This window comes from Setaria viridis, chromosome 5 (genome assembly GCF_005286985.2).
Source record: "Setaria viridis chromosome 5, Setaria_viridis_v4.0, whole genome shotgun sequence".
Lineage (NCBI taxonomy): Eukaryota > Viridiplantae > Streptophyta > Magnoliopsida > Poales > Poaceae > Setaria > Setaria viridis.
This window is the reverse complement of record NC_048267.2, coordinates 14097388-14169271: the sequence shown is the minus strand read 5'-3', so window position 1 is coordinate 14169271 and position 71884 is coordinate 14097388. Positions and strand designations below refer to the sequence as shown.

At 45.2% G+C, this 71884-nt stretch overlaps 2 protein-coding genes and 5 non-coding genes across 7 annotated transcripts; all 7 read left to right on the top strand.

The window, feature by feature from the left end:
* The first annotated feature begins 9653 nt into the window (after window positions 1–9653).
* On the top strand, window positions 9654–12709 carry LOC117857841 (disease resistance protein Pik-2). Its single transcript, XM_034740722.2, has 2 exons — window positions 9654–10650; window positions 10767–12709. The coding sequence occupies exons 1-2, from the start codon at window positions 9833–9835 to the stop codon at window positions 12400–12402; spliced, it is 2454 nt and encodes an 817-aa protein (XP_034596613.1). The 5' UTR covers window positions 9654–9832; the 3' UTR covers window positions 12403–12709.
* A 47718-nt stretch (window positions 12710–60427) lies between these two features.
* LOC117857910 (uncharacterized) lies at window positions 60428–63107 on the top strand. The gene is made up of 2 exons (XM_034740818.2): window positions 60428–60898; window positions 62583–63107. Exons 1-2 carry the CDS (start codon window positions 60503–60505, stop codon window positions 62835–62837), a joined length of 651 nt encoding a protein of 216 aa, XP_034596709.1. The 5' UTR covers window positions 60428–60502; the 3' UTR covers window positions 62838–63107.
* Window positions 61452–61548, top strand: LOC117859417 (small nucleolar RNA Z119). Its single transcript, XR_004641208.1, has one exon. It is a non-coding gene; the product is annotated as a small nucleolar RNA Z119 (small nucleolar RNA).
* Window positions 61641–61740, top strand: LOC117859359 (small nucleolar RNA Z119). The gene has a single exon (XR_004641158.1). It is a non-coding gene; the product is annotated as a small nucleolar RNA Z119 (small nucleolar RNA).
* On the top strand, window positions 61886–61983 carry LOC117859411 (small nucleolar RNA Z122). The gene has a single exon (XR_004641202.1). It is a non-coding gene; the product is annotated as a small nucleolar RNA Z122 (small nucleolar RNA).
* LOC117859409 (small nucleolar RNA Z122) lies at window positions 62141–62233 on the top strand. The gene has a single exon (XR_004641200.1). It is a non-coding gene; the product is annotated as a small nucleolar RNA Z122 (small nucleolar RNA).
* Window positions 62356–62442, top strand: LOC117859410 (small nucleolar RNA Z122). The gene has a single exon (XR_004641201.1). It is a non-coding gene; the product is annotated as a small nucleolar RNA Z122 (small nucleolar RNA).
* Window positions 63108–71884: the final 8777 nt, after the last annotated feature.

The following is a 71884-nucleotide window of genomic DNA, read 5'->3' as shown; positions in this document are numbered from 1 at the left end:
CCTGGAAAAATAGCTGCATCTACTAGGAGTGGCGTAGCCAAGGGGGGCTGGCACCCCTAAAGTTTCAACAAACATGTACTAGTACGTACTTAGTGCTAATACATTTCTAGTTTCTAGTAGGTAAGCACATAAACTAGTGATTGATTGAAAAATTATTGGTTATTGCTCTGTTTGTGCATACGATAAAAACATGTAACTATTAAGTTAAACTTAAAATGAAATTAGATACTAAATGTTGTTTACATGGTCCCCTCTGTACCAAAATCCTAGCTACGGCACTGCCTACTAGTACAGAATGAGGGAAAGTCTCTGCAAAAAAACAAAGGGCCTGTTCGCTTGAGCTTTTCGGGCCGGCTGCAGCTGTTGTTGTATAGCCCAGCCGTTCGGCTGCGGTCCAAACAGCAACAGCTAACCCGCCAGCTGAACAGCTGCGCTTATGCCTATCCGTTCGTTGAACTCCTGTCTCCGTCTCCCGTCGCAGAGCACCGACGCCCCACACTCCTCCCGACCCCGCCACCCACTCCTTCTCCGGCCTGCCCCTCCCCCGCCGCTGTTGGGATACGAGGTAGGCTACACTAGCACAAATCAAAATTTTCTACCACGTAAACTAAGAAAACTGTCGTATAAGGATCACGGGATTACCACTCGACGCACTGATGCGGAAGATGTAGATTCGCGTCGATGCAGCGAAGTCGATCAGCATAGTCGAACGCAGTCGATCATGTTGACGTCCAGCAGCTCCTCAGCAGCTCGTCCACATGCAGCAAGATTGCCCTCGTGCTGTGGCTCGTCGTCGGCTCGTCGTGGCTCGTCGGCAGCTCGTCGTAGCTCGTCGGTGGCTCGTCCAAGTGCTGCAGGTGCAACACCTCCAAGGTATCCACATGTGCAGGGAGGAAGCGTCACAAGCCAGACTGCTAGATCCGCGAGTTGCAACAGGCGAGGGCGTGGGAGGAGCGGATGTGTTTCGCCAAAAAGGTGTAAACCCTAGGGCACCCCCACCCCTCTATTTATAGAGGTTCCTGACGGGCCTCTGGGTCCGAGGCCCATTAGCACTTCTAAACCTAATCCAACTCGGATCACATCCGAATTGGGCTTCCAGCCCCTTAAGTGTGTGACCCTATGGGTTCAGATACGTATAGACATGGCCCGAGTACTCCTACTCGGCCCAATAGTTGGTAGCGGCCTCTAACAAGATGTGCCAACTCCTATACGCACACGAAGATCATATCAGATGAACCGTCACAACATTATGTACATGCTATTCCCTTTGCCTCACGATATTTGGTCTAGCTCCAAGCCGACCACTCTTTCTCGATCCTGTGATTCAGAATCTCTTTGTAGGTTAACTCTTAACCGTATGTAGCATGGCCATGCATTTTCGGATCCGATCACTCGAGGGGCCCAGAGATATCACTCTCAATCAGAGAGGGGCAAATCCCATCTTGATTGACCATGTCTCACAGCATGCTTCCTGACAAACCCGAAAGCTACCTTTATAACTACCCTGTTACGGTGTAGCGTTTGATAGCCCCTAAGTGAGTCGATTCACATCTCGAGTACATGCGACAATCTCAGGTCTAAGGATAAAGCGTACTTGTTGTGTAAAGCGAGAACTACTTCTCGTGTTGGGTCAGTCCTAGCACATGTCTCCACATGTGCCCACATTATTAGTTTAACATCTCCATGTCCATGACTTGTCAAACATAGTCATCAACTAATACATGTGCTAGTCTAATATTCATGTGTATCCTCACATGAACTCCGACTAGGGACAACTTTAGAATAATCATACAAGTAAAGAGTTTCACATACAATTCACATAATTGCAAATCAATTCAAGTAGCCTTTAATGGATATTCAATGAACACAATATAAAATATGGATACAAGTGTAATATCATCATCTCTATGATTGCCTCTAGGGCATACCTCCAACAGCCGCCGGCCAGCCCCACCCCCGCCGGACTCCGCCCCGCCGTCGCCACCCCACCCAGCTCCACCCTCCTCTCTGCCCCACCGTCAGCGCCCTACCCAGCCCCGCCCCCGCCGGTCTCCGCCCCGCCGTCGTCGCCCCACCCAGCTCTGCCAATCCTCTCCATTCTCGATCTACGTTTGTATGCTGGGTAAGATCTATTTCTTATCATCTTGTCATATCAGACCCTCATCCTTTTTTTTGCCATGATTTCTGAATTTCAGTTGCATCTTTTACCTATTTCTTATGTTTCTGCCTTTGTGCAAACAATTTAGTTGTTACTGAAACTAACTGCAATGTAGTCGTCAAGTCTGGGGCTTTTTGGAGTTTAGGATGAGTTTTGCTACATAATTAGCTTTGTTTAGTAGAGTGCAGAATATTCCTTCCTCTAGTTAGCTTTGTTAGGTAAACAGTTTTGTGTGTCTGGATTAGTCAAGTGCAATTTCAAAGTTGAAATATCAACTGGCTGAACAATATGTATAAACTACCAAGTGGTTTCTTAGTAGGTAAACATGCTGACGATTAAATGATACAATTCATAGAAGCTTCTGCTCACAATGAATTAGATGGTTGTTTATCTAGGGTCTTTTTAGGCCGTTTGGTTTAGTAAGCTTGAATCGTTACTATAGTTGGGCATATGGCAAAGAGCAAATGTATATTCAGTTCCAAGTGTTATGTTAAACTTGAACTAAGACATGGTGTTGGATCATAATTTTTCTTTAATTAACTGAGCCATGAATGATTGACTCTAATTGGTTGAGTTCAATTCTGAAAAAAGGAAACTTACACTAGGGTACCTAACAAAGGCGGCAGCACTAGCACACTCCTCTACATCATCATGGTCTCCACCTGAAGCCCGTCGCTACGAGCTGCGTACAACTCCTGAAAGATGCAAGCACAACAAGACAAGCATCAGTTCCATCTCATTTGTGCACTTTGTGATAAATGTTGATTCCTACCTTGCATGTTGTCATTACTACTGCGTGTGTGGCATACAAACCTTGTAGTTAGGAAGGCATATAGTTCAAGCTTGCACAAAGATGGATGCAGGTCGTGCCAACTAGGATGATAACACTACAAAAATATTCCTTGACCTCCGCATTGATGAGAAGAATAAGCTCAACTACAACAAAAAGGGCCTAACCAAGCTAGGTTGGCACAACCTGTATACAAATTTCAAACAATAGACGGGCAGGAAATATTCCTGCAAACAGCTTTAGAATAAATTTAATGCCTTTAAGAGGCAGTACAAAGATTGGAGAAAACTGAAGGACAAAAGTGGTACCGGGTGGAACAACAGTACCCGCACCACCGACTACGATGATGAATGGTGGACAGCCCAAATTAAGGTAACTACTTTTTATCCTAATAATTACGACTTCCTATCGTTTACCTTCTGCTTTGACCTCGGATTGCCCACATACTTACATATTTCCTATTTATGACTTATAGGAGAATGAGGCAAACAAACATTTCCGTGGCAAGGCGTTTTCATTCTATGATGAGTTAACCACACTTTTCGGGACAATGGACACAGAAGGCGGTCCAATGTTGTGTGTTGGTGGAATTGGAGATAGAACACCAAGTTCTGGAAGTGAAGAAAACCCTGACACTGCGGCAGATGAGAATGTTGCCTGGTTGGAGGACAATGTTGGACGATCTAGTGTGGGTTGTGTGTCGCAAAGGTCAGGAAAGGAGCATATTGTTGACAGCCCACCACCCAAGAGAACTAAGAGTATGGAGTACTATGACGAGCGCATATCTGAGAGCATGATTCAAAGGACTATGAATGAAAGAAATCTAATCAACCGTGAGGAAGAGGAGGTTATGGAAATGTTGCACCTTGTAGAACAAGATGGTGTACCGAATGGGTCCGAGTTGTACTTCATAGCTACTGAGCTATTTAGATCACCAGCCCGACGTGCATCTTATAGGAGCTTACCGCTGCAGAGAACCGAATTGCATGGCTCTGATGGACTTGGGATAATGTCAAGAGGAAGTAGTACCGGTCCATGATTAGAATGTCTTTTGCATCTACCTGGAATGTATGTCCATGTACTGTGACCATGGCATGGTGTGGCATCATGTCTGTAATGTGAATTATGTTATGTTAGACCTGGATTATTCATGCTACTAATCCATATAAATTTGTGTCATTGCTGCTGCTGTTGTTGTTTTTAACATTTTGCAAATTATTGTTTACAACCTTCTAGTTCAGGTATAGAATAACAGCATGTACTTGAATAGCTTAATAATTAGGTATGTGTTTGATAGCATGATTTATTTTTCAGCCTGAAGGTATCCATGATGAATGAGGTGGCTGTCAACAAGTCAAGGTCAAATGGATTCTAAAGGTACGCAATAAAATCATATTTTCATATTTAATTACCTGGGATTTTGGAAAGAAAAGAAAAGATGGCATGCTTTTCATATGTTCGTCTTCAAACTAGCATATCTAGGTCTAACAAAGAATCAGATTCTTTTCACATCACTGATTGAATAAGCTGAGACCATTGCCAGTTGTTATGGTCTGAAAATGAAAGGAATGTCAAGCTCCGAAAATTTGAGCAACACCAACACCTCACCAGCAAGGTTGAACAATGAGTGGTCTACCTAGTGGGACATGGGTGCAACCATTGGTGTGTTAGTTGCGTATGCATCGGCTACCTCAAGTGGATGTGGAGTGCAAGATGGTCCGTTACACTTGCAGAAGTTGACTGGCCATCAATGGGTTGCTATTAACCTTGCTGACAGTAAGAAGTGCTACAAAAATTTCCGTCTTCATCCATCTGCATTTCAGTTGTTGCATTCAATCTTAGTGTCCAACCATGAGCTAAAATCCACATGACAATGTGATTCAGTTGAGGCATTAGGGATGTTCCTATAGGCATGTGGCACAAGACAATGCCAGAGACAAATGTCAGATAGATTTTGTAGGTCACTGGACACCGTGAGTCGGAAGTTTGGTGAAGTGTTAGATGTCATGGTATCTTTTGCACTTATTATTAGACCAACAGATCCATTGTTCAGGTGTGTGCATCCTAGGCTGCATCAATTCTCACCATATTTTGATGGGTCCATAGGAGCTATAGATGGAACCCACATTCCGGTGCCAGTCCCTAAGCACGCACATGATGATTTTAATAGAAAGGGGTTCGCCAGCCAAAATGTCTTGGCCGTTTGTGACATAGGCATGAGGTTCACATTTGTTGCTATGGGGAAGAAGGGTGTTGTGCATGACACTGCTGTTTTTAGGGAGGCTTTAAACCAAGCTGAGCATTTCCCTCACCCACCCCAAGGTGAGCTTATTTTGTTTGTAAGGTTTATAGTAACTAACATATGGGACTGCCATTCTAAATTGCTCTTTGTATAACAATGTTGATATGTAGGAAAATACTATTTGTGGATTCTGGTTACCCACCGCGTGAGGGTTATATGGCGCCATATCGCAAGGCTAGGTACCATTTATCAAAGTTTAATGCCAAAGGTCCTGAGAATTTGAATGGAATTTTTAACTACCATCATTCGTGCCTTCGGAATGTTGTGGAACGATCTTTTGGAGTGCTAAAGAATAAGTGGCAAATTCTAAGAGGTATATCGTTATATACTATGAAGAAGCAATCAAAGTTTATTGTTGCATGCTTTGCACTATACAATTTTGCATTGGACAATAACGAACCTGGAATGGTTGGTACTGACATGTTTGGTCATGACACCTACCTTATTAGGAATGGTGATGAAAATGACCCTGCATCAGATTGCTTAGCCGCTACTACCAACGATGATATTAATAAAGTTCGTGATTGGGTTGCAGTAGGATTTTATGGGTCGACATGATGGAGATATTTTCTCAATTTGGTAATTTGTTATTATGAATGTAACCTATCAATTTCTTTCTAATTTGTTGTTGTTGTGACTTGAGAAAGCACCGATCAACTATTGTAGCACTGAAATATTCTAATTGTATGCATATCATTTATTTTGTGCATGTTTGCATAAGCTATGGTAAATGAAGTCCATTTTAGTCTATGGTTCCAAATGGTTGAATGTGAAATGAAAATGGCACACTATTGATCGCTTGTTTAAAGTGCACGGCTGGCTGCAGCCGTTGCTACATGGCTGCAGCTCATGCAGCAGCTGGTCCCTGGCTGATGTAGCCTCTGTAGCAGCTGAATGGCTAGCTGCAGCAACTGTAGCAGCTGAATAGTTGGCTGATGAGCTACAGCAATAGCCAGCTCAAGCGAACATGTAACTAGCGAGTATTTTTTTTTCAATCTCACCCACTTTTTTCGTACTAATCATGATAAGAAATGCTAACACCCTATCGGATTACTCTCTTTCACGACAAAACAATATGAGGGTGTCAGGATGAAAAATCAATCAAAGAACAGAAAGCCACAACCGAGAGCAAAAGCTGAGTGATTAAGATGAAAAATCAATCAACCAATAGATCGGTCCTGTTTGTTTGTTTCTTTAGGAGCTCCTAAAATTCGTGTCACATCGATACTAATTAGAAGTATTAAATATAAACTAATTACAAAACCAATTGCATAGATGGAGGCTAATTTGTGAGACAAATCTATTAAGCCTAGTTAGTCCATGATTTGACAATGTGGTGCTACAGTAAATATGTGCTAATTATGGAATAATTAGGCTCAATAGATTCGTCTCAGGAATTAGCCTCCATCTGTGTAATTAGTTTAATAATTAGCTCATGTTTGGTCCTCCTAATTAGCCTCCGAATATCCGATGTGACATGAATTTTAGTCCGAACTAAACATCCAAACACCTCCAAAGAAATGATAGAATAAATGGGATGCCAGTATTGTAGTACTTGCTGTGGGGGCTGGGATAACCTCTGCAATTGAAGCCCGCGTGACATTATCACTGACATGTGGTTTGAGGGTGCCATTGCATGACCAACACATTGGTGACAAAAGGTTCGTTTGGTACCCTTTCCAGCACTCACCTGGTCTGCTGAGCAAGGCTCTCGTAACTTTTGGATCCTCCGTTGGCTACATGCTGGTACCTGCGCTTTCAAGATTATCCCTTGCCCCAACGGGAGCCAATCCGGCTGGCCTCCACGGGCAAAGCTAGCCTTGCTCAGTGAGGCTAGGCGAGGCAAGTCACTGTGGAGTCACGTTAGAGGAGCTTCCCACTGTAGTTGTATGATGAATAAATGTGCCAGATATGTGATATGTCCATCTATCAAGGGTACAATGTATAGGGCGGCAGTGACGAGAGTGATTTTTGTATTTGTGCTGTTATAGTCTGTGGGGATACTATACCCTCCGATACCATAAGGGCTGACCTGTCTCCTTCAGGGGATAGACTGGGCCGACTATAGGAGTACGTCACACAACACAGGACAACGTGTGCCACAATGCTTCTATAAGATCTCGAAGATTAGGTGTAGATTTTAGTCTGCTAACATAGAAAAACATTATGTTTTGATCTGTAACTCCCAACCGACTAGGAGATAAAACTGCTGACCTGTAAACCTGCTCAAGCTATATAAGACGGGTAGGGTACCATTCGAAAAATCAAAATCTATAAGGCAATTAATACAGTTCAGCTGAACACAAAGACATGACATAGGGTATTGCATCATATTGACGGTCCAAACCTATTCAAACCTCATGTTCCGATGATTCCTTGTTCGAACAATCTATCACCTTTGGATATTCTCTTTAGTTGATTGCCGGCATTAAACTCCGACACAATCCCATGTGCCTTTTATTTCCAACCTTGTAACACGCACTTAGCAATTCTCTTCATTATTTCAGATTCCAAATTTCTAAGACATTGGTTCCGCTGAACTCCTCGTTCTATTATTGGATCATTGCTGGACCTTTGGACCTGCGAAAAAGGGAGAAGAAAAAAGAGAGGAAGGATTACAATTGGGCCGGGGAGACACAATTCGGCGCACAAAACAAGCAAAAAGAAGATTCTAACTAAATGAACATGAATCTCATAATATATCTTGACCATCAAAAACCGAGTCAAACGAATGATCTGTACCCGGTGATGTTTAGAATTTTGAAAGGTGGAATTTCTAATGGTCTCTCGGATGATTTTGTAGTCAGTTTTCACTCACTTTTCTGTGGCTGTGATTCTTTCAAGATTTGTGCAGATCTGTTGCTTTTTCGTCCATTCTATTTATGGGCCGTATTTGTTGCTTTGTTTGTTCGGCCCATTTGTTGACGTCCTCCTGTTTCGCCGTCGTCAGAATCAAGGCAGCCTCTTCCATTGACGCCCAATGTTCTAGGTCCGTCATTAACGCAGTTGCGATGTGGATTGTGGCATCCCTCGTGATGCGCAGTCGCCATGAGCACTCGTAGCTAGGGGAGGACCTGCGATGCCTCCAGCGAGCTTGCCGTCGTCGGCTGGTATTGGGTCGCCGTTAGTGGACGAGGTAGCCGACAAGGTGCGTCTGCACGATGAAGAAGACTGCGTCGACGTTGGCTGGCGGGATCGTGGAGTGAAGGCTATCATAGAGGTTGAGGAGTAAGCCATTGGAGGGGACGAGGAGCAACTCGGAGGTTGAGGTGTTTATGGCTAGGACGGCAGCAACCAGCGGTTGGAGGCTGGAGAAGCTTGAGAAAGACCTCACGGAGCTTGGCTCCCATCCTCCCAGAGTTTGATATGAAGGGTATTTGATTTTGAGTTGTGGGGGGAAGAAATCGGTATTTGGTATTTGTTTTAGTGGACATCTGTTTGATTTTCTTGTTTGTTTTCATTCGGATTTTTTTTGCTGTATGTTGCGATTTCCGATTGAGAAAACATGCTGTATCATCCAGTTTCTTTTTTTTTCTTGTTTTATTTTGTGACGTGTCATTTTTCATTGGCCCAAAATGTGAGTGAAAACTCAATGCAAAATCAATCGGGTAGGAGGAAAAAAAAAGTCTCTGCAGCTACAATTTCGCCTTTTGGGCTAGCTGGTGCCAAAACTTTAATATAATAACGCTGAATGTAGCCCATGCAGCCTCAGCCCATATTTTTGTTCGGCTGGTTATTTCAAGGCGGATGTCCTGCTAAGAAGCAGCCTTTTGGCGCATATAGCAGAACTTTCAGGCCCACGAGTGGCCACCAAATCATCCGACCCATATATAAGTATACAGGCATACAGCCCAAGCTGAAATTCGACATCCACCATTTTGCTGAAAAATGGGCATTTGTCTCAAACAGAAGTTATTGCTAGTGTAATGGTTTACGACATCACATAGATCTGTTTGCTTGAAAAGAGTTTGCAGCAACTTTAGGATTCTTGGTTTGCTGATTGTTCACAGACCATTCTAATCCTACTCCATGATTTGATGTTATTATTGTTGGTACTTTAGGCAACAGAAAATTGTCAAACCTCAAGCAAATTTGTGTCCTCTGGTATTTGCAGTGCAATTGATCTCTTCTCCTTGTCGTGCCTTTGGTGTCTTGGCGAGGTTTGGCAGACAGCCATCCCAAATCACTTGCACAGATGCTCAGAAAAAACAGACGCAAACAGAACCAAATTACGAGTAGAATTGAGCGAAATTTGCTGAATCATCAAGTTCATCATTTCCTGAAAAAGAAGCAGCAAATTGGCGACAAGAGATCAATGATAATACTGTTAATTTGCTTGACCTGACCAGTTGTAGATAAGATGCTGCCGCGTCCTTGTTTTTCTTTTTTTGAGAGAAAGCCGTGCCTTCCTAGCAGCTCTCCTACTGCAAAATATTACGCGCATCCGGCCTGGACACTATCACCAGGACTAGGCGACGAAGACTTGGTGCTCTGCAAAGTCCACGCCCATCCTCTCCGGCGAGCGCGGCGGCGAGGGCGCGCGCGAATCGAGATCCGGGGCAGGCCGACCCGCGCCGGCGAGATGGACATCGTGGTGGGCGCCCTCTCGGGCATGGTGGACGCGCTGCCGGGGAAGCTAGGCGAGCTGCTGGAGCAGGAGTACGCGCTGCTCGCCGGCGTCCGCGACGACGTCCGCTTCCTCCAGACCGAGCTCGGCAGCATGCGCGCCGCCATCCGCCACTGCGAGTCCCTCGATCACCACGACGCCCAGACCACGGGGTGGGTCGGCAAGGTCCGCGAGGTCGCCTACGACATCGAGGACTGGGTTGACCTCTTCGCCGTCCGCGTCGACGGCGGCGCCCCGCCCGCCACCGGGGTCCGCGCCTGGTTCCGCCGCGTCTGGGATAAGTTCACGTCGCTCCCGGCCCGCCACACAATCGCCGGCGAGCTCCAGGGCCTCAAGGAGCGCGTCCTTGAGATCAGCGACCAGCGGAAGCGCTACAGCCTAGGCGGGATGGTTGGCACCCCCGCGCAAGCTCCCCTTGATCCCCGGCTGTCTGCGCTCTTCGTCCACACCAACAGCCTCGTCGGCTTCGGCGAGAAAGTGGAGGATGTGTCCAGGCTTGTCATGGATGCCGGCAGGACTGAGCTGAAAATCGTCTCCATTGTGGGGATGGCCGGATCCGGGAAGACGACGCTCGCCAATGCAGTGTACCGGCGTCTTCAAGCGCAGACACAGGACAACTTCAATTGCTCCGCTTTCGTCTCCATCGGACCCAAGCTGGACATGGTCAGTAAGACAGTCAGAAATATGCTCTCACAATTCGGTGACCGGCACCGAGGTGGCCAGGACATTAACCAACTCATTACGAGTGTCAGAGAAATACTGACGAATAAGAGGTACGCCTAGCATGCCTTGTTGACTTTTCACAATTTTCATGAACCAGACTTTGGAATCACACACTAATTTGGTAATGTTTGCTTCATCTGTGTATCCTTTTCGGTTATGTCAATAGGTACCTCATTGTGGTTGATGATCTATGGAGCAGCGAACAATGGGCAACAATTAAGTGTTGTTTTCCGGAGAACGGTCTTGGTAGTAGGATAATCACCACAACAAGGAATGGCGCATTGCCAACAGATGGTTATTCCTGTCCAAGCAAATTTGTTCACGAGATCAGCCCCCTCAGTGACACGGACGCCAAGCAATTGTTTCTGAAGAAAGCTTTCAGCAATGGGAATGTTTGTCCTCCACATCTGGAGGACGTTTTTAATCAGGTTATGAGAAGATGTTGTGGTCTGCCACTTGCTGTAGTTACCGTAGCTGCCAAATTAGCACACAAGCACTCAAGAGACGAATGGGAGAAGCTTGGTTTGAACCTTCTATACAGTTCTCATTCAGATGGATCAGATGGGCTGAAGCAAATACTCAATCTTAGCTTCAACGATCTACAGCCACATCTCAGGACATGTTTGCTGTACCTAAGCATATTTCCTGAGAACTCTGAGGTTGACACAGAGCGCCTCGTGAGGCGATGGATTGCTGAAGGATTCATAGCTGAAGGACGCAACATAAGTGCTCAGGAAACAGCACTGGGCTACCTCAATGAGCTCATTGTCAGAAACTTGGTACAACCATTGGATCTGAACCATGACGATGCCCCAAGGCGTTGCAGAGTTCACCCAGTGATACATGATTTCATTGTTTTCAAGTCCATGGAAGAGAACTTTGCCACTCTGATGGATTCTCAACATGTCCCAAACAACGGCACCACTGTCCGCCGGCTCTCTTTGAAGAACAGTAGCAAGAAACATCAACCTGCAGCACGAAATGAGTCTACGGACTTATCTCATGCTCGCTCAATCACCGTCTTTGGCCATGCCAGTGCCGCGCCTAGCCTGAATGATCTAAAAGTGGTGCGTGTGCTGGATCTAGAAGGATGTGATGGTCCAGTATGCTTGGACGGCCTATGCAAGCTGGTGCTGCTGAGGTACCTGAGCCTCAAAGGTACTGACGCCAGTGAGCTCCCGCCAGCAATTGGGGATCTAAGGTGTCTGGAGACACTTGATGTGAGATTCACAAAGGTGAAGGAGCTGCCTCCCAGTATTGTCAGGCTGGAAAAGCTAATGCATTTGCTTGCTGGGAGTGCCAAGCTGCCTGGCGGCATCGCTGAGATGAAGGCCCTGCAGACACTGTCATGCGGTGGTACCACAAAGAGCTCTGTGAAGTTCATCGAAGGGATCAGTAAACAAGATAAATTGAGGGAGCTGGAACTCTATTTTGATGCTACTGAAACGCATGAGAAGCGAGTCAAGTTCCCTGCTTGTGGGTTCCGGAGTGTTAAAAAACTGTGCATCCAGTGCAGCTCACCATCGGTGACCTTTGAGCCCAATGCACTGCCAGCTATCCAAGTGCTTGAGCTCAGGTTCCAGAAAGGCCTTGCTGATCAATCGAGTGGCGTGTCTGGCATAGAGCATCTGTCGAGCCTGAAGCATGTCCTCCTCGAGTTTGAGAAGCATGATGCGGGCGCCATGGCGACTGTTGATGCAGTGAGGAACTCTGCTCAGAGGGTCCTTCCAGATCAATATATCACTATCAAGGTGGATGGGAACTTGCGAGGAGCTACTAATACGTTGCAGAGCATTGAGTAATTACAGTTCCAAGCAAGAGGTAAGCGACACGGTTTAATCACACATAGTGCAAGCCGTCTGCTCATTTAATTTCTATGCATTTCCTTCAACACATGATGCCTTCGTGGTTTACTGAATTGTTGAGACTTGAGAGTGTTTTGAGTCTCGTGTACACACGTGCTTTACATTTTCGATTTATCTGTGTCATCATTTGTTTATCAAAAGTGTGATGTTTTGCTGCTGTTTTTCCTTTGCTTTTGATGATGTAATAAGCAAGAAAGGATGTAGGCATTACATGATGAAAATTGCTGGAACATTTTTCCTTAAAGGATGTATGCATTGGATGATGAAAATTGCTGGAACATTTTTCCTTTTATCTAAAAAGACATTCTGAAACGTCATGCCTAGTTGGAGACCAAACGAAAATGGAAACTTGAGAGTAATTTTGGATTAAGTAACGAATCACTATGAATTATCTTGTTTCCATTTTCTATAAAAATTCAATATGAACTACCAATAGAATCATCAGTCCATGGAATTTTATAGAGCCCATAACATTTCACTTCAAACACTTAAAGGTGCTTGTACTTCGAACGTGGATCCATTTAATTTTTTCTTGGCCTTCAATCAAGCAGCAACTGAAAGGATCTTTTGTTGAGAAAGTACGCATTAATTTAAAATATACAATAGAAAACAAAAGACGCATGGATAACCAAGGCCTCCAAACAGAGGGCCGAAGTGCTGTTTGTGGGTTTGCAATGAGGAGCAGGCTTGCTGCTTCACTTGGACCGAATGAATTAAGGAGAGAGAAAGATGGGCTGGATTGGATGGTTGTTCTGGTGCGTGAGGGAGGGGATGACAAGGCCAGCTACCGCTTCCATGGATAGAGGAGTAGAGGGAGGAGATAGCAAGCTTGAGCTGCCGCTGTGCTGCTTGGATTAGAATTTGGCGCGAGGGAAAATCAGAGCTGGGGCCTGGCTGCTCGGATTTGGAAGCTGGTGCCGTGGCGCTGGTATATTCGATTCACTTATGGAAGGGCATTGGTGTCAGAAGTGGGGAATGAGATCCTCTAACTTTACTTTTTCTACCTTTGAGTCACCGCCATATAAACCCAAACGTGATGGAACTTGCATAGCAGTGACTCAAAGTTAGAGGCTGAAGGGTAGAGAATCCTCTTCCGAGAAGCGGGTACATGAGAAAAAAAAGGTAAGATGGTAAATAAGCAGTAAATGTTAGGATTAGTCTTAAGAAATGTTAGCAATTTTCAAGCTCCGCCGCTCATGTGTGGCTGCTCGCGCTGGGCCACCACGGCAACCAATTATCACCGCTCCCCAGGGTATGTTTGGTTCCTTTGCTAGGAGAGGCAAGCGGAGCAATGCTAGCCGAGACTAGCTTGGCTAGGCAAGAGAAAGGGAGGGTGTTCGGTTCTTCTGCTCATGAGTCAGTACATTGCCTGGTACATCAGATCAGTGAGAAAGTTTGTACGGTAGATAGCAGCTCATGGAACATGAGCCGGTCTTACGTGCAAGAAGGGATTTTGAATAAAATAACATGGCAGCAGGGATGGTCTCATGGTCAGCAAGAGACATCACTAAGCTGGGCTAGCATGCACTGGATCCTCCGCTCAGGGCGTGCTACGCGGGGTTTCCTAACCTCTATCAACGGTACTAGCAGAAGAAGGTTGATACCATGTTGGGTAAAAAATCAAGACTCTTGGGTGTTGACTACTTTTCTAGTCAACACATGAATTACGCTTGCTCGCGCGTGCACCAAAGATCACCTCGCCAGCGTCGCTGAACAAGGTCGGTCAGGCAAGCCGGTCAGACCGGTCCTTACAGAGCCGTTGCGAAAACCTAAGATTGCCGCCTCGGGAGGGACCTCATCGGAGGTGGCGCGCCTAGGGTTGCTGTGAGATCGGTCAGGCCATTCAGAGCTTCCTCAACCATCCTCAAGACGAAGGAGGAAAGCAAGGGGGTTGGAAAAGCTAGGGTTTGGAGATAAAAGGAAAAAAGATTTGTTTGACAATTGGCTAATAGCCCTCAATCGGCCAGGACCCTCTATATTTATAGGGTGGGAGGCCTTTTCCCGCAAGAAAGACTCGTTTCAACTCCAATTCAACCAGGACTCTCGATTTCTTTTCGGACTAGGGCTGACTGGTTTGACCGGTCAGGGAACCTGGTCATACCGGTTTCGCCTGCCAAATCGGCTTTTGAGCCTGATCGGCGGCGCTGCCACTTTTGCGCGTCAACACATGCCCCCTATTTCTTGGTAAAGCTTGCGTACCAAGAAATACACCTAAGGATGATGGATTCCACCGGCCATTTGTTCTGAGGGCGATACGTCAATATAAAGGCCATACCGCTTCTATGCGTCTTGCCAAACACTCGGATGATACTTCTTCAAGTACTTCCCATTCAGAGCTCTAGGCAGCTGAAATCCACTTAAAGTTTCCACCATATAGGAATTGCCATGGAGCACACTTGTAATCTTGTATGGTCCTTCCGAACTCGGAGACCACTTCCCAAACTCATTACTCTTAGCCCCTATAGGCAGAATTATTTTCCAAACCAGATCTCCCACCTGAAATATTTTGGCTTTAACTTTTTTGTTGTATGCTTTAGCCACTCGAACTTTATCCCTTTCAATCTTAGCCAAAGCTTCCATCCGCTTGTCGGTCACTTCATCAATATTATCCATCATCAAAGCATAATAAGTATCAAAATCAAGATTATCTTGCTTAGCTAACCTATATGCACCCAGATTTACCTCGACGGGCAAAACAGCTTCTTGACCATAAACAAGCTCAAAAGGAGTAATCTTAGTCGTGCCATGTCTAGAAATACAATGAGCCCATAAAGCTTCAGATAACACCTCGTGCCATCTTTTAGGATTGTCTTCTATCTTCTTCTTGATAAGCTTAATTAATATCTTGTTGCTAGACTCAGCTTGACCATTAGCTTGAGCATAATAAGGAGATGAATTGAGCAGTTTAATACCATAGGATTCCACAAACTCACGCACCTCTTTGGATATAAATGAAGTCCCTTGATTAGTGGTCAAAGTTTGCGGAATAACAAATCTGTGTATACTATGTTCCTTGACAAACCCAATCACCTCTCAAGGTGTCATATTCTTAAGGGGATTCGCCTTAGTCCACTTGGTAAAAAAATCAGTAGCCACAATCACAAAACAATGCCCCTTTGATGAAGAAGGGTGAATTTTACCAACGAAATCCAATCCCCATCCTCTAAATGGCCACGGCTTTATAATCGAATGCATTGATGCAGTAGGTACCAACTGAATGTCCCCAAACTTTTGACACTCTTCACAACCTTTGTAGTAGCGAAAACAATCGGCTATCATATTAGGCCAATAAAAACCAGCTCGCTTGAGGAGCCACTTCATCACACGAGCCGATTGATGCATACCTCAAACCCCTTCATGCACCTCTACCATTTCTAACCTAGCTTGATCACAATCCAAGCACTTCAAAAGCAATCCATCAACCATTCGATGATATAACTCATCGTCCATCAACAAAAACTTGAGCGCCCATCGTCGAACCTTTCTGTCAACCAAGCACTTAGGATCCTGTAAATAATTAGTTAGAGAACATCCACTTCGTCTTTAGCAAATTTGGGACGATTCATAGCCGAAGTGGACTTTTCTCCAAACAGACCGGTTAGCTGGGCGGTCAGATCGGTTAGACCGGTCCGACCGGTTTTGGAGGCCGGTCGAACAGGTTCCTCCAGGACGTAGCACTCGGCCTCGCAAAGCGTCGGCTTACTTTCATGAAAGTTCCTTTTATGGACATTATAGCCAGACGCTTGCTGTGCCAGAGCATTAGCCCTCGGATTCTCTTCCCTCGGTATATGATAAATAGTAAATTCATCCATACAAGCTATTATGCCTAAGCATTTATCAAGATAAGCATTTAAAAACCCGTCTAAGCATTGGCATACCTTAGACACTTGCTGCACTACCAGCAGAGAATCACCATAAGCTTCAACATGCTTAACCCCCATTTCTTGCAAAATTTCCAAACCGAATAACAAGGCTTCGTACTCAGTTTGATTATTGGTACACTTATGATCCAACCGGCTAAGAAACTCAAAAACAGCCCCGTTGGGTGAAATAAGTACCACACCAACGCCGAAGCCACTTTTGCAAACCGATCCATCAAAGTGAAACTTCCAAGGGGTAAAAGTAACATAACCGACATTCAAATCAAGTTTCTCATTAATACTATGCTCAACAATAGAATCAGCTACAATTTGTCCTTTCATCGATTTCAACGGTTCACAAACCAGATCATATTCGATGAGAGCATAAGTCCACTTACCGATCCTACCACTCAAAATAGGTTTTTGCAACATGTATTTAATTATATCTGTTTGACAAGCCACTATGCAAGTATTTGATAATAAATAATACCTCAACTTAGTGCAAGTATGATATAATGATAAACATAATTTTTCAAAAAAAGTGTACCTTGTCTCTGCATCTAATAGTCTTCTACTCACATAAGTAACAACAGCTCCTTCCATTCAGTTTCTTGAGTCAAAACAGCCCCAATAACAGCCTCTTCGGCAGCTATATACAATTTAAAAGGAATACCATGCTTCGGAGCCTGAAGAACGGGCGGTGAAGATAAATAACTCTTAATTTCCTCAAATGCTTCTTGTTGTTTTGCTCCCCAAGTAAAATCAGTTTAATTCTTCAACCAAAGTAAAGGAGTAAACGCATTCACCTTCCCGGACAAGTTGCAAATAAATCTCCTCAAATAATTCACCTTGCCCAAGAACTTCTGCAACTCTTTTTTGCAAGTAGGAGCTTGTAATTTTCTGATAGATTCAATTTTCTTAGGATCAATTTCAACTCCTTTATCATGCACTACAAAGCTCAAGAATTTCCCAGCCGATACACCAGAAGCACATTTGAGTGGATTCATCTTGAAACCATACCGACGCATTCTTTCCAATGCAAGTCTCAAATCAACCAAATGGGATTCAGGCCCGGCCGATTTCACAACAATGTCATCGATATATACTTCCAGCACTACTCCAAGCAAATCATGAAAAATCAAATTCATAGCCCTTTGATAAGTAGTACCAGCATTTTTCAGACCAATAAATCCTGGACACACAAAAGCCGTTTTGGATACATCCTCTTCGGCCATAAAAATTTGATTGTATCTAGCATTGCCATCAAGAAAGCTGATCATTCTATGACCAGATGCAACATTAATAAGTACATCGGCTATAGGCATAGGATATTCATCTTTAGGCAAAGCCCTATTAAGATCTCTAAAATCAATACAAACACGGAGCTTGTCTATACCTTTCTTTTCAACAGGCACAATGTTAGAAACCCAATCAGCATATCGACAAGGCCTAATAAACTCAGCATCAAGTAACTGATTGATTTTCTCTTTCACTCGGTCATAAATAATAGGATTAAAACATCTAACAGGTTGTTTATGAGGCCTAAAACCAGGTTTGATAAGCAGCCAATGCTCAACTAGCTCGCGGCTTAAATCAAGCATTTCAGTATAATTCCATGCAAAACAGTCGACATACTCTTTCAATAATTTTATTAAATCATCCTTAAAAACAGGCTCAAGATTCTTGTTTACAAATGTCGGTCTTGGTACAGTACCATCACCAATATCCACCTCCTCTAAAGGATCAGCCGACGTAACCCCTTGTCCTAATTTACTCATGTCATCAAGATCTTCAATGGCTTCACACATATCGTTCTTCCGCGCCCGATAGTGTTCTAGCCTTTGTTGCAGCCATTCTAGATTTCCATCCATTATATCATATGTGATGAGCTAGCTGACCATCAATCGGCTTTAGTATTGCAGTGACAAAGCCACCCTTTGTGCAACTAATGTACTCACAATCAGAAAGATCTACACCAGATAAGCATCTAACATTATCGTGAGCACTCATGGTAGAACTATCGGCCACAGCAACACAAGCCGACGTATCACCATGAATGACCTCCACTTCATGGCCAATCCACTGAATCAAGAATTGATGCAACGTAGAAGGAACAAATTGATTTGCATGTATCCAATCATGACCCAAGATCAAGCTGAAGTTACCTTGTGTTTCGGCAACAAAGAAAGCAGTAGCCAACATCTTACTCCTAACGGTGAGCTCCATAGAGACGATGCCTTTAGCTCCCATAGGCTCACCTCCTCCCACACTGCTAACAGTCATGTTGGTCTTGATCAGCTCCTCATCTGAACCTCCCAATTTCTTAAACAAAGAATAGGGCATCAAATTTACAATTGCTCCTCCATCAACCAACATTCGAGAAATCGGCTTCCCATTGATGTGACCTCGCATGTACAACTCCTTCAGATGGTTTTCAGTAGTTTTAGGCTTCTGGAATACTGCTTCCTTAGGCCCAAAATCGAGGTGAGCCAAATCTTCCTCCAAGAGCACATAGCCATCCATCGACATATGAACCACATTTATGTCCAGCGTCATCCTCTCAGGAGAAGAACTGTAATCAACAAGTTGTTCATCATCCTCTATCTCATGGACTGATGCCAACTCTTCATCACACGCCATAAGGTCAGAAAGAGTGGAAACGGATGAAGTTTCTGACGAGATCGGTCTGACCGGTTCAGGGGCTGGCTCAGACGTTTCGACCGGTCTGACCGGTTCCTCTGCTGGTTTGATCGGTTTAGCCTGAACGTTGGCCTTTGCTCTCCACTCCTTCTTTTGAAGCGCCATGGGTCTGTACTTGTTGAATGCCTCATCCTTCTATTTTTCCAGCTCCTATTCCCTTCTCTCCTGTAGCCTTAGTCTCTGCAATTTCCTCCTTTGTGTGCGAGTTAACCCGGGAGGACACCACTTTGGTAGGAGATATTTAGAATTTGACCCACTGCTACTAGCTTCATGATCATTGGCAGCGGATACCTTCTGAACAGGAGCTATAACCGGATTGTTCATATCAATTAGTCTTTCCACATTAGCCTCAACGGGAATTTTCATAGATCCAATTTGGATAGTAGCTTCTCCTCTGCCCTCCGCTGAGTCTATCTCTATCTTCTAAACTTCCCCTTCCTTTTGCTTGGGACGATACACCTGCCTCGGGGAAGAAGCGCGCGATGTCTGAACAACCGGTCTGACCGGTCATGGGGGACCGGTCTGACCGGTCATAGAGGACCGCTCTAACTGGTCGGGTCTGCTGACCTTGACCAGATAGGCGAGGAGCCCACTGGCCATGCACGGGATGCGAGACTATCCAAAGCCGACTTTCTGGAGCCTCCCCATCCAGGATGGAAAGACGGCTGCTGCACAGATTGATAAGGCACCCACATCACCCCATTATCATCCTACACCGGGCATGGAGGATTCAACGCCTGAGGAGCCCAAGATGTGAAGGGATGTTGTCTCTGCTTCACCTGGTCGCCCCTCTGTCTAACAACTGCTCTCGGCGGCGAACCTTGCTTTTCTTGGCGGGCAAGTGACCTCATTCTTTTTTGTACCGGCTGATCACTTGTAACGGCCCTTTCTTTAGTATACTTGTTCAGAAGCATATCAAAGGTGACTTTCTGCCTGGGGCTGCTCCCCTGATCTTTTGCCATGTTAAGATTCCAGGTCCCAATTTCTGGGCGCTTGGGCTTTAGCATTCGGGGATGGCCTTGTGTTAGACCGGTCTGACCAGTCTCCCGAACCGGTCTGACCGGTCCAGCCTGACCGACCGGCTCGGACGGCTTTTGGCCGGATCCCGTGTGCGAGGCTTCCCCCCGTGTCCGGAGGTTTTCACAGTAATCTTGAATGATTCTCTACCATCTGGGGTATTTTCATACACCATTTCCCTTACTAATTCTTTGCCTCTCAAATCGAGCTTCTCTTCCCCGATTATCAAATTTTTCCCTTTAGTTGCTTCGGCTTGATGCGATTGAACCAGTACCTTGGGTTGCTGAATATCCATTGTGCTAACAGGAAAAGGTGTCTTGTCCACTTGCATCTCATGGAAAGTCAACCAGCCTTCATTTATAGCTGATTGAACTTGTCGACGAAATACATTGCAGTCATTGGTAGCATGAAAAAAATTGTTCTAGAATTTGCAATATGCTTTTCTTTTCAATTCCTCAAGTGGAGGCATGGTATGAGTTATTTTCAAATGCCCAAGTTTAAGTAATTCATCAAAAATACGATCACACTTGGAAACATCAAAAGTAAATTTTACTTCTTCTTGCCGACTCTTTTGGGTCGGCTTAAGTGATATGCAATGTATACTTGCTTGTAGATCTCCAATGAGTAGTCTTGTATTATTGCAAGTAGTCATTTTGTTGGCGGTAGTCTACAATGTAGACCTCAATTATTGCAGATGTTTGTAGAAGATGCGCATGTGAGTACTGTGTCCTTTGCATTATTGCTTTGTACTGGTGAGGATGCACGAATGTACTGTGCAAGTCTTGTCGTTTGTAGTCAGGGCGAGTCACACGCGGGCTTCCAAACCACGCGGCCAGGCTTTCACGTGCAGGTTGTCCTGGTAAAGGACAAGTCGCATAGCTTGGTCTTCCGGCTATAAATAGAGCCCCTAGCTGCCGCTGCAAAGGCATGGCTCGGATTATCGCAGTAGTTGGCCTTCAGCTTCTTCTCTTTGCCCGTAGTGAGTTTGCAATTTATGCCCCGATGCTAGAAGATTCCTCATAATTAGGTTCCACATTCCCTCCATAGGTCTTCACGCTAGGAAAGATGCCTGCGATGCTAGAAGAATCCTCGTAGGAGGATTCACCGTGTGCTCCGTCTTGTCCCCTACTCTCTGGTGTTAACTATGCTGGAGCTCGCAGGTGAAGGATGATGAGCTTCACGGTCTTTATCTAGCTGTCTGGTTGAGGATGGAGGTGTGGTTCCGACTGCTCACTCTCTCTGCAACGTCCCTAGGCAAGACTCAAGTACACGATGCGTACTTGAAGTCCAGTTCCAAGTACTTGCAGAGGGGAGAGGGTGCTGATGGTGGGTAGGAAGACTGGAGTGTGTGGAGCCTCAGTCTCCTTCTATGCCACAGACGAGGGGAGGAGAAGGGCACAGTTGCCTAGAATGCAGCTTTCTTGCGTGCACTTCCCGCTTGTTGGTGCTTCTTGCTCCTGATCTGGGAGTAGTTGATGAGGACACCACGAGTACATCTACACCAGCAGCACCTCAGGCGCCTCCAGTTGCTCCTCCACCTCAGGCGCCTACAGTTGATCATCCAGTTGGGCCAATCACTCGGGCCCGTGCGAGAGAATTAAACTTCATCATGGTGTTAAGGAACGAAGGCCCATCGGAATAAGAAGATGGCCCAACAGGGCAGCCCAGGTGGGGCGCCTAGGGTTGGGCGCGCGTGACCCCTCCGGACTCCAGGGGCTACGCCCCCTTTATTTAGTCGGAGTCCTTTTTGTTTACGACTTGAGTTTTGTTTTACATCTAGCTTTAGCTACTCTCGAACACGCGCAAATACGCGCTGTCCTTGTGTGATTCAGAACTCCACCTTCGAGTGATATTTAGATTGCTCGCCTCTCTTTCTTGTTCGTTCTTCGATTGCGGATAGGAATCGATCTTCGTGATCAGGCTGATCTTGCGCCAGCAAGGTTGGTAACCACAGGAAGTTGGTTCAGCGATTGCATTGGCGCTTCGGGTTCGCTCGTCGTAGTCGGATCGTGAGGGTCTACTTCCACCAAGTCGAATTTATCTCCACTCACCGAAAGATCGGGCACTCTGACTCTATCAAGTGGTATCAGCTTTCCAGGTTGATCGGTGAGTTTTACCGAGTGTTTTTCCCTTCCTACAGTCCACAAAAACCAAAAGAAATTTTTTTCAGGTTAGATCCTTATCCCAGCAACCGTTTAGCCTCGCACATTCTTTCAATAAGTGTCTTTGTTGAAATTGTGTGCCTACTCGTTCAATTGTTGCTGGCTACTTGTGTTTAATCTCTTGTTTCTCGTTTTTCCTCTAACCCTAGTTTTCGCCGCCGCCGCTGTTCCGCTGCTCGCCAACCCTACCACGCCACGCCCACCGCCCCTCCCTCGCGACAACCGCGCCGTGCCATCCCACCCCTCCGATCACCCCTCCCCTGTCAAAAAAGAAAGATAGAAAGCAATCAAAAAAAAGCAAAGTGCAAAAAAAAAGAAGGAAAGAAGAAAAAAAAAAGAATCCAACAGGGAGAAGGAAGGTGATCCGGTTTTGTTTCGGTGGAAACTCCCTTTGCGCGCGCCGTGAATCCCCCTGGGTCACGACTCTCTGGGGCAACTGCCCCCCCCCCCCCCACGCATTCCGTGCCAGCATTTTATATCCGTATGTCTCTTTCTTGGTACTTTTTTTTCTGAGGTCCGCCTTACTCTAGAGAGAGAGAGAGTATCTTTTTTTTACCGGAATACCCCTGTACTTTCGGAAAAAGTGTGTGCCACAATTTGCTATTTGAGTTCCTCTGTGTTCATATTATTAGTTTTGGGGCACCCTCTGTGAAAAAAAAACAGAAAAAAAAGAAAAAAAGAGGTGCGCCCTCTCCACCTTTGCCTCTGTTCTTTCGATTTCCCTTCTTACCAGCAACTCTTGTTACGTGTTTGGCACTATATTTCAACTTTGCATTCTTGTTTGATTGTGCTAATCCTTCATTTGAGTGCAGCCTTCCCAGAACTCCACATAGTTCTACGACGAGCATATTTTGTTTCTCCAAGCAATCGCTCCTCCAATCTTTCGCGAGTTCCACCGGTTGGTTGCAGTTTGCCCCTGTGTGCGTGGTAAGAACGGATAAGAATTTGATAACAGCACTAGTGTGAGCGCCTTGTGAGCCGTTACACCCCTGTTTTGTCGTCGCTTTGGTTCTTGTATTTGCGCTAACCATGGCCGATGATGTCGACGCGGGGGCTAACCAGCAGCAGGGCATACGGGCACAAGTTGAAGGGCTTGTCACCGACATTCAAACGATTCATGAACGGCTGGACTCGACGATCTCCTCGTCGACCGAGCGGTGTGATCAGCTCGACCTTGCACAGATGGCCGCTAAGGCCACACTCGACTCAGTTGTGACAAGACTCGATGCATTGCACACAACAGTCGCAGAGTTGCAGCAGGGTTATGGTGGTGACTCGGACCAGGACGATGGCGACCGCCGAGGTCGTGCCTGCCGCGTGCCACGCCGTCCCGGTGGTAATGATTCCTTTTTCAAGATTAAATTTAAAATTCCACCTTTTAATGGCAAATATGATCCTGCTGCATATCTTGATTGGGAATTAGAAGTTGAACAGAAATTTTCATGCCATGATATTCTTGCTAATTCTCAAGTTAAAGCTGCTATTAGTGAATTTACTGATTTTGCTTTAATTTGGTGGCGTGAATATAAACACAAATATCCCAATACCATTCCAACCACTTGGGAGCAATTAAAAACTGCTATGCGCCACAGATTTGTGCCTTCTTATTATGCCCGAGATTTGCTTAATAAAATGCAACGTTTTCAGCAAGGTTCCAAATCTGTTGAGGAATATTTCCAGGAATTACAAATAGGCATGATTCGTTGTGGGTTATTGGAGGAAAATGACGCTGCTATGGCACGTTTTCGTGGTGGTTTGAACCGCGAAATTCAGGATATACTTGATTATAAGGACTACACAGATATGACAACATTATTTGAATATGCTTGCAAAGCTGAACGTGAAGTGCAGGGACGCCGCTCGAAGACATATTCTAACTCTTTTGCAGGAAGAAGCTCGACATCCAACTCCGCACCCGCTCTCCCTGCGCCACCCACGCCCACCACTACACCGCGCGAGCGAATGGCCAAACCTGCAAGCGCTGCCCCTTCCACAGGCGCCGCCCCTCCCACAGGCCGTACACGGGATATTCAGTGTCATCGTTGCAAAGGATTTGGCCACGTGATTCGGGACTGTCCGAACAAGCGCATTTTGCTTCTTCGTGACGATGGTGAGTACTCTTCCGCTAGTGATTCTGAAGATACTCGACATGCGATGCTTGCCACTGACCATGCAGCTATGGAGGTACATGTCAACCCGGGCGACGCCGATAGGTATGAAAGTCTTGTTGTGCAGCGTGTTCTTAGTACACAGGTCGCCCTGTCCGAGAAGAATCAGCGACACACTCTTTTCCATACCAAGGGCGTTGTGCAGGAGCGGTCGATTCGCATCATCATCGACAGCGGCAGCTGCAACAATTTGGCGAGTACCACGCTGGTTGAAAAGTTGTCCTTACCCACTCGTAAGCATCCACATCCATATCACATTCAATGGCTTAATGATGGTGGGAAAATTAGAATTACTTGATCAGTCCGTGTTCCTTTCTCCATGGGTGCTTATTCTGATTTTGTCGATTGTGATGTTATCCCCATGGAAGCATGCTCTCTGTTACTTGGGCGACCTTGGCAATATGATACTGATAGCTTGCATCATGGTCGTTCAAATCACTATTCTTTCATGTTTAAGGGTCAGAAAATAATTATACATCCAATGACACCTAAACAAATTCTTAAAGATGATCTTGCTAGAGCTGCTAAAACTGCTAAACAACTTGACGCATCGCCATCTGTTAATTCTGAAATCAAGTTGAATGGTCCTGTTTTGCTTGCCACACGTGCTGATTTTGATGAGTTACGCAATGCTCCTTTGCCATGCTATGCCCTTATATGCTCTAGTGTGCTCGTTTCACTTGATGATGCACCATCTTTGGATATTCCCCCTACGGTTGCTAACATTTTGCAGGAGTACGCTGATGTCTTTCCAAAAGATTTGCCACCGGGACTCCCACCACTTCGTGGCATTGAGCACCAGATCGACCTCATTCCCGGCGCACAGCTTCCAAACCGCGCACCGTACCGTACAAATCCGAATGAGACGAAGGAAATCCAGCACCAGGTACAGGCGTTGCTTGACAAGGGTTATATTCGTGAGTCTCTTAGCCCTTGCTCCGTTCCCGTGTTACTTGTTCCAAAGAAAGATGGCTCATGGCGTATGTGTGTAGACTGTCGTGCTATTAATAACATTACCATTCGCTACCGATACCCTATACCACGCCTTGATGATATGCTAGATGAGCTTAGTGGTGCCATTATTTTCACTAAGATTGATTTGCGTAGTGGCTACCATCAGATTCGCATGAAATTAGGTGATGAATGGAAAACGGCTTTTAAAATGAAATTTGGGTTATATGAATGGTTGGTTATGCCGTTTGGTTTGACAAATGCTCCTAGCACATTTATGCGTTTGATGAATGAAGTTCTGAGGCCCTTCATAGGATTGTTTGTAGTTGTCTATTTTGATGATATCCTCATTTACAGCAAGTCTATGGAAGAGCATTTAGAACACTTGCGTGCTGTTTTTGATGCGTTGCGTGCGGCCCATTTATTTGCTAACCTCGAAAAATGCATGTTTTGCACACAACGTGTCTCGTTTATTGGCTATGTTGTTACTCCACAGGGCATTGAGGTGAATAGCAGCAAGATTGATGCGATTCGGGAGTGGCCTACACCGACAACGGTCACACAAATTCGAAGCTTTCTTGGCCTTGCAGGTTTCTACCGCCGGTTTGTTCGTGATTTTAGCTCCATTGAAGCGCCTCTACATGAGCTTACAAAGAAGGATGTTCCCTTTGCTTGGAGTGATTCGCAAGAGGTTGCGTTCAGCACCTTGAAAGATAAGTTAACCAATGCTCCTCTCTTGCAGTTGCCTGATTTTACTAAAGTGTTTGAGCTTGAATGCGATGCTAGCGGTATTGGGCTAGGTGTTGTTTTGTTACAAGAAGGGAAACCGGTTGCTTACTTTAGTGAGAAATTAAGTGGTGCTAGCTTGAATTATTCTACTTATGATAAGGAGCTTTATGCTTTAGTGCGCACTTTGCATACTTGGCAGCACTACCTTTGGCATCGCGAGTTTATAATTCATTCTGATCATGAGGCTTTAAAACATATTCGTACCCAAACAAACCTGAACCATCGTCATGCTAAATGGGTAGAATTCATTGAGTCTTTCCCTTACATTATTAAACACAAGAGCGGGAAGGAAAATGTCATTGCTGATGCTTTGTCTCGTCGCTATACCATGCTGTCACAGTTAGATTTTAAAATCTTTGGCTTGCAAACTGTGAAGGATCAATATGTGGATGATGCTGATTTTAAAGATGCTTTCGCCCACTGTATTCATGGCAAACCATGGGGCAAATTTCACATACAGGACGGGTTCCTGTTTCGCGCTAACAAGCTGTGTGTTCCAGCTAGCTCGGTTCGTCGTTTGTTGTTACAGGAAGCGCATGGAGGCGGTCTCATGGGGCACTTTGGCGTCTACAAGACGCATGAAGTGCTGGCTGCCCACTTCTTTTGGCCCCGGATGCGCGCTGATGTTGAGCGCCTTGTTGCCCGCTGCACTACTTGCCAGAAAGCTAAGTCACGATTAAACAACCATGGTTTGTACATGCCTTTGCCTGTTCCTACTTCCCCTTGGCTTGATATTTCTATGGACTTTGTTTTGGGATTGCCTAGAACTAAGAAGGGGAGGGATAGTATTTTTGTGGTTGTTGATCGTTTCTCCAAAATGGCTCATTTTATACCTTGTCATAAGACTGATGATGCTAGCAATGTTGCTGAATTGTTCTTTCATGAGATTATTCGTTTGCATGGTATTCCAAATACAATAGTCTCTGATCGTGATGCTAAGTTTCTCAGTCATTTTTGGAGATCACTATGGAATAAAATGGGAACTAAATTGCTGTTTAGCACCACTTGTCACCCTCAGACTGATGGACAAACTGAGGTGGTTAATCGAACCTTGTCCACTATGCTTAGGGCTGTTTTAGATACACACTTGAAATGTTGGGAAGATTGCTTGCCTCATGTTGAGTTTACTTATAATCATGCAACGCATTCTTCTACAAAGATGTGTTCTTTTCAGGTTGTTTATGGTTATATTCCTCGGGCGCCTATTGATTTGTTTGCACTTGATGCCGAGGACGCCCCACACATAGATGCCGCTGCACATGTTGATCAAATGATTAGCTTGCATGAGCAAACTCAACAAAACATTGCTGCTGCTAATGCTAAATATCAGGTTGCGGGTAGTAAAGGGAGAAAACATGTTACTTTTGCACCGGGTGATCTGGTTTGGTTGCACTTGAGAAAGGATTGTTTTCCTACTTTATGTCGTTCTAAATTGATGCCACGTGCTGCTGGTCCTTTTAAAGTGCTAACCAAGATTAATGATAATGCTTATATCCTTGACCTGCCTGCGGAGTTTGGTGTTTCCACGAGTTTTAATGTTGCAGATTTGAAACCGTATGTGGGCGAAGATGAGGAGTTGCCGTCGAGGACGACTTCAGTTCAAGAAGGGGAGGATGATGAGGACACCATGAGTACATCTACACCAGCAGCACCTCAGGCGCCTCCAGTTGCTCCTCCACCTCAGGCGCCTACAGTTGATCATCCAGTTGGGCCAATCACTCGGGCCCGTGTGAGAGAATTAAATTTCATCATGGTGTTAAGGAACGAAGGCCCATCGGAATAAGAAGATGGCCCAACAGGGCAGCCCAGGTGGGGCGCCTAGGGTTGGGCGCGCGTGACCCCTCCAGACTCCAGGGGCTGCGCCCCCTTTATTTAGTCGGAGTCCTTTTTATTTACGACTTGAGTTTTGTTTTACATCTAGCTTTAGCTACTCTCGAACACGCGCAAATACACGCTGTCCTTGTGTGATTCAGAACTCCACCTTCGAGTGATATTTAGATTGCTCGCCTCTCTTTCTAGTTCGTTCTTCAATTGCGGACAGGAATCGATCTTCGTGATCAGGATGATCTTGCGCCAGCAAGGTTGGTAACCACAGGAAGTTGGTTCAGCGATTGCATTGGCGCTTCGGGTTCGCTCGTCGTAGTCGGATCGTGAGGGTCTACTTCCACCAAGTCGAATTTATCTCCACTCACCGAAAGATCGGGCACTCCGACTCTATCAGTAGTTGCCAGGCTCAAGTGTATCCTTGTGATATAATAAAAGCATGGGACTTTTGTGATTGCCAGTTAGCAGTTGCTTGTAGTCATTGTTGAGCACTTATGTTGTACTCTAAACACTCCGACTTCTTAAAGTGGAGTTATCTGTTGTAATCCTGCAAAATTTTGTTAATACGAAGATTGCATGTATGAAATGAGATGAATAGTTTTGTGTACTCTTTGTCTGTCTGTTGTGACAAACTGATGCCTGTGAAACTGAGTAGTTCGTGCAGGCTTGTTGGCCGAGTAGCTCAAATTGTAGCTGTAAGTCACTATATGAGTTATAAAGAACTCATATAGACTTGTGTTGACAAGTCGAAGGCAGAGTGCTGGGGCTCGTGGACCTGAATAGCTCAAGTTGCAGCTGACTCGCTTTTGCGAATTGCTAGACTTGTTGGAATAAGTTGGGAAAAAGAGCGTTGAGGCTCGTGGAGCTGAATAGCTCAAGTTGCAGTTGGCTTGCTTTTGCAAGCTGCTAGACTTGTTATTACAAGTTGAAGTCAGAGCGCAGAGGCTCGTAAAGCTGAGTAGCTCAAGTTGCAGCTGGCTTGCCTTTGCAAGCTGTTAGACTTGTTGAAACAAATCAAAGTCATAGCGCAGAGGCACGTAGAGTTGAGTAGCTCAAGCTGCAGTTGGCTTGCCTTTGCAAGTCGCTAGTTGTAGGCAAACACGAGTAGTTCGTAGTTGCCAAAAGGAAATTTATTGATCATAAATGAAAGGTTGAGGCCAGTGGCCTGAGTACATGCTTCTTAGTCTACTGACTATGGGTAGTAGCGACATAGGTGCTCAATGTTCCACGAGTTTGCGACTTCTTCGTCGGAGAGTTGTTATAGCCTGTACGATCCTGGTCCTGTGACTTTGGACACGATGTAAGGCCCTTCCCACGGCGAGTTGAGTTTGTGTAGCCTCGTCGTGTCTTGAATGAACTTGAGGACCATGTCGCCAATGTTGAAAGAACGCTCTTTGACATTGTGATCGTGGTAACGGCGTAGTCCTTCAAGGTATCTTGCTAACTATACGAGTGCTACACACCGTGATTCTTTCAAGCTGTTGTGGTCTAAGTGCCTTGTTTCCTCTGCTGTCCCTTCGTCATATTGCTCGACTGTAGGGGACCTCCACATGACATCAGCAGGGAGTATGGCTTCTGTTGGAGGTATGCCCTAGAGGCAATCATAGAGATGATGATATTCCATTTGTATCCATGATTTGTATATTGTGTTCATTGAATATCCATTAAAGGCTACTTGAATTGATTTGCAATTATGTGAATTGTATGTGAAACTCTTTACTTGTATGGTTATTCTAAAGTTATCCCTAGTCGGAGTTCATGTGAGGACACACATGAATATTAGACTAGCACATGTATTAGTTGATGACTATGTTTCACAAGTCATGGACATGGAGATGTTGAACTAATAATGTGGACACATGTGGAGACATGTGTTAGGACTGACCCAACACGAGAAGTAGTTCTCTCTTTAAACAACATATACACTTTGTCCTTAGACCTGAGATTGTCGCATGTATTCTAGATGTGGATCGACCTACTTAGGGGCTATCAAACGCTACGCCGTAACAGGGTAGTTATAAAGGTAGCTTTCGGGTTTGTCAAGAAGCATGCTATGAGACATGGTCAATCAAGATGGGATTTGCCCCTCTCTGATTGAGAGTGATATCTCTGGGCCCCTCGAGTGATCGGATCCGAAAATGCATGGCCATGCTACGTACGGTTAAGAGTTAACCTACAAAGGGATTCCGAATCACAGGATCGAGAAAGAGCGGTCGGCTTGAAGCTAGACCAAATATCGTGAGGCAAAGGGAATAGCATGTATATCATGTTGTGATGGTTCGTCTGATATGATCTTCGTGTGCGTGTAGGAGTTGGCACGTCTTGCTAGAGGCCGCTACCGACTATTGGGCCGAGTAGGAGTACTCGGGCCATGTCTATACGTATCCGAACCCATAGGGTCACACACTTAAGGGGCTGGAAGCCCAATTCGGATCTGATCCGAGTTGGATTAGGTTTAGGAGTACTAATGGGCCTCGGATCCAGAGGCCCATCAGGAACCCCTATAAATAGAGGGGTGGGGGCGCCCTAGGGTTTCACACCTTTTGGCTGAACACACTTGCCGCGCCTCCCACGCCCTCGCCTGTTGCAACTCGCGGATCTAGCAATCCGGCTTGCGACGCTTCCTCCCTGCACGTGTGGATACCTTGGAGGTGTTGCGCCTGCAGCACTTGGACGAGCCATCGACGAGCCGCCGACGAGCCACGACGAGCCGACGACGAACCGCGGCACCGGAGGCGATCTTGCTGTGCACGTGGACGAGCTGCTGAGGAGCTGCTGGACGTGATCGACTACGTACGACTACGTTGATCGACTACGTACGACTACGTGATCGTCTTCACTGCATCGACGCATATCTACATCTTCCGCACCAGTAGTGCGTCGAGTGGTAATCCCGTGATCCTTATACGGCAGTTCTTCCTGGTTATACGCGGTAGAAATTTTGATTTGCGCTAGTGTAGCCTACCTCGTATCCCAACAGTGGTATCAAGAGCCGTAGCTGCTTAGTTTTGGATTCGGGATGCGTGCATATGGAGATATGCGAGTTCTCTGTTTGATCTATGTCCTGATTTCGTGCCTTTGCTGCAATGGTAGTGTAACGACATACTCCTACCAGTCGGTTTCCGCCATCGGAGTTAAGTGATACACGTAAATCCAGTTGCAGTGAGGGAAGATCAATATGATTGGTCAAATCGAGATCCAGGGTCATACGCCAGGCGCATTAGATGTGCAATAGTAGATAAGATCTACTGCCGGGGTCGGGATTTTGCCGTATGCGCATGCTTCGGTAAATCAGCCGTAACTTTTCGGTACGATCTCGGATCGGGGCGATTTCTATACGAAAATTGATCTACAGAAAAAGTTACACGTGAATTTCAACGGCTTTGCCGTTTTCGGCGAAATTAGATTTGCCAAATTCGACTTGGAAGATGGAGTTTCGGGCTTCCGAAGTTTGGAACGTTAGGACGCCTAACTCTATTCTGCAGGATGTATGCATGTATCTTGTGATCAGTATGGCCCCCTTGTGTATGTGATGCATGTGTGTAACTAATTGTGACCTGCGTGTCGCGCGTACGGCGACACGGTAGGAGCCATATGTGTTGTCACTTTATTGTATTTAATGGTCTGCGTACCAATCTGTGATGATCCAAGCAACTATGTAATCTTCATTACTAGATTCTTTACTAGCTATTAGGCGTAATAGCATGCTCTAGTTCTTGGAGGACTCATCACCAGGAGGATGGCGCACATGGAACATGGAGATGGAGATCACCATGGTGAACAGGTTCTATGGAGATGGAGATCACCATATGAAAACGGGCCATACTGTGTCACAACTGTGTGAATGCTATTCTGTTTATGTTTTACTTTCTGCATGCTGTGATGTTAGAAGTAGAACGATCCCTCGCAAAGTTTAAGTTAGTATGCCCTCCCAACTAAAACTTGCACCGTCCCATGTCTTGTACAATTAGTGGTGGGTCTATGAAATTAGGGTGCCACTAGTTTTCCTTGACTAGACGGGTTTGTGTCGGACACTTACACGCATAAGGGTTGGTTTACTTAACGAGGTCATCTTAACGGTTAAGGACCTTGGGGCATAAAGGTTGGGCGCCGAGACATGGAGATGTCACCCAACAACAGGAGTCATATGTGATATGATTAGCAAAAGTTGCTTACCGATCTACCTCGTTTGCTAGCGGTGATGCTAAAGCTCACTAGTGGACTTGTTAGTTGTGGATCCTGAATCACTAAGTTTCAATAGAGGGATATTGATTTTAGTGGGAGTAGATTCTGTTAAAATAGTTTAATGTAATTTGCTCTATCATGGATACGTTTGTCTTAGTGTATTTTGCATTACTTTTGTTGTAGATTAAATGGCACCTAGCAACACCACCTCATCGTTTGCTTTGCGTTCGGTCCTTGAGAAGGACAAGTTGAATGGAACAAACTACTCGGATTGGATCCGTAACCTGAGAATTGTTCTCAGGGCTGAGAAAAAGGAAGATGTTCTAGACAACCCACTACCAGAAGAACCTGCTGAGGATGCACCCGCTGCTGCTAAGAATGCTTACAAGAAGGCATGTGATGCTAACCTTGAAGTAAGCTGCCTTATGCTTGCTTGCATGGAACCCGAGCTGCAGATGCAGTTCGAAACAAACCATGAGGCGCACGATATGATCGTGGCGCTTAGAGACATGTTCCAAACACAGGCCAGGACTGAAAGGTTCAATGTGTCTAAGGCCTTTGTTGAGAGCAAGCTAGCAGAAGGCGCAGCAGTAGGACCACACGTAATCAAGATGGTTGGTTACACTCAACGGTTGGAGAAGCTGGGCTTTCCACTGGGCTAAGAGTTGGCCACTGATTTCATTCTTTCGTCTCTTCCGCCTAGCTATGGGAACTTCATCTCGAACTACCATATGCATGGGACGGAGAAGGGTCTGAATGAGCTGTGTGGCATGCTTAAAACAGCAGAGGCTGACATCAAGAAAAGCGCTAGTACCAGCCATGTGATGGCTATACAGAACAAGCCTAGCTTTAAGAAGAAGGGTAATTCTTGGAAGAAGAAGGGCAAGGCTAGAACGTCCAAGCCAAACCCAGCACCCAAGGTTAAAGCTGGACCTGGACCTGCTCGAGACAAAGAGTGCTTTTACTGTCATGAACTTGGTCACTGGAAGAGAAACTGCAAGCAGTACCTAGCTTCCTTGAAGAATGGCGGAAGTAAGAGTACTTCTACCTCAGGTACGCTTGTTGTTAATGTTATAGACAACATATTTCTCGCTGATACAATTATTAATTCTTGGGTATTTGATACCGGATTGGTTGCTCATATTTGCAATTCGATGCAGGGAATGATAAGAAGTAGAAGCGTGGAAAGAGGAGAAGTTGATTTCCACGTGGGCAATAATGCTAGAGTTGCTGCGTTGACCGTCGGGACGATGCAACTCCACCTCCCGTCAGGATTTATTATGGAGTTGAATAATTGTTATTTTGTTCCTAGTTTAAGTCGAAACATTTTATCTCCTTCATGCTTGATGAAGGATGGTTATTCATTTGCGAGTGAAAACAATGGTTGTGTGATCTCTAAGAATAATATGTTTATGGCTTTTGCACCCATTGTGAATGGATTATTTGTTTTAAATCTTGATGGTTCACCTGTCTGTAATGTAAGTGCTAAAAGGCCTCGGCCTAATGATTTGAGTCCTACCTACTTGTGGCATTGTCGTTTGGGTCATATAAGTGAAAAGCGCATGAAGAAGCTCCATTCTGATGGACTTCTAACTTCGTTTGATTTTGAATCATACGAGACATGTGAGGCTTGCTTGCTAGGCAAGATGACCAAGACGCCTTCCACAGGATTTCCTGAGAGAGCAGTAGACTTGTTGGAACTCGTACATAGTGATGTATGCGGACCAATGAGCACGACGGCTAGAGGAGGATTCCAATACTTCATAACTTTCACTGATGATTTTAGTAGATATGGGGATGTGAAGTGTTTGTCAAGCGACTTCAGTCGGACAAGATCACACCCAAGTCGGATAAGTGCATTTTCGTGGGATATCCAAAGGAAACTTTGGGATATTATTTCTACAACCGATCAGAAGGCAAAGTGTTTGTCGCTCGGAACGGGGTTTTCCTAGAGAAAGAGTTTCTCAAAGGAGAAAAGAGTGGAAAGACAGTGCATCTTGAAGAAGTTCAAGATGAGCCAATCGGGCAAGAATCAATGAGTGATGCTGACGTAGCAGAACAAGTTGAGATACCCATGGCAAGAGAAGCACCGCTACAACCACGAAGGTCAGCAAGGCTCCGCGAAATGCGAGAAATATTATTGTTGGACAATGATGAGCCTGCGACATATGCAGAAGCAATGATGGACCCAGACTCCGAAAAATGGCAGAGTGCCATGCAATCCGAAATAGAGTCCATGGGAGACAATCAAGTTTGGAACTTGGTTGACCCGCCTGATGGTGTTAAAGCCATAGAGTGCAAGTGGATCTATAAGAAGAAAAAGGACATGGATGGAAATGTTCACATCTATAAAGCACGACTTGTCGCAAAAGGTTTTCGACAAATTCAAGGAGTTGACTACAACGAGACCTTCTCGCCCGTAGTGATGCTTAAGTCCATTCGGATTATTCTAGCTATAGCTGCATATTTCGATTATGAGATATGGCAGATGGATGTCAAGACAGCTTTCCTGAATGGAAACCTAGCTGAGGACGTGTATATGATACAGCCCGAGGGTTTTGTCGATCCGAAAAATGCTGGAAAGGTATGCAAGCTTCAGAGATCCATTTATGGATTGAAGCAAGCATCTAGGAGTTGGAACATTCGTTTTGATGAAGTGGTCAAAGGGTTTGACTTCACCAAGAACGAAGAAGAGTCTTGTGTTTACAAGAAGGTTAGTGGGAGCTCTGTAGTATTTCTAATCTTATATGTGGATGACATATTACTGATTGGAAATAACATTCCTATGCTTGAGTCCGTAAAGACTTCACTGAAAAATAGTTTTTCGATGAAGGACTTAGGGGAAGCGGCATATATTCTGGGTATTAAGATCTATAGAGATAGATCGAGAAGGCTTATAGGTTTAAGCCAAGATACTTACATTGACAAAGTGTTGAAGCGGTTCAGCATGGAAGAGGCAAAGAAAGGGTTCTTGCCTATGTCACATGGCATACATCTCAGCAAGACTCAGTGTCCTTCGACTCCTGATGAGCGGGATCGCATGAGTAGAGTGCCATATGCCTCGGCTATTGGATCTATCATGTATGCAATGATAAGTACTCGCCCAGATGTTTCATATGCGCTAAGTATGACAAGCAGACACCAATCTGATCCAGGTGAGAGTCACTGGACAGCGGTGAAAAACATTCTTAAGTACTTGAGAAGGACTAAAGATATGTTCCTCGTCTATGGAGGTCAGGAGGAGCTCGTTGTAACAGGTTACACCGATGCTAGTTTCCAAACCGACAGAGATGATTCAAAGTCACAATCAGGATTTGTGTTCACGCTAAATGGTGGTGCTGTTAGTTGGAAGAGTTCCAAGCAGGAGACGGTGGCCGATTCTACGACAGAAGCCGAGTACATCGCGGCTTCGGAAGCCGCGAAGGAAGGTGTTTGGATAAGGAATTTCCTCATTGAGCTTGGTGTGTTCCCGAATGCGTCCAGCCCTTGAATCTCTACTGTGATAATAATGGGGCAATTGCGCAAGCAAAGGAGCCAAGGAACCACCAGAAGAACAAACACGTAATGCGGCGATTTCATCTCATTCGAGACTTCGTTAACCGGGGTGAGATCAAGATATGCAAAATACACACGGATCTGAACATTTCTGATCCGTTGACAAAACCACTCCCGTAGGCTAAGCATGATGCGCATGTAAGAGCTATGGGTATTAGGTACCTTCTAGATTGACTCTAGTGCAAGTGGGAGACTGTTGGAGGTATGCCCTAGAGGCAATCATAGAGATGATGATATTCCATTTGTATCCATGATTTGTATATTGTGTTCATTGAATATCCATTAAAGGCTACTTGAATTGATTTGCAATTATGTGAATTGTATGTGAAACTCTTTACTTGTATGGTTATTCTAAAGTTGTCCCTAGTCGGAGTTCATGTGAGGACACACATGAATATTAGACTAGCACATGTATTAGTTGATGACTATGTTTCACAAGTCATGGACATGGAGATGTTGAACTAATAATGTGGACACATGTGGAGACATGTGTTAGGACTGACCCAACACGAGAAGTAGTTCTCTCTTTAAACAACATATACGCTTTGTCCTTAGACCTGAGATTGTCGCATGTATTCTAGATGTGGATCGACCTACTTAGGGGCTATCAAACGCTACGCCGTAACAGGGTAGTTATAAAGGTAGCTTTCGGGTTTGTCAAGAAGCATGCTATGAGACATGGTCAATCAAGATGGGATTTGCCCCTCTCTGATTGAGAGTGATATCTCTGGGCCCCTCGAGTGATCGGATCCGAAAATGCATGGCCATGCTACGTACGGTTAAGAGTTAACCTACAAAGGGATTCCGAATCACAGGATCGAGAAAGAGCGGTCGGCTTGAAGCTAGACCAAATATCGTGAGGCAAAGGGAATAGCATGTATATCATGTTGTGATGGTTCGTCTGATATGATCTTCGTGTGCGTGTAGGAGTTGGCACGTCTTGCTAGAGGCCGCTACCGACTATTGGGCCGAGTAGGAGTACTCGGGCCATGTCTATACGTATCCGAACCCATAGGGTCACACACTTAAGGGGCTGGAAGCCCAATTCGGATCTGATCCGAGTTGGATTAGGTTTAGGAGTACTAATGGGCCTCGGATCCAGAGGCCCATCAGGAACCCCTATAAATAGAGGGGTGGGGGCGCCCTAGGGTTTCACACCTTTTGGCTGAACACACTTGCCGCGCCTCCCACGCCCTCGCCTGTTGCAACTCGCGGATCTAGCAATCCGGCTTGCGACGCTTCCTCCCTGCACGTGTGGATACCTTGGAGGTGTTGCGCCTGCAGCACTTGGACGAGCCATCGACGAGCCGCCGACGAGCCACGACGAGCCGACGACGAACCGCGGCACCGGAGGCGATCTTGCTGTGCACGTGGACGAGCTGCTGAGGAGCTGCTGGACATGATCGACTACGTACGACTACGTTGATCGACTACGTACGACTACGTGATCGTCTTCACTGCATCGACGCATATCTACATCTTCCGCACCAGTAGTGCGTCGAGTGGTAATCCCGTGATCCTTATACGGCAGTTCTTCCTGGTTATACGCGGTAGAAATTTTGATTTGCGCTAGTGTAGCCTACCTCGTATCCCAACAGCTTCTGACCCGTAGACGAGGAAGTAGGGCGACTACCTAGTAGGCTTGCATGGTTGAGTACGTAGCCGCCAAAGAACGTTGGGTAGTTCTTTGAGCCACATGCCTCCTTTGGTGTTGCCAATGTCATGCAGCCTTTTCTTGAGAGCTTCGAGTAACATCCGCGCTCAACCTGGCCATTGGCTCTTGGGTGAGCGATGGATACGTAGCGAACATCAATTCCGCTATTCTCGCAGTACTCCCAGAACTTGTGATTGTTGAAATTTGAGCTCAGGTCTATGATAATTCTGTTTGGGAATCCGTAGCGGTGTATGCTCTCGTCTAGGAAGTCGAGAACTTTATCGGCCTTAGGACAAGTGATGGGTTTTACCTCAATCCATTTGGTGAACTTATCGATGGCGAGGAGAACTCGATTAAATCCTCCTGGGGCTGTTGGGAGCGGACCAATCATGTCGAGCCCCCAGCATGTGAAAGGCCATGTTGGAGGTATGGTGATGAGTTTGTAGGCAGGGACATGTTGTTGCTTGGCAAAAAACTGGCAGCCTTGACATATGCGGACTAATTCCTCTGCATCTGCCAATAAAGTCCTACTTTGAAAGCTTTGCCTACTATTGTTCTTGAGGATGCGTGATTCCCACAGATTCCTTTATGTATTTCCTCCAAGATGTCCTTTCCATCCTCGTGAGTGACGCACTTCATGAGTACTCCCGAGGACGCTCCTTTTCTGTAGAGTTTATCTCTGACTAGAACGTAGCTTTTGCCTCGCCGTGAGTCTTGTTCTGCCTGCGTCTTGTCGGAAGGTAGCTCGTGCTCTTCAATGTAGTCAATAAAAGGAGTCCTCCAGTCTACCTCGATCATCATGATCTCCCGGTCAGGTTCTGGTGGACCCTTACTGGTGGTTGCTGGAGTTGCTTGTTCTGTTATGGACGGCTTGCGAAGTTCATGAACAAAAATGCCTGCTGGGACTTCCGTGCGTGTTGAACCCATTTTGGATAAAACGTCGGCAGCAACATTGTTGTCGCGGACCACATGGTGAAATTTGAGGCCTGAGAACTTGTTCTACAGTTTGCGAACTTCCCTGCAGTATGCGTCCATATTTTCCTTGTTGCAGTCCCATTCGTCGTTGACTTGGTTGATGACTACTAATGAGTCACCGTAGACTAGTAATCTTTTGATACCCAGTGAGATTGCTAGGCGAAGACCGTGTAGTAGTTCTTCGTACTCGGCTTCGTTATTTGACGCTTCCCAAAAGATTTGAAGAACCTACTTGAGTTGTTCGCCTTTTAGGGATATTAAGAGTACTCCTGCACCGGCTCCCTCAAGCTTGAGAGATCCATCGAAGTACATGACCCAGTGTTCAGGGCGTTCTACCGGTGTAGGCAATTGATTTTCCCTCCACTCAGCCATGAAGTCGACTAGAGCTTGGGACTTAATTGCTGTTCTGGGTTTGAATTCCAAGGACAATGCTCCGAGTTCCATTGCCCACTTTGAGATTCTACCAGTGGCATCCCAATGGTGGAAAATTTCGTCGAGCAGGAAGTCAGTGATGACGAATATGTTGTGTTCCTGGAAGTAGTGTCGCAGTTTTCGTGAAGTGAGTAGTATGGCATAGAGTAGCTTCTGGACCGGCGGGTACCGTGTCTTGGAGTCCGAGAGTACTTCGTTGATGAAGTATACTGGTCTCTGGACTTTGTAGACTTGGCCTGATTTATACCTTTCGACTACTATTGTTGTGCTAACAACGTGAGTGGTTGCAGTGATGTACAAGAGCAAGTCTTCATTTGGTGTTGGAGCTGTGAGGATCGGTGGCTTTGACAGGAAGTATTTCAGCTATAACAGAGCCTTATCTGCCTCCTCTGTCCATTGAAACTTGTCTTGTCGCTTGAGTAGTTTGAAGAAGGGTAGACCCCGTTCTCCAAGTCTTGAGATGAATCTGTTTAGGGCTGCCATGCAGCCTGTAAGCTTATGCATATCTTTTATGCCGGATGGGGCCTGCATATTGGTGATGGCGAAGATTTTCTCACTGTTTGCCTCGATGCCTCGATGGCTGATAATGAACCCGAGTAGTTTCCCCGATGGTACGCCGAAAACGCACTTGGTAGGATTGAGTTTCCATCAGAACGCTTGCAGGCTTGTGAAAGTTTCTTCTAAGTCTGCCATCAGATCATCTAGATTCCTAGTTTTGACTACTACATCGTCCACATAAGCTTCTATGTTGCGGTGTAGTTGTTTCTCAAAGCACATTTGAAATGCGCGTTGATAAGTCGTTGCTGCGTTCTTCAGCCCAAAGGACATTGTCCTGTAGAAGAATGCTTTGAAAGGGTGATGAATGCGGTCTTGGCTTGATCTTCTTCCTTGAGTGTTATCTGGTGATATTCTGAGTAGCAATCGAGGAAGCAAAGTAGTGTGCACCCAGCTATGGAGTCGACTACTTGGTCGATTCTGGGGAGCCCAAAGGGATCTTTGGGACAATGCTTGTTAAGGTCTATGTACTCAACACACATCCTCCACTCGTTGTTGTTCTTTTTTCGAACTAAAACTGGGTTGGCTAGCCAATCAGGGTGGAAAACTTCTTTTTATGAAACCTGCCACGAGTAATTTGGATAGCTCTTTCTTAATTGCGTCTCTTCTGTCTTGAGCGAATCTTCGTTGTCGCTATCTTTTTGGAGTAGCTTTAGGATCGATGTTGAGTGAGTGCTCGATTAGTTCCTTGGGCACACCTGGCATGTTAGCCAGTTTCCACACGAAAATGTCTCGGTTTGCCCGAAGGAAGCTGACGAGCGCACTTTCCTATTTAGGGTCTAGCCCTGTTCCAATCAGGGTTGTTTTGGATGAGTCACCATTCTCGAGGTCAATGGCTTTGAAGTCCTTGTCGTTTGCTACCTTAACTTTAGCGGCTCCTGACTTGTTCTCTGGAATTTCAAGTTCTACCGGGGTGAGCTTCTTTGACGCGATGAAGACTTGTTGCATGGAGCTGGGTATTTGAGTAGTCGCAGCTATCTCAATAGCTTTCGTGTCGCAGTCATAGGATCGTCTCATGTCTCCGCGAAGAGATAGCTCTCCTTTTGGTCCTGGCATCTTTAGTAATAGGTACACGTAATGTGGGATGGCCATGAATTTGGCCAAGGCTGGCCTACCAAGGATGGCGTGATAAGAACTCTCGAAGTCGGCCACCTCAAACTAAATGTATTCTGTGCGGTAATGCTCTTTAGTGCTATTTAAATTTTGGATTTTCTCGACGAGATTTTCTGCTTCTTGATGAAGAAAGTTTTCATCAAGACGCTTCCTTTCCTGGTTGCTAATGATGCATCATTGAAAGGATCCAGCGCCATCAGCGATGCATAGCCAGGAATTGAAGATGAAGGTTGCACCCGCCTCAAAGGCGAACGCAGGCCTGATGATGACTGGTGCCATCAATCTCGCGTGGAGAAACTTGACGACTTCCCCTACCTGGTGCGCTAGCTGTCGGTGTTTTTAGACCAGCAACCCGCCTAGGGAGTACCCAAGGTGGTCTTTTTGTGCGGTGGGTGTCGTCGAGAATCAAGGAGTTGATGGTGATGCAAAGAACTAGATTTAGACAGGTTCCGACCACTAGATCACGTAATACCCTACGTCCTGTGTGTAGATTGTATTGATCTTTGTTGTTTGGAGGGGGTCCCTGCCCTCCCTTAAATAGTCGGGGGAGCAGGGTTACAGGGCGGATTGTATATAGAAGTCCCTGCCCACCCTTAAATAGTCTTTTGAAATTTCGATTTTTCATGGCCGAATCGTCTGATTTCTTCTCCTGGATGTTGATGATTTGGCGTTGAAACGATCTGGCGTCGTTGGCGATGCAAAGCCAGGATCCAAAAACAAAGGTTGTGCCTGCTTCGATGATGAAGATAGGCTTGAAAATGACAGGTGCCATTGAGCTCACACTGAGAAACTCGACGAGCTCCCCTACCTGGCGTACCAGCTGTCGGTGTTTTAGACCAGCAACCTGCCTAGGAGGTACCCTAGGTGGTATTTTATGCAGTAAGGGCCGTCGAGAATCAAGGATTCGATGGTGATGCAAGGAACACGATTTAGACAGGTTCGGGCCGCTAGATCGCGTAATACCCTATGTCCTGTAAGTTGTTTGTATTGATCTTAGATGAACTGGAGTTGTTCTTTGAGGGGGTCCCTACCCACCCTTATATACTCGGGAGGGCAGGGTTACAAGTCTAAATCCTAGTCGGGTACAATTACAGAGTTCTACTCGGTGTGGTCCGAGTAGTTTCTATATGCACACTTAACTAGTCCGAGTGGGATACGCCTGTTGTTGCGTAGCCCCCTTGTCTTGATCGTGTCCGAGTACGTCCTTTAGTGGGCCGTTCGGGGCCTACTCGTGGGCCTGGGGTGCATGCCCGACATACATTACAAAGTCCTACTTTAACTCAGTAGAGTGGTTTCCTTTTGACCCGACTAGTATTCGGGGAGTCCATGAAGCCTACGCACCCTGCAGAGTAGTCTTCATGTCCGAGTAGGTTTCGGGTACGTTTCCTTGAGTGGGTCCGTGCAAGTCTTCTGGTAGGCCCGGGACTGCCTAGCCGACAGGTGCCGAAAGTGACTGGTAGAACAATTTGTCCTAATGGGATAGCTGCATTGCCTGGGATGATTCCATAGAAAGGAGAGTCCGTTGGAGTAAGCATTTCGATGATGTCAAGACCCATCTTTCGTAGAGTCTTGGCAAAAATGATGTTGAGTCCGCTACTGCCATTGATGAGTACTTTGGTTAGTCTTTAGCTTGCGACAACTGGGTCTAGTACCAGAGGGAAACGTCCTGGTTCCATGAAGTTAGTCCATTGATCCTTTCTACTGAAGGTAATGGGTACCTCAGATCATTTGAGAGGTGTGGGGGTGGCTGGTTCGATAGCCATGATTTCTCTAAGTACTAATTTGTTGGATTGCTTGGAGGCAGTTCCTGGAATTCCACCAAAAATGACGTTGATAGTTTTAGATGCTGTCTAGAACTTGTCTTCGCCATCTTCAATTTCATCCATCTTGCCCTTGCCTTTGTCCTTATTGTTTTTATTTCTATTGTTGTTGGCGGGAAGTTCTGGCAACTCTTCCATTACTCTACGAAGGCTGTAGCAGTCTATTGCAGCGTGCTTGCTGTGCAGGTGCCATGGGCATTGTTTCTTGAGTAGTTCATTGAATGAAGGGTCATCATTTTGTTTGTTTGGTCCTTTCTTGCTTGAGTTTGACATTGCTGCAACGGTATTGTCTGGTTTGCGCTTGCGATTTTGATTGCCCGAGTAGTTGTTTCGGTGATCGTCGTTGCGGTTTCTATCTTGTTCTTGGTTGTTACCTTGGTTATTGTTGTCACTCCTGCGATTGCGGTGTGAGTTGAACCTTTCACATTCCTTATCTTCTTCGTCTGCCCATGACTGAGCCATAATTTTGAGTTCTTTGACATCCGCTAGACGGCGTCTGCTAAAATCTTGCAACATACATCGGTCCCAAAGGGTGTTTTGAAAGCATTTTATCACGTCTGCCTCTGAGATCTCGACAATTGTAGCCTTTTGTTGAAAAATCAGCGTAGGTAGCTGCGTAGGGATTCATCCTTTTGCTGCTTAACCTGAGCTAAGTCAATTTTGTTGCTAGGCGCTGCATAGCTCCCGCGTAGTTGCTTGTAAAAGCTTTCTTTATATCAGACCATGAGTCGATGGAGTTAGGCTTCAAAGATTCAAGCCAGGTTAGTGGCGCGGATTCCATGCATACGGGGAAGTGGATGACCTTTGTATCATTGCTTCCGCCTGCAGCTTGGACTGCTAGTGAGTAGAAGCAGAGCCACTGAACTGGGTCTTGTTTGCCATCATACTTGGTGATGCCCATTGGTTTGAATTTCTCCGGTAGAGTAGTCTTCATGATTCGTCTTGTGAAAGCGGGGAAGTGGTCATTGTCATCACCCTCAGCTTCACGTTCACGGTGTCGATTGTTGATTATATCTCGAGCATCACGGTTGTGGTTTAGTCTTTCCCTAAGATCGCTGATGTGTGAGGGTTCTGGATTAACTCTGCGGTGACATGGGCCTTCCGCGGAGGTTGTACGACTACCTTCGGTTGCATCTCTATTTTGTCTTGGAGCTTCACGTGCATCTCTACTTTGCCTTGGGCCTTCGAGTACGCCCCTATGTTGCCTGTTGCTGCCATGCTGACTTGGGTTGTAGGGCACGGATGGGATTGGTGTTTCCCTATCAAGGAGTTTGTATGCGCGTTCTGCCAAGTATGATAGGAGATCGATGTACTTGTCTGGAGGCATTGAACTGGTGATAAGGTCGATAGAGGCAATAGTGGCGAGTGGCGTGTTATGTTCTCGTGTTTGTACTACTTCGAGTGCTCTGTCAAGATTCACAATGGGAAGTCTTGCGGCTAGAAGTCGACGACGTTCCGCTCTCTGAGTGTTTCTTGCTCTTCTTTGAGTTCTCTGGATGCTAGTTTCGCCCTCCGGGGCGTCAGCTGATAATTCATCTTGGGAGACTTCTTCGACTTGGCATTCCCAACGAGGAGTTCTCTGATGTTGGTGTTGATCGCTAGTTCCTGTTTCATCAGCTGGCAAAACAACAACAAAGAGTTCTCTATCCGGAGAGTAGATTCCAGAGCTGGATGTTATGACCTTCGTGGAGCCATCTTCTTCGCAGATCGGTGAGAGTGGAGTACCCTCTTGGTATGGGAGGATGTCCAATTATGCGACGAGGCGTGATTCGTTGTCCTAGGCAAGGAAGGATGGCTTCATGCCCGGCCAGTAGACGAATCTGTCTTGCGGTGTTGATGTGATTACCAGGCCCTGCTGCGGACCTGATAAAGGGAGTTCTTCAAGAGAGTCCGAGTCGTAGTCATGGTCCTCAATTCACTCCAGTCCGGATTGGACTTTGGATAGAGTTTTTTGATGAACCGTTCCCGTGTTTCGGAGTCCGAGCGGGAATCGGCCTGGAGTTGTATCTGGTCCACACGATGGCTGAATTGCGTGCTCGCGCGGACTAGTCCGAGTTGTGGTCGAACCCAGTGTTGTTCAGATCAAAAAATTCAAATTTCTCGATGAAATCTTCTACCTCATGTAAACGAGAGTTTCCACCGAGATGCTTCTTCTCCAAGTCTTCGATGATGCAGCGTTGGAAACCTCCAATACCATCAGTGATGCAGAGCCAGGAGCTGAAAACGAACATTGCGCCCGCTTCGAACGCGAATGCAGACTTGATGATGACTGGAGCCATCGATCTCGCGCGGAGAATTTTGGCGACTTGCCCTACCTGGCAGGCCAGCTGTCGGTGTTTAAACCCGGCAACCTATCAAGGAAGTACCCGAGATAGTGTTTTCGTTGGTGAGTGTTGCCGAAATCAAGGAGTCGATGGTGACGTAGGAACACGATTTAGACAGGTTCGGGCCGCTAGATCACGTAATACCCTACATCCTGTGTGTTGGTTATGTTGTATTCGATTGAACTTGTTTGGAGGGGGTCCCTGCCCGCCCTTATACATCAGGGGGAGCAGGATTACAGGGTAGTCTTTGGTACAAGAGTACTAGTCGGACACGACTACAGAGTCCTACTCTAACTCGGCAGAGTAGTTTTCTTGTATTCCGACTAGTCCTTCAGGAGTCCATGTAGTCTACGTGGCCCTGTAGCATAGTCTTCATGTCCTGATACGTCTCGAGTATGTCCCCTTCAGTGGGTCCATACAGATCTTCTGGTGGGCTCGGGGATGTATGGCCGACATAGATAGGGAACTAGATGACCTTAGTGTCATCGTTCCCTCCCGCCGCCTGTACTGACAGTGAGTAGCACTGCAGCCATTGAATTGGGTCCTACTTGCCATCATACTTGGTGATACCCAAAGGTTTGAATTTGTCGGGTAGAACTGTCTTCCTTACTCGTCTTGAGAAGGCAGGGAACCTGTCAGAATCCTCTCTTAGGTACTCGACTTCCTGCTCGCGCTCATGACGGCACCCTTCAATGATTGTACGGGCGTCGCGGCTATTGTTGATCTTCTGACGGAGGTCACGTATTGGACGTTCAGGCTCTGGATTGGGCCTACGGTGGCCACGGCCTCCCGAGGGTTCTGCCCGACTAACCTCTGCTTTGACCTGGCTTGGTCTGGTGCCCTCAATTCGAATTGGTCTGGATTGAGTGCACCTATGACTACTACCATGCTGGGATGAGGTATGTCAAACCGAATGTATCGGCCTTTGTTGATCGAGTTACTCGTACGCGCGTTCCACCAACTGAACCAATTGTCTAGTGTATTTTGTTTGTGGCATTGCCCAAGTAATCAAATCAATAGATGCGATAGTGGCGAGAGAAGTATGATGTTGACGCATTTGAACTGCTTCAAACGCGTGATCCAAGTTCATGCGAGGCGGCGGTGACGCTCTGCTCTTGCAGCATTTCTTGCTCGTCGTCGAGTTCTTTGAGCTTCAGTTTCTTCTCCGACTACGTTGGCGGTGAGCTCATCCTGTGAGATGTCGTCTGGGTGATGCTCGTGCTGCGAATTTATCTCTGGTTGCTCTTCCTCCTTGCCTTCTTGTGTAGCAACGAGAGCGAAGAGTTCTCGCTCTGGAGAATAGCTTCCCGAACTTGACGTGATGACCTTTGTGGACCGTCTTCTTCGTAGATGGGCGACAGAGGGGTTCCCTCCTGGTACAGGAGGTTATCAAGGTAGGCAATAAGGCGTGACTCATCATCCTTGGCAAGAGCAGGTGGCTTCATGCTGGGCCAGTAGACAAATCTGCTTTGTGGAGTTGACGTAATCATCAGGCCTTGTTGTGGACCTAGTAAAAGAGTCTCCTCGTCCGGATCCGAGAAGTAGTCGGGGTCCTCGATCAAATCCGAGTTGAATTGTGATCTGGACAGGGTGGCTTGGTAGACAGCACCCGTGTTTTGGAGTCTTAACTGGAATCGACTTGGGTTGTAAACCGATTCACACGATGGCTTAAGCGCCAGCTCATGAGAACCAGTCCGACTAGCAGGAGAAGTCGAGTTGTACTCGGACTCGTCCCCCCAGCCTCTGACCAAGTCAAAAATTGAAATTTTGTCAAATCTCTTGACGAGATCCTCCAGAGCTTGGCCCTGAAGGTTGATGGTGTGTTGCTTCTTATCCAGGGCCGGTGCAATGTGATGGTGGAAATTTCCAGCGCCGTCTGCGATGCAAACCCAGGAGCCGAAGATGAATGTTGCGCTCGCTTCGAACATGATGGTGGGCTTGATGATGACTTGGGCCATCGAGTTCGCCAGTGGATTCTCAGTGAGACCCCCTACATGGCGTGCTAGTTGTCAGTGCTTAGATCTGGCAACCTACCGAGGGGTGCCCGAGGTAGTGTTTTAGTGCGAGGGGCTCGCCGAGATCAGGAACTCGAAGGTGAACTCGAATACACGATTTAGACAAGTTCGGGCCGCTAGATTGCGTAATACCCTACGTCCTATGTGTTAGTTGTATTAAAATTATTTGGAGGGGGTCTCTGCCTCATCTTATATTGCCGGGGGCAGGCTTACAGGTCAGTTGTTTATAAGAATACTAGTCGGATTCGACTAGTGAGTCATACTCTAATTGCTACGAGTAGTTTTCTAATCCTTGACTAGTTCTTATCCTGCACGTAGACCAAGCCATCCTGCACCGTAATCTCCATATCTGACACGTCTCGGTGTACAATTCAAACCTTCTGGTGGGTTTATAGATGTACACACCCATCCAACACCCGATTGATTTTCACGTGAGTCTGTGGATTGATTCCTTCATCCCGTTTCTAACTTGCTTCTTAGTCACATCTGAGCGGTAGTCCTACTTCTTTCTCCAAATTGAAGTAGTGAATCGAATCTTTCTCCAAATTGAAGTAGTGAATCGAATCATTCCTATGTCCTCTTGTCTTTCCCCAAATTGAACAGGCAATCTTAACCCTACCCATTTGTGTGCTCATGATTTTCCTACAGATCCATCAGTCAGACATGCTCAACCAGCAATCCTAGGTTCAAGGTGCAAATGCTTTTTCTTTAATCAATACTATCTTGCAATATCGTGCGATTTATTGCTTCATAGACACAGTTGTATGCCTATTTGGCTCCTGTATGCTGCTGTGCTTTTCTAACTTTTTGGAGTTTAAGGACCATCTACCCGATTGAATAGTCTGTACAGATTCACCCCGAATCCTAACAGTTGCTGCTATAAGGAAGTATTTTTTTTTTCTTTTCTAACCACCATGTAGGCATATGACGCATTGGGAGAAAGTAATTTGTTGCTTCTTTTTGTTTTCACTCTTGCGCTTGTCGTTATGGCAGATTCCTGCCTGAACCTCTCTGGCAACAAATGATTTATTCAAGCCCTTTCATAATTCAGTCTCCTTTGGTTGGCAACAAATTTGGTTATAGAGGAAAATACGTTTGCTGACCTGCACACTTCAAATGATTTTTGTATGATATGTACTAGGCGTGTTCAGACTTTAAAAATACAATTGTCACTAACCTCTTGTGTGTTACATTGTTTGCCTCTGCTGATGTTTCAAATTCTCTATTTACACCTTGGAGAAGACTCACTACAAACTGGGTAGTAATGTGAGTTCTAGGATCCACCAGGGATAGTAGATTGGATTTCATTAGGTTTTTAGCTCAAATGTAACACGCTGCTGGATAATGAAGCATTAGGAATCTCCATTTTGTTTTATTTTTTTTGTTTTTATCGGAGTAAGTTTTCAAAACAAAGTGAAGATGGCTTGATCAATTGGCATTTCTAAATTCGTTCATGCTTATTGATACCATGTTACCAGCCTAGGTTGTATTGTTATGCGCTCAAATGAAAAAAGAATGTAGACTCAGGCTTGCCTTTTACAAATTTACTTATGTTAGCATAATCTTCATCCTCTTCCAATATGAATTGTATATGTTGTATTTATGTGCTTATTTTATCTCGGTTCATAGCTATTACTCCCTGTAGTTCTCATGAAAAGCCTATCCAATTCTATGTGGACTGTAAGAATTGTTGGAACTTAATCTTTTTGTCACACATTTAAATTAAGGAAGCAAGCTTGGCTGCCAGATCAAGAAGTGCCAAATTACTGTGGTCTTCTTTTCATATGCAATTTATTTAATGTCCATTTCAGACCAAAGTTGACTTATTTTAATGCAATAAATCTCATAATGGACAATTTAAAACAACATTTGAGTCCATAGCGATTCATAGTCAGTTGTTGCTGATTTTCCATTCCAGTGACAGATGGTGCTATCGTAGGGATGGGTGAAGTGAAGCGTATGTCATGTTTCAAGGGTGCACAGCTTTTTCAACCTTTTTATATGAGTTTACCTAATTATTTTTTCCTACTTCCCTTGGGCTTATTAGCAACCAATTACCTTGAATGCCATAGCCTTTGTTTGTTTTTCAACTCCATTTATTCTGATGTGATACAATGTTTAGAGGACTGAAATTCAAAATATTCAATTTGTCATGCCATTGTGCCTATAGCAGAATGTACAGCAACATGGCTCCTAGCTTGAAGTCTTTGATCTATAATTAAGGGTTCTTTCTATTGTGATGTAAGCATGCCAAGCAATGTCATATGTGCTTCATCATCGAGAAATGGCCTCACAATCCTGCTCATGCATTCCACATATATGAAATTGTAATCATATCTATGAGTTACTTAAGATGTAAACTTTTGTGTTACTTAATGTTCTTATATGTGGAGGGGAGCCATGGCAGGTGGTAGTATGCATCAGCAAGAGGCAATACAAGTGGGAGCTTCCTTCAGGCTAGCATAGGTATGCAGGGGCCAGTATTTCTGAACTTCTAGCATCACTAATTTCTAATATTCCTATGAAGTATAAATTTCATAAGCTGTAGTTAATGTCAGATCCTAGATTGTGAATCCAGCAAACTCCCTTTTAGTTTGATCCTATCCTGCAACCTGCAAACTACTGTTTTTCATCATGGGAAACCATAACATTTTTAAACAAAGGTGGACAAATCTGATTTCCATCTTATATTAGTCCATCATAGTCCATCATCCCGTTAGACCTCATTTGCCTTCATGTTTTTCCCTTGGAGGATCAAACTGCTCAAGTGATTATTTGCATTCTCAGTTTTTATCAAATCAGTTTGCTTGACATGGACAGGGGAGCATTCCTATCCAAATAGATAAGTTAGCTACATTTTGCACCCATAATCTTTATATTTGCAATTGTGCTTCCCTGCACTTCACTTGTAATTGAATCATAAAATGCAACTTATGCATTGAAGAAATAACTTTGGTAGGTATTTTCCATTGGTTTGATTTATCAGACAGAGGTTTCATTGAAGTGTGCTAATCATGGCCATGTTAATCGAACTTGCTAAGAATAGCAGAATGAACGTTAAATTGCTTATGTGCTTGACCTTCAGTTGCTTTGTGTTACATGACCATATGCTTTAACAGCTTCTAAATATACATCTAAGTATGTGTATTCCTCTTTGTAATTTTGTCTTCAAGTTTCACTGAGTCATGCAATGCTCATAATAGAATTGTTAGTTTAATAATTACTATATATGGTTCAAGTTCACGCAAGATCACGTGAGATAAAGAACCTAGATCTTTTTTTGCGAGGGAAAGAACCTAAGATTAATCATCTAAAAACAACCTAGATTAATTTGTGGAACACATTTTTTAGAAATCTGGAAGCTAATATTTTTCCTTTAACTTCATGCTTGGATGATAATCTCCGTGACTTCATGTTCCTTTCTTCAAGGTTTGATCTGGTTTTCTATTGCTATTGGGAAATGATAATTTTAGGCTTCCTCCACATTTCTATCCCAATCAGGAGCTTATCATTCCCTTGTGACCAAACTAATATTGTTTGGTTCTCTACTAAGTCATCAGTACATATCTATCAAGCTATGGATGATATTGGGCATCTCATTTTGTTTATTCAGTCCATCATAGTTTCATTTTGTTCACCAACAATTGTCAGTACTTTCTGTCCTTGCATTCTTATACATGTATTTACTTTTATAATAATACACCATTAGCTACTTCACAGTTGCTCGACAACTCGGGGGTTAGAGTTTTGGATGGCAAGAGCTGGTATACAATTCATCAACGTGCTTGCACGATAAAGGGGTATCACAGCTCAGGTGCTAACAAAGGATCATGCTTGGGAGTTTTGGGAGCAGCTCTCTGGCCCAGGATTTTATGCCAAGCTTCGGATCTTCTTTGACATGTGTATGGATTCAATTTTACGTATGAATGTGTATTGTTCTCCTTCAACTTGTTTCTCTTATAGTTGACCTCAAAATAAATCTTGAAAATGTTCTTCTGTTTGATCTGGATTCCTGATGATATGTGTTTATATGTCATTCTAAATTTTGGTCCTTGCATTAGAGACCATATAAAGCTGAATGAATGTGGTGTGTACATGATCATATAGCTCTGTATAGCAAATGCTCCGTGTCTGGATGTTATTTTCTTCAGACTTGATAATTAGATGTAGTAGGTTATCTAGCTGGTATCATAGGCAAATAGCTATTTCTTACTGAGGCAGTCGGTTGCTTAGTTGAATTGCACCTCTTAAAATACCTGCATTATATTTTAGTTTCAAAAATCATGACTTTATCGTAGGATAAAGTAAAATATTATCTTAAGCTTAGATTCCCAATGATGCCTTGTTGCTATATCTATCTCTACCACTTTTGATCGATTATTAGTTCCCAAAGCTAGGGATAAATCAGAGCATTTTGCTTATTTGAATCATGTCTGTATGTAAATTTCTAAGCCTACTACAGACCAAGGTTTAAAAATAAGCATAGTAATTTCACTAATATTCTGCAAAAAAATTGAACTCACTGCAGTAATTAGTATGATACAGAAAAGTTGAAGTTTCCATTGTCTACAAAAGAATGGTTCTCCAAAAAAAATTATTGTAGAACAAGAACCATATATCTTCAAAAAAGAAGAGAAAGATATGAACAATAAGTCATTAACTCAGAGTTATTTTGGCGAACTCTTGACATTATTACTCTCCATCAGATGTGCCGTGGCTGTTCAATGTTGAGTCATATGTTTTACTCTGGTAAATCCAGCATAGCTAAAAACAGGTACAAGCGTACGCCTTTTTTCTCATACGATACTGCGGTGAGTTCAAATGCAAAATGTAGGACTGTCCTTCCACCTCTGTTTATTGTTCCTAGACTCAATTAAATTGATCTATTTGCTATCTGATATAAGGTGTTGCATGGATGTGATGTGCACTCAAGATTTGGTTACCAAATTATTTCCACTTTGTTGTGTTTTTATTCTTAAAATTTTGGTTCTTGTAGTTACTTTGTATTGACCGGTATCCTAAAGAAAAATAGGAGGAAGGGGAGAGACGAGGGAAGCTCCTTTGCTGCAGATATGAAAGGTTATTTTCTATGAACTATACCTTCATTGGCTGGTATGCATGGCTCTTTTCTGCGTGGCCTTTGGAACGTCATGTCCTGTTAAGATATTCACTCTCTGGAGTATTGCTCACATTGTTTTGTGCCGTTTCTGTTCCATACCAGTTTACTAATGCTCTCCTGTGTGCTTCTTCAAACCGATGGTGATATCTCATGGAAATGGCTAAGAAACAAAGGATCAACTTTGCTGTTCACTACGGGAGACAGAACCTTTGCCGAGTGCCCCAGGCACTCGGCAAAGGCCTGAAAACACTCGGCAAAGCCTTTGCCGAGTGTAACACTCGGCAAAGAGCACACGGCAAATATTGTGTCGGCAAAGCCTAGTTTGCCGAGTGTCAAAACTCGGACACTCGGCAAACATGTTGCCGACGGCGGAAAAACACTCGGCGAACATATGGACTCGGCGAACCGCGGACTGACGGCGTCGGGTAACGGCGAGTTTGCCGAGTGCCAAACGAGTGGCACTCGGCAAACACCTGGTCTTTGCCGAGTGCCAACACTCGGCAAAGACCACGTGTTTGCCGAGTGCCACGCGCCTGGCACTCGGCAAACACGGTCCCTTTGCCGAGTGCCGGCTTTCGGGCACTCGGCAAACTCGGCAAAGCCGCCCCCTTTGCCGAGTGCCGGCTTTCGGGCACTCGGCAAAGCCGCCCCCTTTGCCGAGTGCCTTGACCATAGCACTCGGCAAAGGACCTTTCCTACACCTGGGAAATGCCCCTTTGCCGAGTGCTATGGTCAAGGCACTCGGCAAAGGCCCCTCTTTGCCGAGTGTAACACTCGGCAAAGTGTCCAGAACCGCCCCTTTTTCGACATTTTGCCACGTATAACAGACCCCTCTCAATTCACAATACACATATCACAGGCATTTATAATAAACAACCACATGGATAATTCACAACCACAGGCACAATTCATAAACATCACAGGCATAGTTCAACATAAGCACGAAATAATCTATAAATCCAAGTTCTTCTCACAATTTAGTTTCCACATTGTTCACAATCAAGTCTACTTCCGTGGAGGCCAAGGAGACCACTGCGACAAATCTTGATCCTCATTATTCGAAGCCGCCGATTGATTCTGCACATAGGATAGGACATTCTAAGGTAACATCTAAAGTTGTCAAATTTAAACTATTGAATCTTAAGCACAATGTGTAAAGTGACTCACAGGAGTAGTCGTGGGTGGCTGAGGCGGAGGGAACATCATCGGCGGTGGCGGAGGCAAAGTCTGTCCCATGCTCGTAGCGAAGTTCTGCATGTACTGGAACATCTGCTCCATCCTAATCCGGTTTTCCTCCTCCATCCTCCGCCGCATTTCCTCCATCTGCGCCTCCATCTGCGCCTTAATCTTCTCTTGTGCCTTCCTTGATTCTTCCACCTGGGCCTACAATATTTCATTGCAATGTTATAATGCAAAGCTAAAGTATAACAACAAACGAACGATGAATGGAAGAGAAAGAACCTATAGAGCCTCCATCTGGAACTGCGCAGCGGTGGGTCGTGGGCGTACCGCCGGGCTCGAGTCCGTGCTCCTAGCTCGGATCTGGGAGAGAGTGGGAGTAGAGGCCGTGTCGATGACGCCGTCGCCAATCCAATATCGGCCATGCTTCTTGCCTCCTCCCACCCTCATCACGATTTCTCCATCAATGTCCTCGGAGCTCGGATCGAAGTCTGGCCCGTGAACCTCCCTAGCCATCTTTGTATACTCGCTGACGCGGCTGTATATGCTAGGGTGGCTGTACGCCTCGGACGGGTCGTCTGGGTTGAAATCTATATCGGCCGTCGCCTTGCCCTTTTTGGAGAGGACCCATGCCTTGAGCTGGGAGCAAGGTCGGCCATCATGTGACGCCGACTGCGGCAAAATACAAAATCATTAAAAATTACGTAGAACTGAACGTTACAATAAAGAATTGAAGTTGCGTACCCATTTTTCTCTATATTCATCAAGGCTTAGGCTGCCTTGATGGTGTGATGCAGTCGGCATCTGCAAACGCCGCTGCCGGCAAGAAAGGTGGGTCTCCAACCACCCGGGCTCCAACCACACGTCGACCATCCTCTCCCAGCACGGCATATGCGCACAACACCACCACGGAGGCACCTACATCATCAAGCGTGTGACGTATGAAAAAGAAAATAAGCCTAATTAATCATAAATAGTAAGCATCAACGTTCTTTACTTACCCTCATGAATTGATCCTTAGTCATGTTCATTGTTCTTGCCTCCTCTTTTCTAACCTTCGTATGATTGTATTGAGCGTTGAACTCTATGATGGCCTGGATGCGCGCCTCGTAATGCATGTCCCTCACGAGCTTCTTGGCGGCTACATCACATACGGCCTTCGCCTTGGCCTCGAACCCCTCCTGGCATCTATAGAAGTCCTGCATATACACGCGTAAACAGTTATTATTTCAAGAATGTCGAAAGTAGCTGATGTATTGAGAAATTTAGTACGAGGAGTACTTACCCACAGCTCGGCCTTGACCCGCTCCGCTATGTTGGGGAATCTTCTCTGTTGGGGAATCTTCTCTGTTGATTAAATATAGCAAACAGGTCAAAAAATAGTCCATCTTCTACCATGCAGTGCCAAATGCCATACATGTGGAGTGTAAAAAGTTTGGAGGGTGAAGGAGGGGAAAAAAAATTATGTTTGCCGAGTGTGTGAAAAGACACTCGGCAAACCCTATAGTTTGCCGAGTGTACCCCCTAGCACTCGGCAACCTATAGGGTTTGCCGAGTGTCCCATCAAGACACTCGGCAAAGACTATAGTTTGCCGAGTGTCCCATCATGACACTAACAGCCGTCACGGAGGGGCGCCACCGGCGGCACGGGGAAGTCACGTGGGCGTCATTTTGCCGAGTGTCAAAGTTTGCCGAGTGCCTGTTGGGTGTTTGCCGAGTGTTTTTTGGGTGGCACTCGGCAAACCGGTATTTCGCCGAGTGTTTTATTTTTGCCGTGTGTTTTTTATGTTACACTCGGCAAAACGGTGCTTCGCCGAGTGCCCGAAAAAAAGCACTCGGCGAAGTAATTACACTCGGCGAAGATAAGCTTTCCCGTAGTGGTTGTTTGCTGAAGTGTCAGTGGAGATATTTGAAGGTCGATCTTGGTAACCTGAAATTCTAATTATATTTTCTTTCTTTCTTGACATTGTTTTATTTAACTTATTTATATATACTGCAGATGGGTATCTTTCAAATTCCAGTTCATGAGCAAGATATATAGTTCGCTCTGAGTAGATGTTTGAACATTACATACCAAGTTATTATAAATTTATGTCTTTGCACCTACATACTTCATTCTAACGGCGTAATAGCGGCAGTGTGAACCTCATGACCTTCCTGTGTTCAAAATCATTTTTTAAAAGTTCATTCAATGGTATAAAAGTATCACGGATTGATCGGCGAGCTCTGCACCCACACTGGGCGGATAATAGGCGCGCCACAGTCTCTAGTGAAGGAGAAGGCGGAGTGCTAGCTCTAGCTCATGCCCACAGGGCCCCAGGACACGTCGAAGGCGCGAGGACTATCCCCACCCCCAGTGGGCGGAGCGAACAACCCGGCCGACAGCGCGTTCCGCCGAGGAAAAAGATGGCGCGCGCATATGCATGCTCTCTCTGGAGACAGGCAAGGCGCAGCCGCCGGAGTGGCCTACGAGTGGCGTGTGGCCGCCGGCAGCGCGGCTGCTGCACGTTGCGTGCAAGCCCGCGTGAAATGAGCCGTCATCAGAGAGCGCGCGCATGTGGCGGCATGTGGGCTCGAGTTTGCAGAACATGCGGCGTGTGCCCTTCTTCCCGCGCGCTCAAGCAAACACCTCTCGTGCTCTCTCTCCGATCCTCATCTCCCAGCTGCTGCAGATGCTGGCCCAACGTGCCCCTCGATCTCTTTACGTCGCTGCTCCCCTGTTCTCGCCTCCTGCTAGCTGTTCGCCATATCCACACAACTCTGCATCCAGATATCTGCACGCTAGCTACTTGCTCATCAATCTCCTAGTTTAGTTTAATCACCCGCGATTAGATTATGCCACCAACTCCGAGCGCGCGCACATGCCGCCATTGCCATCCAATCTGTATATAAGCAACAGCCCTTTGATCTCGCGCTGTCACGGCTGTCGTTGTGGTATTGTGCGTGATCCAGCAGCGAGCAGCCTACCACCACCGTACCGGCAGCCAGGCGCGCCGCCGGGTATATATATGGCAGCTCATGCTTGCTACGGCGGCGGCGTTGCCGGCGCTGCGCCGGCGGCGGCGGCTGCAAGGCGCCTGAAATTGGGAAGGCCGTCGAGGCCGTCGCTGATGAAGGCGAGAAAGCTGAGGAAGGGCGGCGGCAAATGCCGGCCAAGGTCGGCAGCGTCGAGGAGGAAGCGTGTCGAGGCGATCAGGCGGAAGATGGAGGCGCTGAGAAGGCTCGTGCCGGCCTGCGAAGGCGGCGACGGGGAGCGGGCAGATGATGGCCGGCTGGAGGAGCTCCTCCTGCACGCCGCCGGCTACATCCTACGCCTCCAGATGCAGGTTAGGGTCATGCAGGTCATGGTCCACGCGCTAAACAACCCGCCGGAGGATTGATCTATCCTGCTAGCTCTTCAGGGTCATGTGAATTCCTTTTCATTCTTTCTTCTTTTTCTTCTCGTTGGTGCTTGGGTGGCTGGCTTGGCTGGGTGCAAATCATTGGTTTCTTGAGTACTGAGTGGGATTGCCAATATTTGTTCGTATATACTGCAGATACGAAATGTGTCCATACTCATCCTGTGAGTGACTATATGATAGAGTATAGATCTACACATAGTTTTAGGACAGCAGCTGTATGTGAGATGGGGATTTCTTTGCCTGTATGTACGCAACTGTTTATGGGATCAAGATTGGAATTGAATTGTGGGAGGTCGTATATTCGTTTGCCAGATGACCTAATTTTTTAAATTATGAGCTACTTCCTCCGTTCTAAATTGTAGGTCATTTTAACTTTTCTAAGTGTATAGATAGATATAGTGTATCTCTAGATGTATAATAATATCTATGAACCTAGAAAATCCAAAACGACCTACAATTTGGAATGGAGGGAGCACTGTAACTCTGAAAAAATTCATCTAGATCCAATGTAAATGTTCTCGGTTGTTGCAGGCAAAGCTTGGAACACAAAGGTATACCTCCTCTTCCAATCAATTGAACAATGTTTGTTAGTGAGAATTTTACTTTAACCAATCAAAAGATTTGTACCACTACAAGTGCTAATTTGTGTAAAAGGTACTATACAAGAACTCAAGAAGAGGCAACAAGTTAAATTTGCCCTGATGAGCGGAGTCATAGTTTCATATGACTCTACCACACTTTGATAGAAACTGTATATCCACTCTAGCTGCCGTGTTAAAAATGGACTTGCATTGAATTATTGATTGGCATATGTATAGCCCCTCCACTGGATGACAGCACATTACATGCCATCGATCATTGAGCAAATTGCATGCATCATTTGAGCAGTGACGCCGTGACGGATTGGGGGCTTGGGCTGAAACGGAGGAAGCAGAAAGCACAGCAGCTTATGAAAAGCATATGCGGTTATTTTCAAGCCTAAGCCAAAAATATAAAGGTAAATAAATCATAAAGGGCAGGAGCCATATGCATGGGCCAGGTTGGCCTAGATCAAGCTCTGCTGGCTGTTCCTCATGACCCAAAAGCCCAAAGGTCCTTCTTTGGGGGCCGGCAAGAGAACCAACAGTATGCTGGGCCATTGCGTAAACGCTTCCACCGTGGCACTAAGGTCCAGGCCCAGCAGGGTCGGCCTTGACGCGGGATATAAATTTTGCATCAGGCCCACTCAGAAGAAGCACGGGGTGGTGCTTGCCACTTGCCCACTACTCCTGGTAATAAAACCTATAAAGAGGGGACTTTATATTATGGTTTAACATTTTACATTTATTTAAAGAAAAGCCGATTAACCGTGCACGTAGTTACTACCAATATTATTTTATAAAAAATCTCAGACCTGCTTAGTTTACAGAGGGAGCGATTACAATAATCCTTCTCAAATCAGACGAAACGAGCTCCTTGTCTGTTGTCTCCCACATAAAAAAAAATGTATTCTTGGAGGGCAACACGTGACGTGAGACGTGACCACCGCGGGGGAACGGGGAATCTGCTGCGGGCGCGCGCCTGTGGCCCCCCGCCGTTCCGTCCTCTTTCTCGCCGATGGACCCGGAGCGGAACGTGGCCTTCGTGGAGGGCGTAAATGCAAATTCACGGCCAACAATTGAATGCTTCCAAACCCTAGTGCGCTCTACTGGGACAGCGGCTTTTAGATCCTGCACGCAACACCGCCGCTTGGTGAGTAATTCTGCGCGGTTCACTGGGTCAAATTAGTGATTAAAAGCGCATCACTAGTACGCGAACTGATTAATTATTAGTGTATATAAGCTACACTAATCCTCGATTTGGCCGAAAAGGCAAATTTTGCAACTGCAAGCGTTTGCACGGTCCACCCATTCTTGATTCTTCTAGAATGAACACTCGCTGGGCTTCACCATGGCTTGTGCTATGTCTAAAAATAATTACGCTAGAAATTTGAAGTACAAGTTCAATACGGTTGGCTAAATGTCAAAAATGGATCCATAAATATGTCCAAAAATATGTTGAAATGAGATAATAAAACGTATGTAAAACTTGAACCAACATGATCTTACCTTTTGTAGGTATGATCTTAGATATCCGCATAGGTAGTACTGTGGAAGCCATGCTCATAATTATTCGTTATGGGAGTTACTCTTACACTAACAAAAGTACATTGCACTAAAGCAAGTATTTTAAAAGTGACATTTTTATTTTTTTTCCCTTTACTACGTATGTTGTATTTTTTACTTTTCTTTATAAAAAGATATAAATTTCTGTACGGAGACTAAGGATAAAGCTCTCTTATGTGTAACCGACAGGGAGTTATATATTGCCAATAATGAGATGAGATGCAAAGAAATTGATTAGTAGAACGCAAAAAAACCAAAACTGCTGGGTAATAAAGGACTCTACGTTACCAATCTCTATGGGTTGCTATTGTTGTACTTGGGTTGACCCTATTGCTATCGCTTACCAAAGTGACCGAATATCTATATTAGCTTGCGCTGCAGCCGAGTGGCTAGATTGTGTGCTTGTGTAGCTGCAGCTAGCGCAAATAATCTAGCCCCTATAGTTACCTGCCTAGACTTTTTCTAGTCAAAATTACTCTACCGTATGTATATTTATGCGTGCAAGAATAGTATTTGTTTTTTAGTTAGCTATAGAGACTAATGGAAATAAAATTAAGACGTAAACTTTTTTTCGAATCATACAGACGCTAACGCTCACATACACGCATGCGCACTTGTTCCTACGAACACACGTATGCACCCCTACCCCTATGAGCACCTCCGAAAGATCGAGCCGGCAAATCCTCGAGATTAACAAAGTCACCACTGACGCCTCGTTGTCGACGAGCTCGTCGCCTACCACTGAAAGTATAGTGCCGGTTAAATCCTGGAATAAATCCAAGATAATGCGAGCACCAGTGCTGAGTCGAGGACTCGAACTCTGGTGGGCAAGTTCGACCACAATGAATTTTACCAGCTGAGCTACACTTAGTTCGAATTGAGATGTAAACTTAGTTTTAGCATAATCTCAAATTTTATGAAACATAATACCGATGAAAGCACTCATATGCACAAACATCCGCACTCAACCCTAAATGCATGCACCAAACACCTTATCCCTACGAGCATCTGGAGACACTTAATTTCAAGCATAATCTCAATTTATATGATAAGCATGTGAGATTAGATTTTTTTTCTTTATTTTTCCTGACACACGCGAGAACACATCAGACCTAAAATGTTCCATTCGACCATTTCGGGCCATTCTAGCACAAACTCAAAAAAAAATCATTTAAAAACATGTTTGAATATATGCAATTGTAGTTTTAGAAGTAATAGACATGCAAAGCTATGGTTTAGAAAAGAATGGTTTGGAATAGAAATTTTGAGACCAAAATACTACAGTTTTTAGCAACACATTTTCTTCAAAACTACAAGGTTTATTCCATTAAAACATCTCATTTTCAAAACCAAAATATTTTACAAAAGTATGGTATTTTTTAAACTCTAAAATAATATACATTCATAGTTTATAGCAAATAAAAAGATTTCAAATCTAAAAGAAATAAAAACCTCGTACCAATAAATATTACAATCTTTTGAGAATCATAATATATCCATGTCCTTTTATTGCCACATGATATAATATATATTTCCTAAAATATATATTTAGAATACTATACTTTACAAAAAAAATTATAGACTACAGTTGTATATATAAAAAAATTGGTGGGGAAAGTAATTTCCAGAGAACTAAATTGTATAAAAAAGAACATTGTTTGTGATAGGGAGGAGACAGAGTACAAGTATAACTGTAAGTTGGCAGGCCCACATACGGAATACATCAGGACCGCAAATATACTGCTGTATTTTTTTTACCCAGGATAGAAAAAAAAAGAGAATCTTTCTCACGCTGACATCAGCCCTAGCCGTTCTCCCGACCCGTCCAGACTCCGCACCCTGCACGAACAAAGCACCTGCACGAACAAAGCCCCCGCAGCCGTCCGATCGTACGCCACGTCACCGATCCGCGTGCCTGTTCTTGTCTCGAACGGCCAAGATCTTCTGGAGCCCATCAGCCCAAACCCAGCCCTCCCCCGCCCCCTGTTCGTCCCCGCCCGCTTACAAATTCGCCAAAATTTGCCCCAAATTTTCCACCACCACAACACCAACCCAAACAAATCCGATTTCGCCGCAAGAATTCCTGTGCTTCGATATGAAGCCGGAGGTGGAGGTGGAGGCGGACGAACGGGCGGCCGAGATGGCCCGCAAGAAGGCGGCGGCGGCCAAGAAGGCTGCGGAGGTGGTTGATGTGGAGGAGGTGGTGGACGGCGAGGAGGAGGAGAAGGAGGAGGTTGAGGGGGAAGACGGGGAGGAGGCAGTAGATGGGGAGGAAGACGGTGACGAGGAGGACGAGGGAGAGGGCGAGGAGGAGGATGACGAAGAGGAGATAGACGGGGAGGAGAAGGAGGCGGCGGGCGTCGTGGAGATCTCCGACGAGGATGACGACGACGACGACGCCGGGGAGGCGGAGGGTGGCGACGACGACGACGATGACGATGACGACGACGACGACGACGACGACGAGGTCGATGGTGAAGACGAGCAGGAGGTATAATTCCCTTCTTGATTTCGTAAAATTTTCATCTTTACTGTCTTAAATTATTGTTAATATGTTAGTCTCGTTTCATGCTGATAGATCTGTGCGCTGTTGCTTCGGTATGCATTTTTTTTGGTTGTTGATTCGTTGCTGCTATTGATTCCGCAAAAAAAAAAACCTCAGATCCATCTTGCTCTGTTCATGAAAGAACAGATTTTGTAGCGTTTTCCTCCCAAATAAGATTTTGTAGCGTTTTTTTGCCTGATTTGTTTCATGAGCAATTGAGCATGTAGCTGAGGCTAATCTTTCAAAATTTTGTTTGAGGATCTGGCTCGAGCAGTTTGTTCAGGGTTTCAAGCTTGGAATTTTGACTCTGAATATCTGGGCTGCGGGAGATCTAACTATATGGAGACGTTTAACCAAGTAGCCTTATAGATATGTGGTTTGCTTAACCATGTGGAACTGGAAATTATTTACTAGGATTATCTTTGGGGATCTGTGGTTTGCTTAACTATGTGGAACTGGAAATTATTTGCTAGGGTTATCTTTGGGCTCAACCTTGTGCTTTTGGAGATGATGAATTTTATCAGAGGCTGTTTCTGAGGTGAGCCAAGAGCTCTCCGAGTGCTGCAAAAGAACTGATTTGCCGTTCTGATCAAAAGCACTATTTGCCTAATACTAGCATAACTATGAGTCCATTACATCTATGTGATTGGAAATTATCATTAATATTTTCTTGTGGCTTCTGCTGTGCTTTTGGACATGATGTTATCTATCAGAGGCTGTTTCTGAGGATGAGCCATAGCTTCTCCCAGTGCTGCAAAAAAAAACTGATTTGCCGTTCTGATCAAAAAGCACTTGCTCTGTTTTCCCCTTTTTAAAAACAAAGCTTTGTTTCAAGTGGCCTAATTCCTGGTCAAATGGAAAAAATTTGTTGCTATCCAGTGCTTTAGAATATGTGCTCAAAGAGTGTGAGAGCATCTTATCCTCCATGCTCTTGTGGAGAAATGACGAGAACATATTCCAGAGGTTGTTTCTGAGGGTGATAAATGTTATCTACCTCTTGATTATACCTTGCACGTCAGTCTGATCCCAACTCTGTAGATCTGAGCCTAATATACATATGTGCACATCTTTTGTTGAATCTAGACATGTTTCTTAAGTTTTCTGGCTGCTTTCTTCAAAAAAAAAGTTTTCTGGTTGCTTTTTCCTTGAGGTTTGATGTGGGCTAAACTTACTTTATATTGTGCTGTATTTGGGAAGTGATGAACAATTCATTTTTATTTCAGATATCCTTCTATGGATTTATGTATATGATGAAAAATTGCACGTCAGTCTGATCCCATACTCTTTAGATCTGAGCTTAATATACATATGCGCGCATCTTTTGTTGAATCTAGACATATTAAGTTTTCTGGTTGGTTTTTCCTTGGGAAGTTCGATGTGGGCCAAACTTATACTATGCTGCTTTTGGGAAATGATGAACAATTCATTTCAGATATCCTTTTATGGATTTATGTATGTGATGAAAAATTGCACGTCAGTCTGATCCCTTAACTTATTTGACAATAAGGATTTTGATTGGACTATATCTTTAAAACTTCACAAAAAAATCTTTAAAAAAGATGAAGCTGCTTGCTTTCATGTCCTTGTGAGATCTGGACTATGGGGCTCACACTGGTTGAAATTTTTGCAGGAGGAACTGGGAACTGAGTATCTGGTCCAGCCCCTTGGTCGAGCTGAAGATGAAGAGCACTCTAGTGACTTCGAGCCAGAAGAAAACGGTGAAGCTGCCGAGGATGAGATTGACGAAGAAGATGATGCCGATGACGTTGAGGATTCTGTGAAGGCACAGTCCTCTGCGAAGAGGAAGAGATCAGGTGACGACGAAGATGATGGAGATGACGATGGTGACGATGATGATGATGGGAGGCCACCATCGAAGCGATAGTCAGCACGGCCCATGCTGTGGTTGTGGGTCGTTGGTAAATGGTTGTAGCATTAGGACATCTGTGGGTAGGTCTTGTAGCAGCTGAAACAAGAGTCCAGTGTTCATCGTGGTAGTTGGTGTATACCGCTGATGTTGGTTAACAGCCTCCAGAACTTCATGTATGAGGGGAAAGCATGAGGCTTGGTTTTATGCTTGTGTAGCTTCTAATTCAAGTCTGTAGATCCTTTGTTCTGCATCTTGTCATGATTAAAGTTTCTCTTTTACTGGAAATCTCTTGTTGTTTTCAGCTCATGAGTGCATCTCGTGCCTTAACATAGAGAGAGATGATCTGACGTCTAAACGTAGAGAGATCTGATGATTTCAGATGGTGATTATGCATTGCTAAATATTAACTTAATCAGGATTGATTTTGCAGTTGCAAATGCTCACATCAATCTGACCTCAAAATTATCTCAACTGGCGTGCTTTTGCTGGATCGAACAAAAATGACATTTCTCAAAATCTCTCTTGGGCATCCAGTTTACACGCTTGTGCATTGATTTGCTCGGCTGCTGCTGCACCTCCATATTTTATTCCTTTTAGACCAGCGTTCGCTGCTGCTTGGAGAGAGAGAAGTTTATCCTCACATTATCATGGGCCAATGTAAGGGCAACCATGTGTTAAAGTTTAACACATGTCACATCGGATGTTTGATGCTAATTAGGAGTATTAAATATAGGCTAATTACAAAACTAATTGCACAGATGGAGTGTAATTCACGAGACAAACCTATTAAGCCTAATTAGTCCATGATTTGACAATGTGGTGCTACAGTAACCAATTGCTAATGATGGATTAATTAGGCTTAATAGATTCGTCTCGCGAATTAGCACAGGGTTCTGCAATTAGTTTTATAATTAGCTCATGTTTAGTTCTTCTAATTAGCATCGAACATCCGATGTGACACTGTTAAAGTTTAACACCTCGTATCCAAACACCCCTAAGTCAACAGAAGAGCACTTCTCCGAAAAGTGAAGTACTTTCTAGCTAGTTTCGCTGAGATAGCTGCAAATAAAGATCAACGCAGATATTGGCTAGGTTTCATTGGCTTGGCTCACAATATTTGCCCCCACGGTAACGTACTTGCATGATGCTAGTGTCAATTGTCAAACTACCTCAAGGCTCAAGACTGCTGCTGTTCTCTAGCTGGCTTATGCAAATGTGCAATGGTATTTTTTGGTCTTTTCTCCATCTTTAGTTCACAGAGCCGTATTGGACTCCACTCACTAGGGCATTTCTGATGGCCACATTTGGACACATTAGTGTTTAAGCGTTATGAGTAGAGTCCAAATGTGTCCAATGCATTTCTGTTGCTTTTTTTTTCCAAAAAAAAAACCGAACCTTGTCCATCCAAAATATTGGGAGAAACACTAGAACATTGGCTTTTGTTGATGGCCTTTTTTATTAGAATTTATTTTCTTGTTTTATCTATGATATGATCTTTTCTAAAGAAGGAATCGAAGTTAATCAGTATGTGTCTAGAAGCCATTGTTTTTTCTTCTTAATTAAATGCTTGCCCAATTCTTGACAAAACTCATTGTTTTTTCCTTATGTATTTCTCTTCAATTTAAAATTCGCATACCTTGCACTGTCATTTAACTGAACTTCAATCTTCAGGCCCTGCTTGCTCATCTGTCGGCTACATAGCAGCAGGCACCTCTCCTTGTTAATGCAATGGAACAGGTTTAGACTTAAAAAAAATCGTGGAATAAAGGTCAGCCAGTCTCACTCATTCTTCTTCTACACGAATGCTATATTACCTCCACAAGTCCCATCAGTAATGCTGCTACTAATAAAATTAAACCTATAACAGTTGCATCTCCATGCATGTTTTTATGAACTTTCTTGCTGCCTGTTCTGTTTTCGACGAGAATGAAAATTCATTGATTTACTCACCTAAGTTGTTTCTTATTGCCGTATAAGCATGTAGTTCAATTTCCATGCTTGTGGTTCCTCGAGAAATGTAAGCGTGTACCAAACCAGGTGATGGTCCTTTTCTTAGAAATTTCCATGCTTGTGGTTCCTCAAGAATCTGCACCGTGCAAAGAAAGCAACAATTTTTCTGAAGCTTGATATCAAAAAGGCTTTTGACAACGTCAGGTGAGATTACTTGATGGAGGTTTTGCATCAAATGGGTTTTGGGCCTAGATGGAGGGAATGGATTACAATCTTACTGTCCACTACAACCACCTGTCCACTACAACCACCTCAGTACTTCTCAATGGAGCAAGAGGGAAATGGTTTAGGCATAGAATTAGGCTACATTAGGGGGATCCTCTCAGCCCCGTTCTCTTCCTTCTAGCCATGGAACCACTGCACAGAATGTTTCAGGTTGCAGAAACACAAGGGCACCTAACCCCAATTCAACACAAATCAACCAGGGCAAGGCTCAGCTTGTATGTCGACGATGTGCCCATTTTCCTAAAGGCAGACAATGAGGAAATGAAAGTAATTAGTGATATCCTTGATGACTTTGGGCTGGCTTCTCATCACCAACAGAACTAAAAGTGTAATTTACCCCATCCAATGCAATGGCCTCAATTTGGAAGAAGTGGTGCAGAACTTCCAGTGCCTGGTGAAATCCTTCCCATGCACATATTTAGGATTGCCTTTACACACAAGGGCCCTAAGACGAGTAGATGTACAACCATTGATCGATAAAGTTGTCTCCAGGTTACCAACTTGGAAAGGTAGGCTACTCAATAAAGCAGGCAAGCTAACTTTGGTAAACACAGTCCTCTCAGCAATCCCAACATACTTCCTCACTGTGTTTGCTCCAAAGAAATGGACAATCAAGCAAATTGATAAAATTAGGAGGAACTTCCTCTGGAAAGGAGCAGATGAAGCCAATGGAGGACATTGCCTTGTCAGATGGATCAATGTGATGAAGCCAAAGAAACTAGGAGGATTGGGCCCCTTGAATCTAGAGTTTTTTAGCTGAGCACTGAGGCTAAGGTGGGTATGGTACCAGTGGCGAGAACCGGACAGAACTTCAGCTACAGGCGATGCACCGGTTAATGAAGTTGATCTGCAAATCTTCAGAGTCAGCACAGTAGTTACAATTGGCAATGGCCACACAGCGCAGTTTTGGAATTCCTCCTGGTTGGATGGCAAGGCTCCAAGAGACATCGCCCCAACTGTCTACAATCTTGCATGGAGAAAGCATAAGACAGTCCATGAGGAGATCACTGAGCAGAAATGGACTAGAGGGCTCTGGAGAATGAATTCAGTTACAGAAATGGCAGAGTTTCTAGTTCAGAACATAACTCTAAATGATCAGCCTGATGCAATTGCCTGGAGATGCTCTGCAAACGGAGAGTATAGTGTCAAGACAGCGTATCTAGCTCAGTTCAGAGGATCCTATTGCACATTCCAACCGGCAGCTATCTGGAGGGTGCAAACTAAGGGCAAACACAGGTTTTCGCTTGGCTACTGCTGCAAAACAGGATCTTAACCGCTGACAGGCTTCTTGCACAAAACTGGCCATGCAACCCTGTCTGCCCTCTCTGCCAGGTGGAGCCTGAAACTGCTACACATCTATGTCTCCAATGTCCATTCGCGTTGCAAGTTTGGCAGAAGGTCAGTGACTGGGCAATTGATATGGTTACTGTGCCATTGGCCGGTTCAGAGCTTCAGACATGGTGGTGTTCATCCATCAGTGCGGCCACGAAGGAAAAGAGATGAGCAACAACAGTGTTTCTCATTTACACGGCATGGAATCTATGGAAAGAGTGTAATAGGAGGATTTTCGGTGGAATTCAGTGCTCTGAGTTCCAAGTTTTCTTCTTCATCAAAGAAGAAATTCGACTTGACAGAAGGCCTGTGGCACGCTGAGTATCGCCTAGGAGCAGCATAGTGCATCTTAGAGCTATGAGATCGGAGTTTATATTTCATCATGTAATCTTATTTATGTAAACGGTTCACTCATCTCTCTCCTTATATGATGTGGCAGTGCTCCTGCCCCTTTACGTTTAAAAAAAAGGCTTAGAATTCACTTCTCTTGCATTTAATCTGGGAAAAAAAAATCTGAGGCAATGTTTGTCCATGGACTGGTGTTTGCTACCAAATATTTTCGTGGTCCTTTGAGAAAGTGAAGCTCAACTTCACTGCTTCTAAGAGCAGCTCCAGTGTGCAAAATAATCGAACCGGGGTGGCAAAAAGACCGCATAGAACACACAGTGAAGGTCGAATCGTGTTTGTCAGAGCAGAAATCGACTACGGGATAGCATTCGAACTCAGCGAATAAAATAGAATATCTAGCACATGGGCAGCGGCGGACTTATCCTTCAGTTTGTGCAAGCAAGGACGGTGGCAGGGGATTTATATTTCTTTTACGCAAAGCGGGTCCCACGAACCAAAGTTTCAATCGACGTCTACACTGCGAGGACGGAACCAAAGTTCCATTCAGACTTCGGTGGACAATAGCAGTCGACGCAGCGCTGGAGCTGCTCTAAAAGAACTCGATCTCAGGGGGAGACGCCCATGGGCTTTGTCTTAAGAAGGGGTAAGCACCAGGCTTCGAACGTGGACTGGCAATGGGGTTTCACGACCCTCCGAGTTCACTGCTCTAACCAGTATAACTCATGAGTTCACTGCTTCAGAAAGTTGCCAGTAGATTGTTACTCTTTTTTTTTATATCACTAGAGTCCAGTCTGCTATTCTTGGAGTTACCTATTGGCGTTGGCTTTTCATACACAAAACCTCTGAACTAGAAAACATCGATGATCTCTTTGTCAGTATTGATCTTTTCATTCTCATGATCTTTACTGAACAAAGTATCACGTTTGAGATGTTCTTGCTTGTTAACTGAAATTCTAAATGATGCAGCCGAGGACACCTAAACCTTATTAGAAAATTTGTTGAATAGGTTCCCTCAGTACAAGAACGATGACTTCTACATCGCAGGAGAGAGCTATGCAAGTAAGAGGGCAGGCAGCTCCCTTTCACCCAACACATATATTTTGCAATGAATAATCCCACAATGGAATAATATCGTCTCTTTTGCCCTTTTTTTAGTGATCAGTAGCGTCAGCATGCAAATTCGGAATAAATCCTATCTTTCCACTGTCCACTATTCTCTAGTCAAAAGGCATTAGCCCAAAAGATATGCAGTTCCTTTTCTCTGCAGTCTTTGGTCGCCACAACAGAAGGATAATGCTACTGTCTTTGTTAGGTCCTGAACCAAATTCATGGGGTTATTGGAATTTCGAATAATTCCTTTTCGTTTGATGGTGAAAAAGCAAAACATAATCAATCAAAGTGAGGGTCAAAGAGTAGAAACCATCTCGTTACGAGAAGAGTGTGAAAAGTATTAATTTTGAAGTATTGTACTTACCCCCTACTGGCCACACACAAAAACACCATGCGAGTCTATGCGGCGAACCACAGCAGTCAATGCGTGGAACACGTGTAATACAATATTTATAATTAATATACTGACCGACTATGACACATATTGTGATTAAGGTACTGATCAACTATGATGCAACAGTTGAGCATTATCCTCCTCAGCTTGCTGAAGTGGTTATATGTATGACCTTTAAAGGACTTATTGCAGGAGAGAAACCATATCTTTTTATTATTTGCAATTTAGAAAAGAAAAAAGCTAAATATATTCATTTAAGATCAATTTTAGAATGGTTGGAAAAAAAATGAGAGCTATCCATACTGAGAAATCTAACTGTGGATACAAAGGAGAGTTCATTTAAAATTGTTGGGGACCGCCCCACAACACACCCTGAACGGCGCTAGCGGGGACCTTTTCCTCTGGACCGATTCTAACCTCATCACTTTCCCCCTCCTTACAAAGTTAACAAATGACCGAAGTTAGCTATCACGAAGGTGTCCACTTTGTTATTTTGCATGAAAAGACTCGCGAAGTTAAACCCCCCGCGGAGCTCCCAGCGTTTCGGCTTCGTGAAGACTCCATGATCAGAAGTCGAAGTCAACTGGCTTCGACCAAAGAAGGTGGAAAGTCTACTGAAGGCTGCTTGGTCTCAACGAAGCTTACAAATGAAGAAGAAGACAGTCAAGGTGACCCCGGAACCACTTTATAGCAGGACGGCTCTGTAATAGGAGTCTAGTATGAGGTTGGATATGTAATTTTACCGTGACAGCGACGTCTTGGATGAGAACTAAGTTACTGTCTTGTACGGAATATTCTTAGGATGTAGTGGTTGGGTATGGGTATAACGGGGATGCGAAAATGTAACTTTATGACTCTATAAAGGGAGGCGAACCGTCCCCCCTAAGGACACGAATCATTGGTAGGACAGCCACTGTAACGTTTGTTTGAACTACCGTCATCTTCGTTCGTCATAATTTTCTTACTGTTGTTTGGGTGTTCCCCAACATTTGGCGCCCACCGTGGTTTAACTCGTTAAACAGCCCACGATGCCACCACAACGCAAAAAGAGACCCGCAGCTCAGAGGGAAGACAACACAGAAGAAGCCAACCAGCTCACGACCCCCGAAGCCACACATCAAGTCCTCCCCGACAAGGCAGAGCGTCTTGCAAGAGTCGAGCAAGTCCTGAGAGCCAAGGCAATGAGCAACCAGCCCGCAAACGAAGTCACCACCAAAACCACCAACCTGTGGCAAACGAAGCTGCCAACCGCATTGATGCCCACCAGCCCGCAACACCCGAAGCTACTGGCCCATCCAGCCTGGACAATGAACTAGATTCAGTTCTCCGAGAGATAGAAGAGGTCAAAAGAAAAAAAAGGAACAGTTGGCACAACAAGTGCAACACCAGAGAGAGGCTGCGGCCAGGCTATCAAAGTTGAATGAAGCCAGGCGGCAACTAGAAGCACTACAGAAAGAAGTCGCAGAGCTCGAAAGGCTGCTCGAGAATGCAAACCAGGCCGCAACCTATTTTTATCAAAGTCCCACTGTCGATCAAGCATAGCTTCAACCCAGCCTCAACTTCGGCCAAGGCACCCAGCGCCACTCACCGGGGGTGTCCCTTGTGGTCGACACAACTTCACCGCTCTCAATAGGGCTACAAACTCCACCATGGCCAACAACTTACAAACCAACCACCTTGCCCAAATTCAACAGGCGCACCGACCCACGGCAATTCTTAATGAGTTACGAAGCCGTAGTAGCTTCGGCCGGAGGGGATGATGTCGTCCTCGCCAAATCCTTCATAATTGCCTACGAGGGCGCGATGCTAAATTGGTATTCGCTGCTCCCTCCACACACGGTGATCAGCTGGCACGATCTCAAGACAAAGGTCACCCAAAATTTCCAGGGTTTCCACCACCCCCACACGGCCCAGGCAGACCTCTTTCAGTGCAAGCAAAAGGACAAGGAACCACTTGCAGAATATGTAAGAAGATATGTTCAACTTCGTTCTCAAGCACCGCACATTGAGGAATCTATAGCAATATCCGCTTGCATCGCGGGCTTAACCCCCGGCCCAACAGCGTCAAAACTGTCAAGGAAGGAGCCTAAAACCATGACTGCCCTCTTCAGCAAACTTGATGAATACATCAGGTCCGACGAGGACCACCGCAGAAGAGTGGCGGAATGCAACAAAGAGAGACAAACAAACCAAAACCGAAGCTGGCAACCTTCGCCGTACAACAAGCCCCAAAACCCAAACCAAAACCAAAACCGTATCATGAACATCGAGGGAAGCCAAAACTAAAGCCAGAGCCAAAATCAAAACAACAACACCCAAAGAGGGGGCCACTCTGCCAGAGGACGAGGTCAAGGCAGACAACCAAAGTCATTTTACTATGTCAACCATGGCCATCAGAATCACCACAACACAGAGTGGTGCCCCAAAAAGAAGGAAGACGAGAGAAAAGCTGCGGAAGAAGCTGCGAAGGCAGCCGCGTAGACGCCCAAAACAATCCACCACACAGCTTTTTACCCACACCCAACCTTCTACCACAATCAACCCAGCTTCGCCAACTTCCCGCAACCGATGAATTGGCCTCTTCCCACACACATACAGCCCTACCACCAAGCAATTCCACACCACCCCAATCCCAACCCGCCTCAGAAGCCCCAAGAAACTCTACCTCCACCCCCAAGCATGCCAGCCATAATGCCCAAGCCAAAATTCCTTGCCCACCTTCGGGATGATAATGCCAATCACCGGGGGCTCCTCGCTAGAGTTTAAAAGCAAGAGGCAAAGATGGAACTACTTCAGAGAGGTCAACGTGATCATTCCCGACGGACCTCCAGCAAAGCCAGAATGGGCGCACATGCCCATAACCTTCACCGGAGAAGATTTCAACCTTAAGACAACCTCACATAATGATGCGATGGTCATCAAAGCACTGATAGCAGGCTGGACAGTGGGGAAAGTCCTGGTAGACACAGGCAGCTCTGCGGACATTCTCTTCGCAAATGCATTCAGAGAAATGAATATTGACATGAACACACTCGACCCAGCTGATGTCCTGCTCCTCGACTTCGGCGGAAAGCCAGTGAAGGCCTTGGGAAAAATCGCCCTCCCAGTTTCGTTCGGGGACCGTGATAATGCGAGGACAGAACACATCACCTTCGACGTAGTGGAAATGCATTATCCCTACAACGCAATACTCGGCCGTGGCTTCATCACCAAAATGGATGCAACAATCAGGAAGTTGTACCTGTGCATGAAAGTACCCGCCCTCAAAGGGGTCATAACGGTGTACGGTGATCAGCAAATGGCAAGGAACATAGAAAAAGGGGTAGCCCCGGGCCAAAAGAACGTCCACCATCTAGCCTCGTCAAACGAAGCCGAAAGCCTAGCAAAGCAAAAGGCCCACGACGAGCCTAAGAGAGATAAAGAGAAGGTAAAAATCAGTGCGGACGGTGAAACAAAGCGGGTACTCCTAGATGGGTACATCACAGACAGATTCGTAACAATTGGGGCGAATCTCAACCCAGATGAAGAGCGTGACCTCGTCGAATGCCTCAACAAGAATAAAGACATCTTCGCTTGGTTCGCAAGTGATCTAAAGGGAGTGGATAGGGAAATCATTGAGCACAGCCTCGACATCAAGCAATGA

Bases quoted from the DNA above. Each gene is read 5' to 3' on its own strand.
- LOC117857910 (XM_034740818.2), top strand. From the start codon at position 60,503: ATGAAGCCGGAGGTGGAGGTGGAGGCGGACGAACGGGCGGCCGAGATG. The intron at 60,899-62,582 runs GTATAATTCCCT...AAATTTTTGCAG, and splicing joins ATGGTGAAGACGAGCAGGAG to GAGGAACTGGGAACTGAGTA.
- LOC117857841 (XM_034740722.2), top strand. From the start codon at position 9,833: ATGGACATCGTGGTGGGCGCCCTCTCGGGCATGGTGGACGCGCTGCCG. The intron at 10,651-10,766 runs GTACGCCTAGCA...TTATGTCAATAG, and splicing joins GAAATACTGACGAATAAGAG to GTACCTCATTGTGGTTGATG.